Source organism: Wyeomyia smithii, chromosome 1 (assembly GCF_029784165.1).
Source record: "Wyeomyia smithii strain HCP4-BCI-WySm-NY-G18 chromosome 1, ASM2978416v1, whole genome shotgun sequence".
In the NCBI taxonomy this organism is placed as follows: domain Eukaryota; kingdom Metazoa; phylum Arthropoda; class Insecta; order Diptera; family Culicidae; genus Wyeomyia; species Wyeomyia smithii.
This window is the reverse complement of record NC_073694.1, coordinates 12,229,678-12,301,766: the sequence shown is the minus strand read 5'-3', so window position 1 is coordinate 12,301,766 and position 72,089 is coordinate 12,229,678. Positions and strand designations below refer to the sequence as shown.

Sequence of the window (72,089 nt, the reverse complement as noted above, 5' to 3'; positions counted from 1 at the left end):
CATTGGCCTCCTTAGGGACAAACGAATAAAATAAACAATAAAAAAAAACTGTTGAAAAACTTTGGACAACAAAATCACCGGCCGGCTTCCGTTTTGAGGCGACAAGGAGACAAAGTAATGCTATGCCATTAAAACGAATCCGATTTGCATAGATTCTGGCAAACTTTCGCGACCTCATGTCCATGGATACGCTAAGCTTCATTCATTCATTCGAAAGCTTGTTGCTTTGTTCTGTCGAAGTAATAAAAAAATACGAACAATTCGCAGACATTGCTTGTGTTAACATTATTTAGGTATTTATTCCTTTTTACTTGAAACTTCTCCGGTGTCGCACAGTGTAACACTCCGTAGACAAAAACCAAAAATGTCATCCCATCCATTTGGTATTTTTACGGTCTTTTTGTTGAGATTGGTCCTACTGTTCTGCGCGAGGGTGCAGCTCAGCTGCATAGAAGACTGATCAGTCGAGCGAAAATAGACGAGTGTCATTCAACTGGCTGTTGCACGAACATGTCGGAATATTATCCTATGTATTATTCCACAAACACAGTTTCAATACAAAGTTGCACTGAATAAAAAACCCGGAACGTGTTTATTGTTATTGACGTGACTCTTTCCTACGCACACAAAGTTTGCGTGGCGGCGCCTACTAAGTCACAACAGTATTTTCCGTGCTGTCAGAAACAACTGTGTTCATGGACTTCCGGTTCGAGACAATCGCGTCTTTTTTTTTTGTATTCCCTCGTACAATGACAATTTGACCCGACATCAACGGGAGCCTTTCCTTTGTGTTTGTTTTCACCTTAAGCAACTGTTTCCTGCTCCTATTCGATTGTCAGCTGGGTTGATTATGATTTACGGCAGCCCTCTTCCCCACCGCGAACGGTGTAAATCTTTTCGCGCGTTCGTTCGATATTGTCACCAGTAGGAGATAAGCGGAAGTATAAATCAAAAAGGGAGGAAAATGCTTAACCCTAGATTTCTGTTACGGGTTCACGCCCCAAGTGGGTAGAAAAAGTGGGGGAAATAAAACTGCTTACGAATATAAATTCCATACACTTCCCATTTGTATTGACTCCGATTTTAGAGAAATCATAGGAAAGGGGAAGAGGGAGGGGATTTGCAGCGTGACAGCATATTTTGACTTTTCGTAAAGATGAGTGTGTGTGTTTCTATCGGTAAATCTTGATAACCGGGTTACTTCTATCAGCTCTCAGGTCTGATTTCAAGTCTGTAATAATCTACACCTAGAAAGCTTCAGTTTCGAGCTGTCGTCAGTACATTAAATATTTGCCTCTCCGTAGTTGATCTGAACTAGTGAGATTGCTCAAAGAACTTATCGGTACAGGTTTCAATTCAACTCTATGCCTATATCTATTAGACCTAGTACGGCTCAACTTCTAATGTGTCCTATCTACTATTTAGCACACCCAAGCTCTTTCACAGAGGGATTACCCTCCTTCGAGAACTGTCAACTAATCCGACGAAATGCATCGAAAGGAAGGGAAATCAGCAAAGGCAAACATTAGTCATCTTCATCTTCACAAGTGAACTGATTGGAATTTGTCTCTCGCTTTCGGTTTTCTTTGAGCTTCCATCCGAAACCAAGACTGGTTTTATCGAAACGAAGCTTCATTTGTTGAGTCAATTAAGCCTACCAATTACCTAGATTTGCTTTGATGGTGACGAATCAAAAACACGTGAGACCCAACAGTGGTGCCAAATAACGTTGCTTAACATTATTCTTGCAACAAGTGTCAGATTTACACACTAATAAAAATGCTGTTCGATGGAATAACACTTTTCAAAATGCATGACCTACTTTGATGGCAATCGACTAACGCCAGCTGGGCTTCAAACTCGGTGTACGACACGTTATGATGGCTCTAGAAGAGCATCACAATCTATTCTGCATATTGACACAGCAGCTGAAGGAAAGGCCGGCAGCGGTAAGTCTTCGTAAGCCATGCCGTGATACTTTGTGTTGCGAAGAAGGAAGCAAACTAGCGCCCGTAAGCGGAAAATTGATTTGCCGTCGTTGCACGGTGCAACCTTAAGGATGCTTACTGTCAGGCGTTAAGTAATTTTCCGTTCCGTCGCATAACGAGTCCCAGTCGGCGGTGATACGACGAGGATGGCACAATCAATCGCATCTGTCATAATGCAAGAGTGTTGACAGATGAGACGAGCCTACTTTGCTAGTAATTTCCCCCTACGCTCGCTGTTTCCAGATGCTAGATGATACTCTAGTCGTGTTCGTTTTTACTGGGGATCGATGATCTCTCATGCAGATACCAAATTTCGAAAAGGTTTGGTTAAAAAATAAAATGAATAATTGCTAAAATAAATCACAACCAAAGTTGTACCGAATTGAATCCTAATTAGAAATCAAACGCCGAAGTAGAACGTGAAGTGAGAAACTTTCTCTCCACTGACTCTACCTAATTAAAACACTTTCGATTCCGTTTTCTTGCAACCCTCGGGAAACAGTGCGCATCGCTCGAATGTTGAAATTGAATTCAACGCCTAATTGCACATCATTTCTTACCGTGGCGTTAAAAGGCAAATAAAACAATGGAAAACAAAACTAATTGCGGTAATATTTAACACCAGTATTGGCTCCTGAATGGCTTCTGCGTCATTGAATGACTTTTTCCCCGCGCTTGCTGCGATTCCCCCTCACACCGTCACCCGAGTCGCTAATTTTGTTTATTTCCCTTTCTTTCTTTCTCTGTCATCCACTTTCTCTACCTGGCTTTCGTCGTCGAATATTGAGTGACTGAATTTTGCCCTTCGGTTCCGGAGGAAGGGCTGCACAAATCAAAAGCGAAGGGGCGGAAAATTACAGGACGGGAACATTACCTCGCTTTTTGTCGTGTTGTTTCTTGATATTTTCTTATTTTGTTTTGCTCAAACAACATCAACCGATAATATCAGTGATACGAACGCCACTCTCGACTCAGTATGCTCTTAACGAAGATTATGGTTATGAGTTGATTCCGTTAGTGTCTCTTCGATGCGAACGAAAAGTCCATCTATGTTCAAGCTCCTCGCAAATTTATAGAGCCATGAATTGCAGCACGCGCCACTGGCCACGGCAGGAGGTTGATTATTCCAGGCATGACTTGACCGAAGAGGTTAGGTCAACCTGCAGCTGAGTGAGTCGGATGCACCGAACTTTTTATCCTCAATGCAGCCGCTCACGAAGGCCAATCAAAACTTAAGTTAGTTTGAGAAGAAGCTTATAGCCGTACAGGCAGACATAACCCCACTCTTTCGGTGATCCACATTCTCGATAGCAGCAGGGATGCCGATGCAACTTGCGAACCATTAGAAAGTCTAAGTTGAAAACGCACCTCCACAATTGGCAGCACTGTTCGAATAACTTACCTGGGAAGGAAGGAGGCAAGCCAATTTTTGACTATCTCGATACGTATGATAGGATAGTATGCACAACTTCAATTGACCGCAAACTTTATCCGCTGGTCTTCTGTGCAATTGGTTCTCGGCTGTAATGACATCATATATCTGATCGATAATTGTGTCTTTATTCTGAAACCGGAAAATTTGGCAGGCCAAATCGAACAAATGGCATTAGTTTTTTTTTTCACATACGGCACAAATACAATTTAATGTTAAACGGCGCCAATTCTATCTGATGACTTAAAAACTAAAAGCAAATTTTTCATCCTCGCTGCCGACTACGAGCTGAAATTAAAACTAACATGAAACTGACATGGAATTTTCAATCAGTGTTTTGTTGTTAAATGGGCGTCTGATGGTTCGAATTTTCGAACTTCGAATGGCCATGAATAAACAGTATGTATGGTATGTTCTGCTGAGCCACGATGTTATGAGCTGGGACAGGGACTTGTATTTCTCGGGTTCTGGAGGTATTGTGCGGGGTCTAGTTGCTGGTTCTGTGCATGAGGTTCAAACGTGTTCTAGTCATTTTGTTGGGTGTAGGCGGAAAGAAACGGGACTAGACTGGGGTATGCATGGATTTTAGGAAAACGTATATAAGGGACATGTAGGGTAGGTAGGTCACGGCGCGCCAAGAGATCACGAACAGAAACAGCTAGTCGTCTACCCTCAGCCTGAAGGGAAGTTATTAATTTAGACCTGGTGTCACGGTGTACAGGGCATGACCAAACATCGTGGTCTATGTCGTGATAACCTTCACCACAGGCACCACTTTCCCCGAGCCCAACACGACGGAGATGCGTGTCAAATCTATAGTGATTGGACATAAGCCGGGACTTTACGCAAATGAAATCCCGCCCTATATCCAACCCCTTGAACCACGGGCTAGTCGATACCTTAGGGATTAAGGAATGTAACGACCACCTTCCCCTTTGGTCCATGAATTTTGCCAACTGATGATCGTATTCTGACGTACAAATGCGAAAAATTCATTAAAGGCAATAGGTCTTTCATTAATGTCACCGTTTGTTGTGCTCACCTTAGCCAAAGAGTCCGCTTTTTCATTGCCCGGTATCGATCAGCTAATGTAATCTGAAACGACTTTTCGGATAAAGCCGTATTTTCCCCAGGAAATACATCTTACATCGATCGGAAAGCCTCAATGGAACTGAGACTGTCCGTAAAGATGAAATAATGGTCCGTGAGCATTTTGTCTCGATGAAAGCGAATAATACTAAAACCATGGAAGTTAATATCAATATTCGAAGTGAGCCAAATTTCACAAAGGTAAAATGCGCATTTGTATTTATTTATCAAAACTTAAAATGAATCAATTTTTGATAAAATACTTCTACAATTCCACTGTAAGACAGAGATAGAATCCTTAATATACGCAGTTGAATTAGACATCGAAGGATACAATCGCTGCAAGGAGGGGTCATTGGGCAGTCAACTGCTTAAAAAATGATCTAACTGTTGGGAGGAATGCTGTAAGAAAAACATTGATTGGATCGGGTACATTACGTGACGCGACGCGGGACCAGACAAACAACAATTATTGTTCTTACAACATACGCATTAAAATTTACCTTTTAGTCGACCGGTTTCGGGCTGCTACCGCCCATCTTCGGGACTGTATCCAGTCCGGTCGAATCGGTCACGACACCGTCGATCTCCACGTCTCTAGCGGGTACATAGGCACGATATTCCCATGTAAATAGCTCGGAGCAAGCTATATCGTTGGCCTCTTTAGGGTCATTGGCCACGACACGAAGCTTGTTCGGCTTGATTTTTTAAATTTCAACAACAGCTTTATAGACGTCAGGTCTTTCGAAATCTGTGAAATATTCGAAGATTTCGATTTCGGTCCTGCTTTGGGCCGGAAGTATATTGCCACTGGAAGAGTCGATCCATCTGGATACAACCTGGCACGTGAGGGAGCTGAATAATCACCAGTAGGAGGGGGGGAAGAGGGACAGGGTTGAGGGGATTCGAGAATGGACCTACATCCATCGATCTAAAACTAGCGCGCCGATGGGACAGACAAGAAGCACGTACCTCCCTTTCTTTTTCTCCTTCGTGTCCACGTCTACGGGAGTGCACTGCACTTACCACTAAATCGTTCGACAGCAGGCAGCAATGAAGCGACACAGTTGCACAAAGGCGCTTGTCCTTGAATGCGGATTATTTCGACACAGCAATTTAAACACGTATTGAATTTTATCGGAGCGATTTCGAAACACAACCGCTGCTGATGCGTGTACGGTACAGAATGGATCATTTTCTTTTGTCTTCTATTTGCTTCTCAGTTCTTGTTTTCAAAATTTTCATTGTTTTTGATTCCAATTCATTTTTTCCCACTCGTTCGTATGCCTTTTTCAATTTTCATTTCTGTTATTTTCTTTTGTTTCTGTGAACTGCTGTCATATTATGATTTCGCTTTTAACTTTTTATTCTCCTCTCCTTTTCTTCATCCTCTTCTCTAAGTAATATCTCAATTTTTCTCTTCCATTATACTCGCTTCCTTCATGTTTTGTTTAGGTCTGCTTTCTTATGTTTTTTCTGCCTTCTTATGCTTCATATTTTGATGATTTTCTTGTTTTTTTTCGAGCATGTATTCCTTTTCCATTCTCCGGGTTTCCCATCTTTTTTATGTCCTATTTCTATCTATTCTTATTTTGTTAAATTTTTAAATTTTTCGTTTAGTTTTCGATTTTACATTTTTGTCCTTTTGCCTACGTATTTTTTTCGAAAGAAATTCTCCTTTTTTCGTCTTCCCCGTTTGTGTCGCTTTTTTCTCTTTTTATTTTTCCTTTCACATTGTTTCTTTCTCCTAAATCATATCTTTCATTCTTCTCTACTGTGAGCTCTTTTATTTTCTCTATCTCTCTCTGTGTGTCATTTTATTTATCTCTTGTTCTTCTTCAGTTAATGCCGCACTGCTTATTTTAAATTGTTTTTTCTATACATTTTTTCATTTTGCTCTTTGTTTTCCTATTTTATTTTCTCCCTTATTACTTATGCCTTTTATTTTATCTGTCTTTGTTTGTTTTTATTTTACCGTGTTTTCACATTCAACTCAACTTTTTCTTTTCTTGTTGTGATTTTATCTCTTATATTTTCAGTTTCTTTCATAAACTGATTCACCCGGTTTAAATCTATTTTTGATATATACTGGTCATCCCGTTGCTCTAGTTTCTTATTTTAAAGTTCCAATTTTTTAATTTTTCCCAATTATATATGTTTTCTATGATTTTTTAAATTTCGGATTACTGTGTCCCATTTTTTCTTCTAAGTTCTTTCATTCACTGCAGTTCTCCTCCTTCTAGTTTTCCTAAGTACTCTCTTTTTCATTTGCTTATTTTTCTTGTTAGTTACTTATTCATTGTTCTAGGACGTTGGTTTTACGTTCATTTCATGATTATATTTGTCTTCAGTTTGTTTTTTTTATTTTCTGTTCTCTGTCTTCGTTTTGTCTCTTACTATGACGATTTTGATTTCACTGTTTCTTCTCATTTGTAAAATTTGATTTTCTTTCATTTCGCTTGTTGTTTTTTTCCTTATATTACAATTTACTTATTTTTTAAATTCTTTTTCTATTTTAAGTTCTTCTTGGTTTTATTCTCATTTTTTTCAGTCCTATCTGATTCTCACTTTTCCTTTCGAATCTACTTTAATCTTACTCTTTCAAGAGTTTGTTCAACATTGTCTAATTTTCATTGCTTCGTCTTGGATTCTTTTTTTTTATTTTATTCACCCACCCATTCTTTGGATTTCCTATATTTCTTCTGTTTTATGTCGCAGTTTGTTTTCCGTTTTTCTCCTGTTTTTGTTTTTCTCATATACTTTGCAAAATTTCAAATTCAGAAATCCAGGCCTAAATCGGAGTTTCTTTTCTTTTTTTTTTTTGTTTTACTTTATATTTCTGTTTTGGTTTGTATTGTACGTTGGTCGCAGGATGATGCATTTTCTCCTTTTGCCACCTCACTTATCACCTTTTGCCTTTCTCCTAGAAAGGTATAGCAATCACTGGAAAAACCGAAGGTATAAAAGTGGTCCCAATGGCCGAATGTCATATACCACTCGACTTCTTTCGACGAACTGAGCATTTTCTGTATGTATGTATGTATGTGTGCATGTGTGTATGTGTGTGTATGTGCAACTTTTTTTTCTCACTCACTTTTCTCAGAGATGGCTGGACCGATTTTCATAAAATTAATTGCAAATGAAGGGTCTAGTTGCGCCATAGGTTGCTATTGAATTTCATTGTAATCGGATTTTTAGGTTAGAGGTTATGTATCAAAATGTAAAAATCACGAAACATCAATATCTCAGAAACCACACAACCGATTTCAATAAAACTAGTTTCAAATGATTGGGCTGTCCCCAGAACCCTTAACTTTCGAATTTCGTTATGATTGAACATATGGTTCAAAAGTTATGTAAAGAAAAGTTATCCTGAGGTTGTTAAAACTCACTCATTTTTCTCAGCGTTGGCTGAACCGATTTTCACAAAATTAGTGTCAAATGAAAGGCCTAGTTGCCCCATAGGTTGCTATTGAATTTCATTGCAATCGGATTGTAACTGTGTCCGTTGTTCATAAAAATGTGAAATCACATAATGAAAGTAAACTTATTGACTTCCTCCTAACGATCACTGGCTAATTAAAAGGTAGAAAAGTGATCCAAATGGCCGATTGTCATATACTACTCAACTCAGTTCGACGAATCGAGCATTTTCTGCATATATGCATGTATAGGTGTATATGTTTGTGTGTGGGTGTGCACGTGTGTATGTGCACCTTTCTTTCGCATTCACTTTTCTCAGAGATGGTCTGACCGATTCTTTCTATCTTGGTGTCGAATTAAGGGTCTATTTGCCGCTTAGGTTGCTATTAAATTTCATTGTAATCAAACTTTTAGTTTTGGCGCTGCGTCAGAATGTGAAAAACGCTCTTATATCTCAGCAGCTATGAACATAGTTGAATTCAAATAAATGGGCTTTCAAACCCCTAAACAATGAATTTCATAATGTTTAAACATGTGGTTTGAAAGTTATATAAAGAAATGAAATCCGCAGACTGTTTAAAACTATAGCTACGATCAAAATATGTGGCCTCAACATCATTTAAATTTAATATTGTACTATTTCAATGTTTGCGGCCTTACTCGGGATTGAAGTTGAAATTAAAAGTCATTTCTATCATTTCATTTTTTGCCTTTCTCCTAGAAAGGTATAGCAATCACTGCAAAAACACAGGTATAAAAGTGCTCAAAAGGGCCGAATGTCGTATACCACTCGACTCAGTTCGACGAGTTGAGCATTTTCTGCATGTGTGTGTGTGAGTGTGTAACGTCCTCCCAATCTCACTCGATTTGCTCAGAGACGGCTGAACCGATTTCCATGAAATTAATTGCAAATCAAAGGTCTAGTTGCCCTAAAAGACCATATTGAATTTTGGTGTAATCTGATTTCTAGTTTAGAGGTTATGTATGAAAATGTGAAAAATCACGGAACATCAATATCTCTGAAACTACACAACCGATTAGAACAAAATTGGTTTCAATTGAACGGGCTACCCAAAAAAACTTTTAACTTTAAATTTTATGAAGATTGAACATGTGGTTCAGAAGTTATGGAAAGAAACGTGTTCTGGAGACTGTTTAATCTCATTCATGTTTCTCAAAGACGGCTGGACCGATTTTCATAAAATCAGTGTCATATGGAAGGTCTTGTTGCCCCATATGACCCTTTTCATTTTTTTTGCAAGCGAATTATTATATTGCCTGTTATGTTTAAAAATGTGAAATCCAGCTATGAAAAGAAACATATTCCGAAGACTACATAAATTCACTAACTTTTCTCGAAGATGGTTGACCCGATTTCCACAGAATTAGTATCAAATGAAAGGTCTAGCTGCCTCATAACACCCTATTGAATTTTGCTGTAATCAGAATGTAACTTCGTCTGTAATGTATCGAAATGTGTGAAATGAAAATCACTAAACTTCGTTATCTTAGAAACTACACAACAGATTTGAGCAATATTGATATCAAATGAACGGGATAGTTAAGGGTTAACTAATGAATTATGATCATATTTTATACTTTAATCACAACATCAATATTTTAGAACCCAAAGAGTGAATATATCTTTTTGGATTTAAGCATTCATGTAAATCCATTTTTACATATAATAAGTTTGAATGAGAAAGGCTGAGTCTGACCGCTAGGTGGATTAATTTAGGTTTTTCTATTTTATATTGTCCAATTTCTTGTTTTACACTTCCCTTTTCATTTGCACTATCGTGCCTTTTTCCGTTCCTATTAGTTGGTTGTCGTTTTATTTTACTCTTAAATTTTTTTTCTTATTTTCTTTTTTTTCGCTTTTCCTTTATCTTGTTTTTCTCCTTTCCTTCTATCTGCTCGTCCTTTTTTCGATTTTCTGAATGAACGTTTTCTTGGTGTTGTTTTCTTTTTTTTTTCTTTTGAATTATGATTCACGTTTTTTCACTCCTCTCGTTTTGTGTTTTACATTTTCAGTCATTAGTTTTTATCTTCTTTTTGTCTTGTTTCCTCACTTGCTCCTCTCGTTTTTTTTAAATTTTCAGATTGTCCCACAATTTTTCTTCTTCGTTATTATATATTCTCTATCCCTTTACATTTGTTTTTTTTCATACGTCTAATTTTTGAAATATTTTTTTTATTTTCTTTCTTTCCTATCTCTCTGCTTTTCTTATTTTTTTTAGAATCGCTTCTCGATTTCAAAATCTGATTTTTCCAAATTTTGTTTACTGTGTTCTACTGTCTTTTTATCTGCTTAACTTCCATTCACTTTTTCTCTTCTCCCACGTTTCGTTTTGCTGCTCCTTTTTATTTTTTTTCTATTTTTCTCCATCTTTCTCTCGTTTGTTCGTCAGTTTTTCGTTTTTTCTTGGTTCCTCAATTTTTTAAGTTTTCCTTGAAATTAGTCTTTTTCCCTTGTTTTTATTTTTTTCTGTCAGTTACATTTTTTTGCTTTTTTTTTATTTTTGTGTTGCTTTATATATTATGTTTATAATTTTCTCTCTCTTCCATGTTTAAATTTGTTTTTTGCTTTACTTATTAAAATAAAAACGCTTGTTTGCGAGTTTCTTCAATAGTTTCAAATGAGAATTCATACAATTCCTCAAAGGTCAACTTTTCTCTATCTCATGTCATTATTTAGACGAATAGATTTGTAAAAAGGAGGTTTTAAAACTTTAGATCTTTTCAAATGCTTGTCCAGATAAGCTTCCGAAAATTAAAAAAAAAATAGCAAAATTGCTGGTGATAAGGCATATATATCCGCAAATTTTCATTGATATCTGAGAGGGTGCTGCCCTGCAAGTCCTTCAGTCGAAATGCGTCAAAAGCGTCTTAGTGTGTCCAAGATTTGATGTATCAAAATATGTCGAAAATAGTTCAAAACTGTTTAAAAAGTTTTGATCGGTGGCAAAAATGACGAAAAAGTACTGAAAATATATCGAAAAATGTAAAAAAAGTTAAAGAAACTGATGTCCTTAGACTTAGACTAATTTGATGTCTCGAAGGTAAAGGTTTTCCGAAAGGTTCGAAACAGCCCTCTTCCTTAAACAAATCATGCACCTGCTGTGAGAGCCTAATAAAAACTGATGTCTTGAAAGAAAACTTGTCAAACTAAATTGAATCTTTTTAAACCTTACCTTCGTTGTTATTGTTGCTTGCTGCGAATTTTTTGAGGGAATTCGTTGATAATTTTGTTTGACATATATTCTAATGTTTCCCTTTTAGTGAGCTTATGTAACGACCTCGAAATTATTTTCAGAGTGTCAGATTTGAGAGATTTGGTTGGAATTGGTTTTTCAGGAAACACAGCTCGGACTTGATTATCCGGAATATCCGAAAAAAAAAATCAATTCCGGATATTCGAGAAAGTTATTCAAATTTGCGAATAACGAACATAGAATATTTCCTGCTTTCGGATGATCTACCACACGAACTGACTGCTAATTTATTACCTTAATTTTCCATAACTTAATTTTACAAATTTCTTATTCACTATAAAATTGATGACTGTCGTTCTTCACTGCGATGATGCGAGCAAACACAAAGAGAGTGCGATGACGTTTCGAAGGTCCTTCTATATCTCCTATTGATCGATTCTGATTTATCGATCTCCTCGATCGATTCCAGTTCAGTGGACAGGCTGTTCGAAGATCAAGTGGTCTAATTTGGCGTATTCGAAAAACCGGTTGGAGAATACACTCTTATCGCGAGTATGCGATCAACTTGTATGAAGCAGTGGATTACCCAAAAATTATTTCTGAGGCGGAAAAGGGATAGAATCTCGAGAAGCAGAAAAAAATAAATTGGATATTGATTATTTTCACTTAATTCGAACATGTCCCACATGCCCCCATGCTGCAGGTGACATAAATGGTAGCAAATATGCCAGAAGGGAAGGTGATAATCGGCCATTTTTAGCTGTTTCCCAAAATCCAGAAGTCGCTTTCATAGAATTTTAAATGGTGTCTGTGGCCGATATTTTAATACTGTATATCATTCTGATTCTAAAAAAAATCAAATGAGGTGGAAATCGATCATTGTGGCCTGATTTTTGAAAACCGGAATTGCCGTTTTAGAATTTAAACCGATGTCTGAGGTAGATTTTTGGCTTCACTGTATTTGGCTGTTTTCCAGAACCCCAAAGTCGCCATCTTGGATTTCAAAATGGCCTGCGGAGTGCATTTCTGGCATTTGGGCATTATTTTGATTCCAAAAATACCGGTACTAGGTGATATTGGGCCATTTTCAAGTGTTTTTCAAAAACCAGAAGTTTCCATCTTGGGTTCAAAAATTGGTTGTAATATCTGCTTCATTTGCATGGAAAACATCCTCCCTCCATTCAAACTATATAGGGGTGACAACATATTTTGCCCTCAAAAACCTCCACTTGTCAAATTTGGTTTCATTTGCTTTATTAGTTCAAGATAATGCGGAAATTAGTGTTCAATTTGTATGAGAAACCTTCCTTTTCAGAAGAGGGAAGGATGTCGAACCATCATAAAAATATTGCTTGCTTTCAAAACCCAAATTTGATTTCATTTACTTAATGAAGTTATACAAAAATTTTTGTACCTTTCAGGAGAGAATGAGTGTCAGGCCTCCATGAAAATATTGTTTGCCCCTAAAATCTCAACAGACCAAGTTTAGCTCATAAGTACTTGAGTAATGCAGGAATCTGTGTCTCATTTGCATGGGCCCCTCCCTTCCAGAGGAAGGAGGGGTATCCAACTACCACAGAAATAATTATTGCTCCCAAAAACCTCCACACGCTAAATTTGGTTTCATTTGCTATATTAGTTCTTGATTTGTGCAGAAATTTGTGTTTTATTTGTTTGGGATCCCTCCCTTCCAGAGAAGGGAGTTACAATTCTTCAAAGTTAGGTTTATATGGTAAAATGAGATTTCTGATACCACCCACTCAAAAGAATAGGAACCAACCTAAAGTTTGAACAAAATCGAAGAAATGGTTAATTTGCTTTCTGTGGGTGGCCGCTTGCTTGGGCAATATTTAGCTTCATTCATTCTTTGAATCAATATTTTTGATGCAATAGGCGGAGACTGTTATGCCAAGCAGCAGATAATTCAAGAAATCACAAACAGTTTAGAAAGAACGTTCGCAAATCTTTAAATTATTAACAACTTTGGGTGCGCCTGTTCAAATTACGATTACAACTCCCATGGCCATTGTTGTCACGCATGAATTGTCCTGACACTTTCACCCGAAAAAGGCAGGTTAATGGAACACAATCAGTCGACCCATGACCCCCCCCCCCCCCCCCCCGGCAGAGAGCTGGCTGGTGATATCGGACTAGGTAGGTACACGTCCATCGATATCATGACAAACGGGAAGGTGGAAAAGGGAGCCTAATTGTCGAACCCTTATCAACTGCTACCTTTTTTTTTTCGCCGAGCGGAAGAATCGAACCGAGCCCGAGTAAAAACTTTCCAAACCGCAATCACAGAGAAGCTTCCCACGCTTTCACGTTTACACCGTCACGATTTTACAGATTGTTATTGCCAAGCTGTTCTGCGGTGAAGCACACTTGCCGATGATTGACCAACAAATGGTAATTAAGCTGTTGTTGTTGTTGATGTAAGCTGTTTTTTTTTTTTTTGGTAGAGTCTGATTTCGATAGGAGGTAGGTCATTAAACTTGACGGCTTCTATTTGTTGACCTTCCAAGTACGCTAATTTGACGAACATAATTATCGCCGTGAAACGTTAATTGGACTATTAGGCGGTACGATAACAATCTTCCGTTTTGTGTTGCTTCGGGTCAAACTTAGTCTGAATATACGAGTGTTTTTTTGACACCCGTTTGTGAATCATCATGCGTCTCCATATTTCGGTCCTCCGTTGTCGAAATCTGCGTGCGCGTGATGGTTATTCTCTAGCATTGTGTTGTTCGCTATACGACACACGCCAGTAGAGAGCTGTTTTTTGCGTTATAATTATTTTTCACGGGAACATTCGTTTCTGTCACAATGATAGCAGAAAAAATCAATCAAATTGTATCCCTCCGGGGAAATATTCGAATGTTTATTTTGTTCCCCCGTGTGCCTCAATGGTTTGCTAGCAGACTCTCCAATGAATAATTCATCCGTACCAAACGTGTCAGCTTCGATGTAAACATCAGTAGTTTTAGAAGTACGTAGGACTCACAAAACTTCTAGGCAACCGTCATCATATTCGCGAGCATAAAATGACGATCAAAATCCATATGAGCTAAGGCTAGAATTAGCAAGCAAAACAACAAGTACGATGTCCTCCTAGTTTCGATGTGAAATTATTATAGAAGAACGCCTTCGGTAACCGCGTTCAAACATCCACTGGTGGTCGTAACAATCGATTGGACATTCCAACATCGAATCATGGCAGTATATTGAACTGTTTCTAGCAATCCTAGTGTATCGAAAATAATCGGATGTGGTCTCAGGAACGTGAGAAATTTCCGCAAAACAAAATATAAATCAACAGAAGGGCGTACGTGAAGTGCTGATTCGTCTTCAACGATTCCTTGTTACGCCCTTCTGTTGATCGATGCTAGATCCAATGCAATAGGCATGAATTTACTGCCCTACGTGACCGGTGTCTGCGATGAGGTGGAAGGCGTAAAGTGCGTCGAATTGTCGCCATCATCGGTCGGATTCACCGCGAAATCATTGAGAGGAGCTTTCGTGTTCTGTTGCTGTGCCATTAAAATATCTCCAGCTGTCGGCACGTGACTGAACTACCTTAGAACAATGTTTTTGTTTTTTTTTTCATCTATGAATATGGTGTAACATAAAGTGAAAATCGTTGCCGTGACAGTTTTTTTATTACCCCAAACTTTTAACGATTTCAAAGATTTTTCGCTTCGACTACTAGATCGTAATGGCTCCCTTCTATCCCTAATGCCATTTTAATTACATTCATCTGGAACGGAAATGTGACACACCACCTGCTAGGTTGTAACTTTCTCAAACAATCCAATTAAGTACCGACAGGCGGAACTGTTGCCAGCCTGTGGAACCGTAAAAAAAGCCAGTTAGGTATTACTTATTAAGCTCCCCTCCCAACGGGACAACACGCATAATTTTACATTCCCGTTTCCGCTTGTTTCGCTGGGCCAGAACGCTGGCGATTCGTGATTTCGTGAAGCCGAAAAAAAAACAGGGACCCGGTAAACGGTGCCAATGTTTGTTTGAGGTGCTATTTATACTAAGGTGGGCAAATAAAACTTTATCGTCTTGACGTGCCGGAATTAATCAGTCGATTGGGCGTCTGCTTCGGCATCGCGGCGATGGCTAGAAACGCGGAAAAGCCCTCCTAGATTAAACAGGCGTGATTGCTGCCAGACGAGCTTTTCCCGTGATGGGGAAATTGCCGGTGTGCGTGTTTTTAAAAGTTTACTTTATGTGCGTGCGGAGATCTTTCTTCCGATTCGGAGTTCCAATTACCCCAGGACCGGTATTATCTGCCGTCCGCTAAAGTGGGCAGAGTAACCTAGAATAAAAAATCACGGAGATATTCGTTTTAAACACGGGAATGTGTTACTGTGGGTGTAGGCTGACAGGAAGCATAGAAAATTATTACAAGGTATACCCAAGAGGTTGTAAAAAATTGTGATGTGGGACTAAAAACTGTTACTAGAAGAATTTTAAGTTGCAAAGGTTACAGAGTCCGCAGACAAACTTAATTCGTTAGTTCGGTGACTTTTTAGAAATATATTTAACAACACTCGAAAGAATTTCGTTTACGTTTGGCGATGTTGTGCCTGCGGTGTATTTTGCTGAAACAACACTTATTCGACACTGCACAAGCGTATTGTTGTTGTTGAATAAGCTCCCGATGCGTCTAAATCAGAATTGATTATATTTCCTCAAAACCCAAATCCAACACTCTGGAAATATTTTCAAAGTCGTTACACAGGCTCACTAATAGGGAAACACTAGAAGATATGTCAAACAAAATTATCAACATGTTCCTTGAAAAAAAATCGCAGCAATTAACAACTACAACGTAGTTAAGGTTTAAAAAGATTAATTTTTGTTTTGACAACTTTTCTTTCAAGACATCAGTTTTTATTACGTTCTAACAGCAGATTCAGGAATTGTTCAAGAAAAAGGATTGTTTCAAACTTTTCGAAAAGCCTTTACCTTCGAGACATCAAATTAGTCTAGGTTCATGGAACGAACATTATTTTACCTGCTGGAACATCAGTTTATTGATATATATTTTACATTTTTTAGATCAATTTTCAGTACTTTTTCGTCATTTTTGCCACCGATCAAAACGATTTCAACATTTTTAAACTGTTTTCGACACACAGTCATGCCTCAATATAAGGCAACCTCGATATAACGTAACTCGATATAACGTAACTTTTACCTCGATATAACGTAACTTTTTAAAATGTATTTAAATTGAAAATAAATGATACAGCAACTGTTTTTGAGTTATAAATTGCTTCAAAAAAATGTTTGTTGTAAGTTTGAAACAAATGAAACCAATGCGAAAATTGGCCAAAATGGGCATAAGGAAGGTTTAAAAATACTAATGGGGAAATAGGTTTTCACGCATCCTTCAGTACTAATTCACAGTCTTGTATCAATTAAAATAAAATGTTTTTTTTTTGCTTGTTGAAATTTTCTCTAAATGGGCATAAGAAAGGTTTCAAAATAATGATAGGTTATGGGAAATAGGTTGTCACGCATCTTTGAGTGACCTCTAGTATCAATTGAAAAACATATTTTGTTTGCTTCTGAAAATATTTCTTAATGAGCATAAGAAAGGTTTAAAAATACTGATAGGTTATGAAAAATAGGTTTAAGCGCATCTTTGAGTAACCATTAACATTCTTGCATAAATGAAAAGATTTTTTTTTGCTTCGATATAACGTAACTCGATATAACGTAACGAAAATAAAAATAAAGTTGCCTTATATCGAGGTATAGCTGTATTATGAATTTTTTTCGACATTTGCAGACACAAACTTCTAGACACTCTTGACGCATTTCGTCCCAACTCGACTGAGGGGCTGGCAGCACCCTCTCAGAGTTCAATCTGAATTTTTTTCGACATTTGCAGACACAAACTTCTAGACACTCTTGACGCATTTCGTCCCAACTCGACTGAGGGGCTGGCAGCACCCTCTCAGAGTTCAATCTAAGCAGCTCAGATTTTTTTATTTTTGAAAGTCTATTCAGACAAGCACGTGACTAATAAAGAAAGAAAGCAAAAAAAAAACAAATGGAAGAGCGGAAGATTAGAAAAATTAAAAAAAAAACTGAGAAAAAAACACAAAAAACTCGAAATCAAGCATTTTAGTTTTAAGAAAATAGTAACTGACAAAGAAATGAAAACAAATTAAAAAGAAATAAAAATTTCATGGAAAACCCAAAGCAATGTAAGAACTTAGATCAATAAAAAAACAATGACAGAGGAGAGAAAGATGAAGAAAAATAGAAAAAAAAACAAAAACTAAAAAAAAATGCAAACGAAAAATGGGAAAAGAGAAGAATCAAGTGAATAGAAGATGAGAAGTTGAAAAGACAATAGGACACAGTAAACAGAAATTTAGAAAAATCAGATTTTGAAATCAAGAAGAAAATCTAAATAAATCAAAGAAAAACAAAGAGATAGGAAAGAAAGAAAATAAAAATTATTTCAAAATTTAGACATTTTACATAAAAAGAAAATAAAGTGATGAAGGAGAATGATAATGTAGAGAAGGTGAAGAAACAAGACAGAAAGGAAATAAAATCTAATGGTTGAAAATGCAAAACACAAAATGAGAGAAGTGAAAAAACGTGAATCACAATTTGAAAGAAAAAAACAGGACGACAAAACGTTCATTTAGAAAATCGAAAAAAAGGAATAGCAGATAGAAGAAAAAGAGAAAAACAAGATGAAGGAAAAGAAGGAAAAATATTTGAGAGTAAAATATAATAACAACCGAAAAAAGGGACTAAGGGAAAAAAATAAAAGGAATGTGATATAATTGTGTTCTACACAAGAAATTGGACATAATAGAATGGAAAAAAGGTGTTACAAAAAATGTATCACATTGCGACCAAAACTCAATTACGATACCAACGGGAATAAATATATAATGTAAAAAAAAAAGAAAAACCGGTTTGGTCTGATTTCTGAATTTGAAATTCTGAAAAGAAGAAAATGAGAAAATCAAAAAAGAAGTGAAACGGAAAAACAGAAAAAGTGAAAGAAATTTAAAGAATGGGTGAGTAAGTAAATTTAAAAAAAAAGAAACAAAGACAAAGTAATAAAAATGAAACAAAACAAAAATAAAATGAATCCGATAATAAAAAGTGAGAAACGGATAAGACAGTAAAAAAGAAGAATTAAACCAAGAGCAACGTAAAATGGAAAAGCAAACTGATAAAAAAAATTAATTGTAAGATAAGAAACAAGAAACAGTGAAAAAAAGAAATAAAATAAAGGAACAAAAAAATTAAAAAGATATAGCAGAAAAAGTGGAAGGATGAACAAAAAGTATAAAAAAATATGTGAAATGAGAAAAAATAGAGAAAAACTGAGAAAAAGAAAGGTGGGTAACGAAACATAAGAATTGAGAAAAATAAATTAAAACGGGAAACAAATTCTACAAATGAGGAGAAACAGTGAAACCAATTATGAAAAACGAAATAAAACAAAAAACATAGTACAAGACAACGAACAATGAGAACAGAATTAAAATCACTAACCAACTAATCGTAGGAAAGAAGGGATCGTAAAACAATGAATACGTAACTAATAAAGAAATAAAGAAAAAATCAAATAGAAGAGAAGAAGATGAGGAGAATTTAAAAAAATATTTAGTAAAAAAACAAAAAAAAAACTCGAAAAAAGCATTTTTGTTTTAAGAAATTGTGACTGACAAAGAAATGAAAACAAATTGAAAAGAAATAAAAATTTTATGGAAAACCCAAAGCAATGTAAGAACTTAGAACAATAAAAAAAAATACCAGAGGAGAGAAAGATGAAGAAAAATAGAAAAAAAAACAAAAACTAAAACTAAAAAAAAAATGCAAAACGAAAAATGGGAACAGAGAAGAAAAGAGTTGAAAAGACAATAGGACACAGTAAACGAAACTTTAGAAAAATCAGATTTTGAAATCGAGAAGCAAATAAATCAAAGAGATCAAACAGATATATAGGAAGGAAAGAAAATAAATATTTTTTCAAAATTTAGACATTTTATATAAAAAGAAAAATAAAGGGATGAAGAATATATAGTAACGAAGAAGAAAAATTATAAGAAAAACTGAAAATATTAAAAAACGAGAGAAGGAGGTGAAGAAACAAGACAGAAAGGAGATAAAATCTAATGGTTGAAAATGCAAAACACAAAATGAGAGAAGTGAAAATAAAGTGAATCACAATTTGAAAGAAAAAAGAAAAAAAAACAGGTCAAAAAAGCTCATTTAGAAAATCGAAAAAAGGAAAAGCAGATAGAAGAAAAAAGAGAAAAACAAGATGAAAGAAAAAAATAAGGAAATATGTTTGAGAGTAAAATATAAGAACAACCGAAAAAAGGGACTAAGGGAAGAATATAAATGGAATGTGATATAATTGTGTTCTACACAAAAAATTGGACATAATAAAATGGAAAAAGGTGTTACAAAATATGTGATACACTGCGACCAAAACTCAAGTATTATCGTCCAAGTACTATGCGACCAAAACTAAGTTCTACGTAACGGGAATAGATATATAGTTTTAAAAAAAAGTAAAACCGGTTTGGGTCTGATTTTCTAAATTTGAAATTCTGAAAAGAAGAAAATGGGAAAAACAAAAAAGAAGTGAAACGGAAAAAGGGGAAACAAACTCCGAAATTTAACAGAAAAAATGAAAGAAATTTAAAGAATGGCTGAGTAAGTAAATACAAAAAAAAGAACAAAGACAAAGTAATAAAAATGAAACAATGTTGAACAAAATCTAAGAAAAATAAAAATAAAATGAATCCGATAAGAAAAAGTGAGAAACGGATAAGACAGTAAAAAAGAAGAATTAAACCAAGAGCAACGTAAAATGGAAAAGCAAACTGATAAAAAAAAAATAATTGTAAGACAAGAAACAAAAAACAATGAAAAAAAAAAGAAAGAAAATGAAGAAACAAAAATAATAAAAAAGGTATAGCAGAAAACGTGGAAGGATGAACAAAAAGTATAAAAAATATGTGAAATGAGAAAAAATAGAGAAAAACAGAGAAAAAGAGAGAAAGAGAAAGGTGGGTAACGAAACATAAAAATTGAGACTCGATTATCCGGAATTTTATTTTTTTGGTGTCAGTTTTCAACTTTTATTCCGCAATTTTGCCTTTACCATCCCTTCTGGCATATTTATTACCATTTAAGTAAACCATTTAAGTTCAGGTATGTTTGGGACATGTTCGAATTTAGTGAAAATAATCAATGTCGAATTTATTTTTTTGCTTCTTAAGATTTTACCCCCTTTCGCCACAGAAGTAACTTCTGGTTACGCCACTGCATCATAAAAATAAAATAAAGAAAAGAGATATTTATTTTATGTTCGTTAATCGCGAAATTTCAGTATTTTTTGTGTGATTCGATTATCCGGAAAACTCGATTATCCGGAATGAAAAAAAATTTGGTGTTCCGGATAATCGAGTCGGATAACCGACCTGTAACTGGCGAAGAAAAAAAACAAGTTAAAAAGAAACAAAAATTTCAAGGAAAACCCAAAGCAATGGAAGAATTTAAGAAAATAAAAAAAAAACAAAAACGGAGGAGAGGAAGATGAGGAAAAATAGAGAAAAAAAACATGCATAAAAAATTTTAGAACGAAAAGTGGGAAAAGAGAAGAATCAAGTGAATAGAATTTGAGAAGTTAAAAAGACAATAGGACACACAGTAAACAGACATTTGGAAAAATCAGATGTTGAAATCGAGAAGCAAACTTAAATAAATAAGAAAAACAGATAGATAGGAGAAAAAATATTTCAAAATCAGACATTTTATGTATAAAAAAAAGTAAACCCCTTTATTTAACAACGAAGAAGAAAAAATATGAAAAAACTGAAAATATAAAAAAACGAGGGGAGGAGGTGAGGATACGAGACAGAAAGAAGATAAAATCTAATGGTTGGAAATGCAAAACACAAAATGAGAGAAGTGAAAAAACGTGAATTACAATTTGAAAGAAAAAAGAGAAAAACAGGACGACAAAACGATCATTTGGAAAATCGAAAAAAGGAAGAGCAGATAGAAGAAAAAGAGAAAAACAAGATGAAGGAAAACAAAGAAGGAAATATGTTCGAGAGTCAAATATAAGAACAACCGAAAAAAGGGATAAAGGGAAGAATATAAATGTAATGTGAAGTGTATAACAAGAAATTGGACATAATAAAAGAGAAGAAAAATAAGATACAAACGAGAATTGTTATATAATGTAAAAAAAAACCGGTTTGCGTCTGATTTTCTGAATCTGAAATTCTGAATAAAAGGAAAAACAAACTCTGAAATTCAACAGAACAAGTGAAAGAAATTTAATGAATCGGCGAGTAAATAGATTTGAAAAAAAGGGAAGCAATGAAAATGAAACAATGTTGAAAAAAATCTAAGAAAAATGAAAATAAAATAAATCCGATAAGAAAAATTAAGAAACGGACAAGACAGTAAAAAAGAAGAATAAAATCAAAAGTAACGTAAAATGGAAAAGTAAATTGAAAAACAAAGTTAATTGTAATATAAGGAACAAAAGAAAAAGGAAGAAAATAAGAAAAAAATTAAAAATATAGTAGAAAAAGTGGAAGGTTGAACAAAAAGTATAAAAAAAATATGTGATGTGAGAAAAAATAGACCACAAAAAGAAAAAGAAAGGTGGAAAACGAAACATAACAATTAAGATAAACAAATTAAAGCGGAAAACAAATTCTACAAATGAGGAGAAACAGTGAAACCAAAAGTATCGAAGGATCATGAAAAAAAACGAAATAAAACTAAAAACATAGTAGAAGACAACGAACAAAGAGAAAAGAATTGAAATCACTAACCAACTAATCGTGGGAAAGGAGGGATCATGAAACAATGAATACGTTACTAATAAAAAAAGAACGAAAAAACAATCAAATGGAAGAGAGGGAGATTAGAAAAATTAGACTCGATTATCCGGAAGATCAAAAAAATTTTCATTCCGGATAATCGATTTTTCCGGATAATCGAATCACAGAAATAATATTCAAATTTACGATTAACGAACATAAAATAAATATTTACATTTTTTATTTCTGAGGCGAAAAGCGGTGATTTTTTGAGAAGCATAAAAAAATAAATTGGACATTGATTATTTTCACTCATTTTGAACATGTCCCAAATACCGTGGAATGGGGTGAAATTGATCAGTGGGGTGAAATTGATCACCTGAAAATTCGTGATAAAAAATACTAATCAAAAGATATTGCTGTTACAACACTAGGCAATGTTAACGTGTCCTTAAACGCAACTTTTGCATGATTCACATAAATGTCAAAGTTAATCCTTGCATTCCCAGTTCTTTTATCTCAGTCACAACTCAATCAAATTTGAACAAACAAGTTTCCAAATAACAGAAAAAGGTATTGAATTTACTTAAAGTAATCTTAGTTGAGGGTTAATTACGTCAAATTTGGAGAGGTGAGTAAAGTTTGATAAAAGCTCAAAAAATGTAATTTTCAACAATGATCATTCCATATCATTAAAGAAATACTGATGAATTCGCAATAAACCACGAAGATTTTAATTTCAGAGCTAGAATTGAAATCGGTCTAACGACGATCAAATAAGTGCAAATTTAGTAACAAGCAGCTTGTGAACCAAAATAAATAAATTTCAACCTGAAATATCGTTATTTTCGTTTCTAAACTAGCTGTAAATGATATTTTTCAGCACAGAAATCATCATTTATTTTTAGCACATCGAAAAAAGCACATTGCCAAAAGAATTTATGGATTTCAATGGTGGTCAATTTCACCCCAATTTACCTCATATTACCTTATAGAATTATCGAATTTATTTCATGAAGAAGATGATAGAAATTTCACCAATAGCCATAGAGGTTTACTGGAGCACATACCAGTACTTGTTTTAAAATTATACTATTTCGGGAAAAATGTACATGAAGCTAGGTAATTGGAAATTGTTATAAATATTTATCAATTTCACCCCGTTCCATGGTATGCCGGAAGTGACATGAATGGTAACAGATATGCCAGAAGGGATGGTGAAGAAAAAATTTCTGAGAAAAAATTAAAAACAAATACCAAAAAAATAAAATTCCGGATAATCGAGTCTCCGGTTAATCGAATCTCCGGATAATCGAGTCCAACCTGTACTGAGAACAAAAGAATTCAAAAAAAAAAAAGAAACAGAGGAAAGAAAAATGAGGAATGTGGAAAAAAAGAAAAAAAATGGAAGAAAAATAGAATAAAAGTTGAGAAATTAAAAAGACAATAGGGCACAGAACAGAAATTTGGAAAAATCAGTTTTTGGATTCGAAAAGCAAATCTAAATAAATAAGAAAAACAGAGAGATAAGAGAAAAAGAAAATAAAAATTATTTCAAAAATTGGACATTCTATATAAAAAAATAAAAGTAAAGGGATAAAGAATATATAGTGATGAAGGAGAAAAATTATGAGAAAAAATGAAAATATAAAAGAAATGAAAGGAGGAGATGAGGAGATAAAAGCTAATGGTTGAAAATGTAAAACAAAAAAACGTGAATCATAATTTTAAAGAATAAAACAGAAAACTTGACAAAGAAAACGTCCATTGAGAAAACCGAACAAAGGAAGAGCAAATAAAACAGAAGCGTGAAAAACGAGATAAAAGAAAAAAAAGAGAAAGAAAAAAATTTGAGAGTGAAATAAAAGGACAACCAGCAAGTAGAAACGAAAAAAGGCACGACAATGAGAATGCAAATGAAATGAGAAGTGTAGAACAAGAAATTGGACATCATAGAATGGAAAAAAGGTGATACAAAAAAAAATGCATCACACTGCGACCAAAACTCAAGTACAATACAAATGAAAACAAAAACATAACGTGAAATCGAGAAAAAAACAAGAAACCGATTTAGGTTTTAATTTCTGATTTTAAATTCTGAAAAGAAGAAAAACAAGGAAAAGAACAGCGGGAAAAGAGAAAACAAACTCCGAAATGAAACAGAAAAAGTGAAGAAAACTTAAAGAATAGGTGTGTAAATAAAATTAAAAAAAGGAGAAACAAAGACAATGCAATAAAAAGGAAACAATGTTAAACAAAATCCTAAAGGAGTGAAAATAAAATAAATCCGAAAAGTAAAAATGAAAAAATTAAGAGCAATGTAAAATGGAAAAGCAAATTGAAGAATAAAACTAATTATAAGATAAGGAAAGAAAACAGGAGAAATAAAAGGAAAAGGAAGAAAATAAAAGAACAAAAAAATTAAAAATAGTAGATAGAAAGAAAGGATGAGCATAAGTTATAAAACAGGTTGTGCACGAAACATAAAAATAAAGTAAAATAACTCAAGCGAAGAACAAATTTTTAAAAACAAAATAAAATGAGCAGCATAGTAAGAGACAACGAAGAATAAGGACAGAACTAACAAAGAAAGAGAAAAAACATGAAGGGAGAGGAAAATTAGCAGAAACAGATGGAAACCTACAGAGAATGGAAGAATTTAAGAGAAAATAACAAATGAAAGAAAACGGAGGAAAACAGCACGAAAAAAGGAACAAAAATAAAAATGTAAAATCGAAAAGTAGGATAAGTCTAAAGGACTCAAAAGGGAAATAGAATTGAAAAGATCAAAAGAAACTGGTATACAATGAGTCTTAATATAAAAAAGTCAAAAATAAAAAAAAGCAAATAGAAAAATATAAGAGAAACAAAAAGATAGAAAACATATATAATTTAAAAAAAATCAAAGTTGGAAATTCTAAAAAAAAAAAACAAAGGAATAACCAGAAGAATTTGGAAAATTGATAAAAACTGGGTGAATCAAATTAAGAGAAGAACTGGAACTATAAAAATAAAATACTGCGAAAAAAGGTAAAATTACAAGAAAAAGACGAAGTTGAGTATAAGGCGAAAGAGAAAACGCAAAAATTAAAACACAGAAGAACAAATAAAGTAACAAAGGAAGAGAAATAAAATATGAAAACGAAAATAAGGCGGATTAAAAATATAGAAAAAGCAAAATTAAAAATAAACGTTGCGGTATTAGTTGAAAAACAAGGAGGAAGGAAGAAAACAGAGAATGAGAGAGAGAGAATGAGAAGAAAGAGAAAAGCTCAAAAAAAAAAAAAAATTTAAAATTAATTTAGAGGAGAACGAGAAGAGAAAAAAGCGACACTAACGAGAAAGATTTCCAAACGAAATACATAGCCAAAAGGAAAAAAATCGTAAAATAGAGTACAACACAAAAGAAATTAGAAAAAAACAATAGATTTAAATAGGACATAAATAAGATAGGAAACCTTAAAGATGGAAAAGAATTACACTGGAAAAAAAAACAAGAAAATCATCAAATTAAAGAGCAAAAGAAGGCAGAAAATTTTTTAGAAGAAAGCTAGGAGATAAAGGTAGATTACAATAAAAAACAAAGAAAGCGAATAGAACGAAATAGGAAAATAAATAAATTATTAAGAGAGAAAGATAGAAAAAAACTGAGAGGAGAAAAAAGATAAGTTAGGAGCGGAAAACATTAGGAAACAGCATTGCACAAAAAAAAACAAAAAAAAAATTAAAAGGAAAATCCAAAATTGAAAGCGCATAGTAACAAATGAAAAAAAATGAATAAGAATCGAAAACACAAACAAAAGACTAAAGAAGATGAAAAATAGAAGAAGAAAAAATATAAATAAAGAGAAGTTATCAGAAAATGAGAAAAGCCAAGTGAAGAGGTAAAAATCCAAAGAAATACTAAAAATAAAAGGAGTGCAAAAAAACGCGAATCTCAATTTAAAAGAATAAAAGAAAAAACAGCACAAAGAAAAAGTTTAAAAAAGGACAAGTAGGACAGGAAAAAAGAACAGAGAAACATAAGATGAGGAAGAATATTTTAGAGAAGAATAAAACGACAACCGTATAAAGGCACGACATAGGTAAGAATACAAAAGGAAAGGGAAGTGGGACATAATAAAATGGAAAAAAGGTGATACGAAAAAAATGCATTACCCTGCGACCAAAACCCAAGCACAATACAAACGAAAACAGAAATTTAACGTGAAATCGAAAAAAAGGAAAATTTAACTTTTTCGAAAAAATTTGAAAAAAATTAATAAATTTAGGTAAAAATGCAGAAGAAAATGAAAAGAAAAAAAAACAAATAAGAAGAAAAGGGAAAACAAACTCCGGAATGAAACAGAAAAAGTAAAGAAAATTCAAATAATGGGTGAGTAAATTAACTTGAAGAAAAAGGAAACCAACACAAAGCAGTAAAAATTAAACAATGTTGAACCAAATCTAAGAAGAGTGGGAATAAAATAGATTCGAAAGGAAAAAGTGAGAAACGAATGGGACAGAAAAAAACTCGAAGAAAAAAGGAAATTATAAGATAAGGAAAAATCATGCATTCCGAAAGCTCAAACCGGACCAAACAAAGCTCAAAAAAATGAAAGATTATATCTACTTAAACATTCCTGTGAGTTTTGGTGTTCCTAGTCACTAACCTTATTTCAAAGACTTAATTGAGTTTCCTCGTAAACATAACATTGAAGCGAAGAACCCGGCGAGCAATTACTTTGCGAACTCCCAAGTAAGTTGACGCGTTTTGATAATGGCTAGGGGCTCTTGGAGTGCACTTTTTTTGCATTTTGTTGACCAATGCAATTAAAGCGGAAAACAATTTTTCCAAATGAGGAGAAACGGTGAAACCAAAAGCGTCAAAAGATAATGAAAAAAAAAATAAATAAAATCAAAAGCAAAGTAAGAGACAACGAAGATAGGGACTAAAATGACGAACTAACTAATCATGGGAAAGCGGGGATCGTAAAATAACGAATAAGTATCTAACAAAAAAAGAAAAAAAAATCAAATGACAAAGAGGAAGATTATAAAAATTAGAAGGAAAACTACAGAAAACGGAAGAACTCAAAATAAAGAAACAGAGAAATTAAAATTGAGACAAGGAGCAAAAAAAAGTAAATGCAAAACTAAACAGTAGGAGAAGAAAGGCAAAATGTGAAATAGAATTGGAAAGATCAAAAGTGAATGAGACACAGCATTTGAAAAAGTCAAAGAAAAAAAGAAAAGCAAATAGAAAAATATAAAAGAAACAGAAGAATAGAAAACAAATATAGTTTCATTCAGGATAATTGAGTCATCTGGATAATCGAATGATATAAAAATATTCAAATTTGCGAACAACGAACATAAAATATATATCTTTTAATTTTTCTTGTACTTGTGGCATAACCAGGAATTATTTCTAAGGTGAAAAGAGGAGAATCTTGAGAAGCAGAAAAAATTGAATACTGATTACTTTCACTTAATTCTAACATGTCCCAAACATGCCGGAAGTGACATAAATGGTAACAAATATGCCAGAAAGAATGGTAAAGGTAAAATTTCGGAATAAAAGTAAAAAATGAACACCAAAATAATAAAATTGCGAATAATCTAGTCTAAGATTACGGATAATCGGATCCGACCTGTAATATAAACAAATCGAAAACTGAAAATTTAAAATAGAAAAAGAGCAAGGGGATAAACAAAAAATATTAAATAGAAAAACGGATCAAAAAAGAAAAAAATGTAAAAACTGAAAGTATAGAAGGAAAATAACGCGAAATGGAATAAACAGTCAAATTTAGGTAAAATTATATAAGAAATAATAGGAAAATAAAAATGGAAAAAGGAAAACACAGCAGGAGGAATAAAGTAAAAGACATGAGTAATAAAGGAAGAGAAAGAAAATGGGAGAAAGAAAACAAAAAGTATGGAAAATATATAGACAGCACAATTTAAAATCAACAGTGCGGTATTAGCTGAAGAAGATCAAGACAAAAAGAAAAAATAGAGGGAGAGAAAGAAAGAAAAAAGACATAGAAGGAAGAAAAGAATCACACAAAACAGAAGAATAAACATATTAAATTAGGAGAAGAAACATTGTGAAATAAAAAAGTAGAAGCGAAAAAAGTAACACTAACGAGGTAGTAAAAAAGGGGAATTTCTCCCGAAAGAAGTACACAGACAAAAGAAAAGAAAAAACGAAAAATAGAAAAGAAAACAGAGAGAAATTAGATGAAAATTCAGGGCTACCAATCATTTGAAAACAAGCAAGTAGAAAGAGAATAGCTACTTAAATTTACTGCTTCAGATCATCAAATTGATTAGCAAGTTCACCTCGATATAAGGCAACTTTTTTTTTCGTTACGTTATATTGAAGCACAAAAAAAAATATTTTTATTGATGCAAAATTATTGATGGTTACTCAAGGGTGCACAAAAACTTATTTTCTATTACCTAGTAGTAGGTATATAAACCTTATAAACCATGCCTCTTCGAGGCAATTTTCGTTGACTTGTTTAAAACATTTATTCGGAACATTGAACCAAAAACAAATGTTTTACTTTTATTTTAGAATATCTAAAAAAAATTACGTTATATCGAGGTATGACCGTACGTTGACACAAGTTACGTTGTCGTAATTTTACGTTATCCTTGCGGTCGCATCTCATACATAACCTCCTAATGTTTTTTAATACTTTTTCATACTTTTTCAACAACATTTTAACACAATTTAAAAACTTTTTTACATGTTATTTACAACATTGTTAAAACTCATTGTATATTTTTCGGATATTTGTTGTCATCTTTGATATAGTTTTCAACCTTTCTAATATATGACATTTTTGATACTTCAAAATCAGGCGCCACATTTTAGGTGTGAAATTTTTGTCATTTTGTCAATTTTTGATATTATTTCAACAATTTTGCCATTTCAATCTATGACATTTTTGACACTTCAAAATCAAAAGGCCACTTTTTAGGCGTGAAGTTTTCGTGATTTTGTTTTACATATTGTTTTACGTTATTTGACAGGTTTCAACACTGTTTTAGCGTGTTTTCATGCATCTGACAATAGCTCTTTTAAGACAACGTTCAATAGAATTAAGTGAATAAACAACGACAAGCGTTACCATGGCAGGTACGGAATATAAACATGGCTAACACGATAACTAGACACGACATTAAGCGTAAACCTAAATCGAACCACGAAAACTACCAAAACTGTTCCACGTTCCGAGAAAAAACTCTGCGATCAATTCGTCTCAATCGGTTGTGGGCGGGTGGCCGAAAATCGGCTTCTATTTTTACATTATTTTACCGCCTTTTCCCTCATTCGCTTTCACGAAAAAGCAAGAAAAAAAAACGCACACCGAAAGAAATCAACCGAACCGAACGCCGTCGATCGTTCGTTATCTGATCGTTCTTCTTTTCTCCGTGTCACGATGCTCACTGCTGAGTGCGAGAGTAACGCTCGGAACGAAGCACGTGTTCATCCTCTTAAATAGAACTTCAGCTTATCTCTCCGGCTTCTAGCAATAATCAACCCGCGGCTGTGCGTGACTCTGAGTGTAGTGTGATAGTGCGATAGAAACTAGTGCAAACAAATGCCATCCCGAACGAAACGTTGGAAGTGGATTTCGCTCGTTCTGTGCATTTTCGGCTTCCTGAAGGAGTTTCGTCCGAGTGAGCCGTTCGTGTTTCAGTTTCTTACCGGCCCGTGGCACAATGTTACCGTCGAACAAGTCGTCCAGGATGTGTTTCCCATCGGCACGTACTCGTACGTGGCGCAGTTGGTTGTGGTGTTTCTGATAACGGATTACTTTCGCTACAAGCCGTTGATTATCGTTGGTGGATTGGCCGGGACGGTCGTATGGTCGCTGTTCGTATGGACCAGTTCGCTGAGGGCCCTGCAAGTGCTAGAGGTGTTCTACGGGACGTACATGGCGGCCGACATTGCCTATTGGACGTACATTTATGCCAAGGTGGATCGGAAGTACTACCAGAAGGTCACCTCGCACATTCGATCGGCAACGCAGGCCGGACGGTTTCTGGCGGCGACAACATCCCAGACTGTTATTTACTATGGTTTGATGGATTATCTAGGGTTGCATTATCTCTCGCTGGCAGGTAAGTTGAATTTGACAATTAGATGTACCATCGATGGTTGCTTTGATGGAAGTGTCGTTTCAGCCCAAATCGCTACTACCGTATGGGCCTTTTTGTTACCTGCGGTGCCAAAAAGTATGTACTTCCACCGGGAAGAGTTGCCCCCCGATGAGGAGTTTGGAGCGTTGCAGAATGGCGGGAAGACAACCATCAGTTCTACATGCAACCGGGCGAGGACTCTGCTGTGGTCCCACTCTAAATCGGCATACACTAGCTTCACTGTTCTTCGATACAGTCTGTGGTATTCTTTAGCGGTTTGTTTTTACTATCAAATCACCGCTTACGTGCAGGCCTTGTGGACCACCATCGGTGGTCCGGACACGGTCCTGTGGAACGGCGCAGTGGAAGCGATTCTTACCCTGGCGGGATCTTTAGTAGCGCTGCTCGCGGGATTTGTTCCACCGACTTGGCTGACGGTGAAACCAACTTTGTTCGGGCTAGCGGTGATTGCCGCGCTGGAAGGTGCCGGTCTGCTAGTGGCAACTGTAACCTCCAGTCTGCTGGTGTCCTACATCGGCTACACCATATTCGGGATTCTGCATTCTTTCGCGATCACGTTGGTGAGTTCGGAGATTGCGAAGCACATCTGTGACGACAGTTTTGCGTTGATTTTCGGCATCAACACGCTGGTTGGACTGGTCTCGCAAACTCTGGTGACAATCGCTGTGGTGGACAGCGATGGCTGGCTCGCGCTAGACGTCCGCGGTCAGTTCACGGTGTACGGATTTGCATTCGTGGCGATCGGGTTGCTGTACGTGGGATTCTTGCTTGTGGAGCTTTTCGGCAGCAGACGACGCGAACTGCCGAGTTAAGGATTGAGTCTAGAAATAAAATCTTTAAATTTTGAAAGATGTTTGGAAAATCCGCACTAAAAGTCCAACGATTTTCTGGATAAACTCTCTAATACGTCTTATATGACCAGTGGTTTGAGTCGTCGTTAGACGACATTAAAGCAGTAAAAATATGTCTCTAGGAACACTCCTGATGAAAAATCCTGAAGGTAGAGGTGTCGGATGGTATATTTTATTCAAAAATGCAAATGTGCCGCACGGTGAGGCAAATTGGTCCGTTGGTGCGACAAAACCTCATAACTCTATAATGGTTGTTTCCACAGTGTTCATGTCTTTAGCTTAGCTGCTAGCTACCGAGCGGGTCGAAGGTTGCGGATCACGGCACGGCCATTAGATATAATGGTTAGTTGCGAATACTTGAATAAGCAACCCCGGACAAGCAGCGGGGATGGTCTATGGATGTGGCGTGGCCTAACAGTGGGCCCTGTTGAGTTTCCTAGAAATACCACAATACCCGAATACCAGTCCTGACAAGCGAAGTGCTACCGCCATAAGTACCTTAGTCCAAGTCCTCACCAACCGGTTAGGCTTCCGATCAAAAAGTTCACCCACAATCTGCCGTGGGCTGGGATTTTGACTTAAGCGCCAAATTTTCAATTTTCGTTTTTTACGTATTACTATAGTATGGGTTGCCTACTTTAAGATGCTTGTTGCCGTTTTAAAAAATATTGAAAAATAGCTGGGAAATATCAAAAATAAGAAGTGACGTTAGCGCCATTTTGCATAGCAGTGACGTTGAGGTATGGATAAGAAACCGTACCATGCTTGTGGAGTGCTGCGATGCATTTTTTGCGCCACCTTCTTGCCCGCATTTTGTATAGCATTGCGCAGCAGTCGTGAGGTCGATTCACATGTTTTGATTATGCATTTTACTGCTGACTATCGACCAGTACGCATGGCAAACTTGACTATTCAGACACACCTACGTCACTTTTCGTGCAAAACGTTGAAATGGTTTTGTTATTTTGCAGGAAAAGTGACGTTGATGTTGAAACTCAATGCATTTATGAAAATAAACGTGTAAGCACAAGGGGATACATTTTTTAACATATTTACTCCAATTTTATCAGATTAGAATGCTAATAAAAGCGCTTCTGTCAATTTGCGAATGATTTGGAAGAAATTCCTCCTCGAGCGATTTTTTGCTTCTGGCGCTTACGTCAAAACGCTAGCCTACGGCAGCAATGGAGACACGGTTTACTAGAAGAAGACCCATGCGATCGCCCGTATTCTGTAGCTGTAGCCGTCGTGAGAACGCTAGGATCGCGCACCCATCAAGGTAACGACGAAAGTCGCACTCGACCCAACAAACAAAAGCCTGCATGGATGCGACGATTGAAATCCCGAGTTGCATTACTACGGGCAAAAATTGGTCGGTTAACGCAATACACCAAGGAAAACCGATCAGGAAGGCTCTGAAATTGTTAAACCCGCAGAGCTTTGTGATATCAGTAAACCCAACCTCACAGATATCCTCGACACCCACGTACAGCGGTTAAGTGCTCTTGCCAAGCGGATGCGTCGTTAAAGTGAATTTTCGAAGCGGAAAGAACAAAATCGGATGTTCAGGACTAACGAACGAGAGTTTTACAACCACATTCAGAACAGAAATCCGGACTACAGCGAAGGACTCCCTGAGATTGGCGAAGTAACACAGTTTTGGGCCAATTTATGGGAGAACCCCGCTCAACACAATAACGACGGGATGTGGTTGGTATAAGAAGAGGAGTAAAGTGGTGGATTTGAACGCATGCCCGCTGTGGCAGTTTCCGCCCAGGATATTCGCGAGGCTACATGGTATACCAGAAATTGGGCAGCACCTGGACCTGATTTTGTGCACAATTTCTAGTATAAAAAGTTCTCCACAGTCCATGGGCGATTGCTTAGCATAGCGGATTGCTTCAACAGGGTGCTGAGAGATCCCCAGGAGCTCCCAGAATTAATCACTAAAGGGGTAACTTATCTTCTACCCAAGGACCGTAATACAGCTGACCCAGCCAAGTACAAGCCAATTACCTGTTTGTCAAGCTTGTACAAAGTGCTCTCGTCGGTAATTACAAGAAAAATACAGGACCTTTGCGACGCCAACCAGGTGATAACCGAAGAACAGAAAGGCTGCCGGAAAAGCACGCAAGGCTGCAGAGACCAAGTCATCATGCAATTATTGTTGGTCAGGCAAACCGGAAACAGAGATACCTTGGCATAGCATACATCTGTTGGGCAAATCGGACATTGTACAACAAATAAAAAACGCGGTTTTAGTGAGCAACGTGTTAGTTCGATGTAGTTTAATTGCACATGTAATGAAGAATGACAAAATGTGTTAAAGGATTGCATCAGCCAATTTTTGAAACAAACAGTGTTGGTTTTTTGTAGAGGTAGACCGGAGTGAGCCACGCAATACGAAGGGCGCATAAATGATGACGGCATATGGAGTATTTTCTAACACTCCTCCTCGTCGTTACCCTTCGTTGATAACAGTCCTAGGAGTTCAGACAGCTTTTTAAGTTTCGTGGTTCCAAGCGGCTTGGTTAGAAGGTCAGCCGCCATCTGATCGGTGGGACAATACTCAAGCCGCATTACTCCCTTGTCGACCAGCTCTCGAACATACCTTTCTTTCGTCTCTATGTGCTTAGAGCACCAACACCAGGGGTGAGTACCTACTTGAATACCTTACTTCTAACGATGTCAATGTATGTAATGTAGGGAATAACCCCACTTTTATCAACGCTATCAGGCAGGAGGTCCTTGATCTCACTCTGTGTAGCGCCTCTATTTCTGAAAGGATTAAAAATTGGCATGTCTCCGATGTTAATATAGAGGCTAACCCTCTGAAAAGAGAGCTGTTCAGAAATCCTAGGAATACAGATTGGGAATCCTTTAAGGAACACCTGATCGATTCACGAACTTTCAGTTACAGCAACATTCGAAATTCAGTTGACCTGAATTCGGCAGCAAATGATCTACAAAACAGAATCATGGATGCTTTCGACGCTAACTGTCCACTAACACAGCGCTCAGTATGCCGTGACGTACCCTGGTAGAATGATCAACTTAGTGACCTTCGTCGGGAAACTAGGCGGTTGTTCAACAGGGCGAAAGTCACGTCTAACTGGGACGACTACAGGGCGTCCCTCACTAAGTACAACGCCGAGCTACGCAAGGCTAAACAGAAATCCAGAGTTAGTTTCTGTGAAAGAATCCAAACTCTGCCGGAAGCTACGCGGCTCCAAAAGGCGATGTCCAAAGACCATACTAACGGTTTAGGACAAGTGAGGAAAGAGGATGGATGCCTCACTGTCACTACCAAGGAAACGCTGGAGGTTCTTATGAACACCCACTTTCCTGGATCGACAGAGACCTGAAGAACTGAATAGTGATGGGTCGCGACAGGACAATTCGAGACATATGGCGTCTCGGGAGTCCATCCTGCTGGCCCGTCGACTGTTCACGGAAGCTTCAATAGGCTGGGCTCTAAGCTCATTCGACCCTATGAAGTCTCCAGGTCGAGACGGCATACTACCCATCTTTCTACAAAAATCGGCCGCAGTTATCATGTACGAACTCATCAACCTCTTCAAAACCAGCTTTGTCCTGGGCCATATTCCGGATAACTGGCTGAAGGTGAAGGTAGTGTTTATCCCCAAAGATGGAAGAAAGGACAAAACCCTACCTAAAACTTTCAGGCCCATAAGTCTGACTTCATCACTTCTCAAGCTGATGGAGAAAATAATGGATAAATATATCCGTGATGAGTTTCTTAAAGACTCCCCGCTGAACAGGAACCAACATGCCTATCAATGCGGCAAGTCAACAGAAACTGCTCTTCACAGCTTAATGACGTTGATTGAAAAGTCCCTGAGTTATCAGGAGACGGCGCTATGTGCCTTTCTTGATATTGAAGGGGCCTTCGATAACACCACACTTCAAGGAGCTGGATACACGCAATGCTCTCTAGCAGAGTGATCACAGCAACCTTGGGAGATTCGTCTGTAACAATGTCAGTGATCAAGGGATGCCCGCAAGGAGGAGTTCTCTCGCCCTTGTTATGGTCACTAGTTGTCGACGCACTTCTCAACAAGCTTTCACAGCTTGGTTACGAGGTCATTGGATACGCCGATGACATCGTCCTCATCGTCAGAGGTAAAGATGACGCAACTCTGTCGAGCCGAATGCAAACGGCTCTGAATACCACCATGTCATGGTGTTTACAGGAGGGTCTAAACATAAACCCCTTAAAAACAGTCCTAATTCCATTCGGCAGACGAAGGACGATCTCCATCACTCCTCCAATACTGAATGGAGTTAGACTGGGCTTCAGCAATGAAGTCAAATACCTCGGAATTATTCTGGACAAGAAACTGAACTGGTCTGCACAACTGGATCATGCCGCTAAGAAAGCGATCTCAGCGATCTGGGCCTGCAGAACTCTGTTCGGTAAGACCTGGGTACTGAAACCAGACTTGGCACTCTGGTCTTACAAGACCATTGCCCGACCAAGAATCACCTATGCTGCCCTAGTGGGGTGGCCTAAGGTGAACGAAGTGACTGCGCAAGCCAAACTCAAAAAAGTTCAAAGACTTGCATGTCTTTCGGTTATGCGAACAACTGCAGCCATGGAAGCTATGCTTTGCCTACTACCTCTACATCTTCATGTGAAAAAGGAAGCAGAGCTTGGCGCTCTAAGGTTGCAAAGGAGGAAAACTATACTTGAAGGGGACCAAATCGGCCACCTTCGCATACATAGGGAGTTCAAACTAACTCCGCTATTAACCACAGTCTCCGACTGGATGGACGTTAGGACCAACATGGATATTCCATATAGAGTGATTGAAACAAACCGCTCTATGTGGAACAATGGAGGGCCTAATCTTCCACCTGGCATCGTCAGTTTTTATACGGACGGCTCGAAAATGGGATCCCTTACGGGATCTGGTATATACGGACCCGGTATCAGGGAAACGTTTTCCCTGGGAAAATGGCCCACCGTTCTTCAAGCAGAGGTATATGCCATATATATCTGCGCAAAAATATGTTTGCAACGCAACTACAGACATGCGAAAATCGGTATATTCTCGGACAGTCAAGCAGCACTACTAGCACTTAAGTCCGTCAAATGCGCTTCCAAACTTGTTTGGGAATGCATTGAAACTCTACGGGAACTTTCCCGACAAAATAGTTCTACTCCATCAATGAGTACGAGCAATCCGTAACCTGTGCACAGCAATCGGGGCCCGCCACAAAAGACAATCAGCAAGAATGTCGCAGTGGCATTTCAGTACCCAGTGCCCTTCAGGCATACAGAGTAAAAAAAAAATGTGCTTAGAGCGACGACTAATTCGATCCGATAGTACAAACTAAATGCATCCTTGATTGTCCTCCAAGATGCATGTCGGACCGTCAAATGTTTCGCCCATGTCACAGAACAATCTTCTTAACCATACCGCCTCTTGGCTGGCCTCTCCGAGCGCGACGTATGTTGGCCATTCCCTGGCCAATGCAGAGAAATATAATCGCAGGGAATTGTAATCCGCGTTAGAAAAGGTGAAAAATATACTTTGCTGTGAAAACGTGTTTGATTCGTATTGTTGTACAAAAAAAAGAGAAAAAATATGACAGGTCGACACGGGACCTTCTTTGTTCGCTAGTAAAGAGTATGTGGTTATAGATGGGCGAAAAGTTCATCAGCGCACCGATACTGGAAATTTACCAACACTCCTCCTCGCTGATTACTTTTCTTCTCTCTTCTGACGTAGCCCAAGCATTTGCCTGAAATGCTGCATCTTCACTGATCCTAGTGGCTTGGTAAAAAAATCAGCCACCATATTTTCCGTCGAGCAATAGCACAGTTGAATCGTCTTACTAGAAACTAGGCTCTTGGCATGATGGTATTTCGTATCGATATGCTTACTTCTTTTATTCTGCCTCTCAAGCGACACAAAATCGATACAGCTAAGATTGTCTTCATTGACCACTGTAGGAGATTGTTGTTTGTGTCCCAACTCCAATAATAGTCTTCGCATCCAAGCCGCTTCCTGTGCAGCTTCCGAGAGAGCTACATACTCAGCTTCCATGGTAGATGTTGTTACACATCCCTGTTTGCGGCTTGCCCAACTTACGCTTGCTTTACCAATCTGATACACAAAGCCGCTGGTGGACTTCCTATCGGTTGTGTCCCCAGCCCAGTCCGCATCACTGTACCCGATCAGTTCCAAGTTCTTCGTTGCATCACTGCTAAATTTCAGCTGGCAATCCTGCGTAGCCATTAAATAACGTACTACTCGCTTTAGTTCCACCCAGTCTCGCTGCATTGGTTGTTTAGTTTTTCTGCTGAGGATTGACACGGATGCTGCTATGTCTGGTCTTGAGTTAGTCGCTACGTACAACAGCGCACCAACCAGACTATGATACTGAACGTTATCTGCCAGTGCTTCTCCTTCTTGCTGTCTGAAATATCCGGGGTCTAGCGGATATCTAGATGTTTTCGCACCGATAAGCCCAAACCGATCCGCAATCTCTCGTATAAAACACTGTTGATTGATTGCGTAGAACCCATCCGAATCTTTTGTCACTTCGATGCCAAGAAAATGGCTCACCTCACCGAGAGATGAAATGTCAAAACTCTGTTGTAGTTGCCTCTCTAGTCGCTTAATTTGGTCTTCATCCTTACAAACAACAATCATGTCGTCCACGTAAATTAATAGATAGATCCACACGCCATCAGCTAGTTGCTTGGTAAACAAACAAGCATCTGACTCCGATTGACGAAAACCGAGGCCGACCAACACTTCCTTAACGGTTGAGTTCCAGACTCTTGCGGCTTGCTTGAGTCCGTAGAGGCTTCTGTTCAATTTGCACACTAGTTCTTCTTTGCCCGTTACCGAATAACCCGGAGGTTGACGCATGAAAATTTTTCTTGCAACACTCCGTTTAAGTACGCGTTTTTAACGTCAACATGCCGCACTTTAAGGCCTTGGTGTCCTGCAACAGTTAACAATACCCTGAATGTCTGTTGCAGTGCTACCGGTGCATGCACTTCACTGAAGTCTTCACCAAATCGTTGCGCATAACCTTGAGCAACCATGCGTGCCTTAAAACGAATTGTTTGCCCCGTTGGATCCTTCTTTTCTTTATATACCCACTTCGATCCAATCGCGTGACGACCGGGTGGTAATGGAACGAGAGTCCACGTGCCATTCGATATTAACGACTGGTATTCTTCGTTCATTGCCTTTACCCACTCATCTTTATTCACGCTTTTCATTGCATCCTTAAAATTCTTTGGTTCACACTACTGAATCTTCGCAACACCTACCACGTAATCATCAAACCGTTTCGGTATAGCTCCGGCATTCGCCCGTTGTGATCTTCTCCCTTGCAATTCATCACTAGCACTACCAGCCTCGTTATATGTGTCATCAATATCATGGTATTTTTCATCTGACGAATTCATGTCCGAGGAAGAGTCACTCACTAAATCATGATTATCGCCATTTTCTCCACATTGCACATCACCAATTTCCCGATTCTTCATTGAATCTCCATCACTCACTTCAGCTTTCTGCCTTGAGCTATTGCTTGGCTCCTCCTGCACCTTCACGCCGAGCTCGAGAAACCTCGCATCACGACTTATGGTAATTTTTCCCGTACGCTTGTTGAGAAATCTGTACGCTTTCGATCCACAAGCATACCCTACGAAGGTCAACTTTTCGGCTCTGCTCTGCAACTTGCTACGTTTATCATCAGGCACATAAACGTACGCCTCACACCCGAAAACCTTTAGCTCACTCAAGTTAGGCTTCTCTCCACACCATAACTCCATTGGCGTTTTCTGTACAACCCGCGAAGGCAAGCGATTTTGAATGTAAGCTGCCGCCGCAATTGCTTCACCCCAGTACTGCTTTCCCAGTCCTGCATCCAGCAGCATACATACTGCCATTTCCTGCAAGTATCTATTCCGACGTTCAGCGACGCCATTCTGCTGCGGGGAATAGCCAGCAGTCAGCTGCATTTGAATACCCTCTTCGCGATAAAATTGTTGTAGCTCCTTGTTAACAAATTCTGCACCACGATCAGAACGAATTATTCGTGGTTTCTGCTGGAATTTATTTTCAACAAACCTGACAAAGCTTTTAATACATTCCTTTGCTTCCGCCTTATCTTTCAACAAATACAAAACAAGATAGCGACTGAAATCATCTATGAGCACCATAAAATACTTGTTTCCCCCAGGTGTAACGTTACTCATTGGCCCGCAGAGGTCTGTATGAATGAGCTCTAGTGGTTGACTCGCTCTATGTTCTGCTTGCTGTGGGAACAGCAAGCGCGCCATCTTCCCTTCCAAGCAATGTTCACACACGACTTTCATATCGCAGTTCACTAATTTCATACCTGTAGCTGAGTTTTCCTTCTGTATTCGGTCTATAATCGTTGGATCCCGATGACCGAATCGTCTATGCCACGTATGCTGGCAATGCATAGTGTGACTACCACCTGCAGCTACTGCAACATGCTCCGAATTTTTCAACACATATAATCCACCATTACGTTCACCCACAGCGACAATCTTGTCGGACTCATCATGGATCTCAACGCAATTTTGCTTAAATATAACATTAAAGCCTTTATCGGCAATTTTACTCACCGACAGGAGTCCACTATCGAGTTCCGGTACGTACAGGACATTATCGAGACGGATATTCACCTGCTTTCCCGAACTATTGAAACCTGACACAGTACCAGCGCCATGCCCACCGGATTTAGTACACTTCCCGTTCGCTAACATAACCTGCACACTCGACGAATCGTCCAGGGTTTCGAAAAAACTGTCGCAGCTAGTCATGTGGCACGAAGCACTACTATCCACCGTCCAGAAATGATTTTGCTTCACTGCCGAACGAATAACATGAGTCTCCTCCTGCGCGAAAAAACTCACGGCTTCCGTGTTCGAGTTAGCCTGTTTCGCTTTCACTGGCTGATTATTGCTCCGACCCGAGCTGCCTGCGTTGTTTCCAGAAGACCCTGGTACCGGTTGCTTATCTTTTGCCGCTTGCCACTTCCGACAATTCTTCTTGAAATGACCGGGCTTTTTGCAAAAGAAGCAAACAATGTCTCTGTTTACCTTTTGCGTTTTCAGTACCTGTTCACCAACAACTTGTTTCCCTTCTCTTTGCAATCGCTTCTGATACTGATCCACCAGCTTTGACCGGACAAATTCCAACTTTATTTCTTCATCGGGTCGTGCCTCTAACGCCGATGAAAAACTATGGTACGAATCGGGCATACTGCGCAACATCATTGCAATTTCTAATTTTTCATCCAGATTCAGTCCGCAATTCTGAAGCCGCTCAAACACTGAGTCCATCTCAAGCAAGTGTTTTTCGACGTCACCGCCCTCCGGAAGCTTGGTGTCACACAGCCGGTTCAATAGTGACAACTGTGAAGTTGTCGACGACTTCTCATGGTATGCTTTCAAAGCATTCCATACCGCAACAGCACTAGCACAATCTTTTATTATGGTGTACTGAGTCTGCTCAAGACACAAGCCGATCGTAGCGCGAGCTTTTCTATCAGCTTTTTGCCATACCGATGTCTCCGGTTCCGGTTTTGGTTGTGCAACGACATGCCAAAGGTCCTCTCGCACAAGAAACATTTCCATTTGAAATTTCCATGTAGCGTAGTTCGTGTTGTTAAGTTTAACTAACGAAAACTTTCCTAGGTCCGCCATTTTGCCACCACACAACACGCACGAACCGAACAAAACACCTAACGCCGTCGACCGAAAAAACTTTTCCGAATTTCGCGACAAAAACGCTACAATTCTCACGGTCTGATACTGGGACCAAAACCTGTCGGCCAATCCCTGGCCAATGCAGTGAAATATAATCGCAGGGAATTGTAATCCGCGTTAGAAAACGTGAAAAATATACTTTGCTGTGAAAACGTGTTTTATTCGTATTGTTGTACAAAAGAAAGAGAAAAAATATGACAGGTCGACACGGGACCTTCTTTGTTCACTAGTAAAGAGTATTTGGTTATAGATGGGCGAAAAGTTCATCAGCGCACCGATACTGGAAATTTACCAACAACGTACTCGGACTCCATAGAGCTAAGCGTGACATTGTGCTGGATCCTGCTGCCCCAGGAGATTGCTCCCCCTGAATAGAGGAAAGCGTAGCCTGTTGTGGACCGACGAGTGCTACTATCGCCAGCCCAATCAGCATCTGAAAATCCGTAAAGTCCCTGGTTGTTCGTGTATTGCAGCTTAGCCCCTTTTGTTGATTTTAGATAACGAAGCACTCTCTTCGCAGCAACCCAATCGTTTTCGGTTGGAGCGCACACCTTCCGACCAAGGATGGATGCACTCACGGCGATATCGGGACGAGCGCTAACACTGACGTAAAGCAGGGCACCAACTAGACTACGGTAAGCCGTGTTATCCGGGAACGGTGAGCTGGTATCAATCGATGAAGTGTACCCAGTATCCATCGGACAGTTGGTAGTCTTGGCGTTCTGTTGTCCGAATCTTGCAGTGATTTTGTCGATGTAGCTCTCCAGACATATGCTGTATTTCCCGTTCTGTCGCTGAATTTCCAAACCTAAAAAGAAGCTTGGCTCTCCTAAATCGGTAATGTCGAACTTTGCACTCAATGCTTTGGTCACTCGGTCGATCTCCGAAGATTCTTGGCAGGCGACCAATATGTCGTCGACATTGACGAGCAGATAGACTCTAAGTCCACTAACGATCTTGGTGTACAAACACTGATCCGCTTTACTCTGCGTATATTGGCATCACTGCATCGTTGTGTTTACGTGATTTTATTGCTCATTTTCGATTAAGTATTTTTACCGTTCTACCTTGCTGAAATATTAATTTGAACTTTCGTGCGTTTAATTGATCAACCTGTGATCGTCAGTAGAGTGAAGTACAGTGTCATAGTGCGAGATTTTAGGATTTTCGATCTCCAGTGAATAGTGCTTCTTGCTGGCATTGCTATTGTTTGGCTAGAGTAGCAGCACAGCATCATCCGTTTTTGTTCGTTCTGCCTGCTTGAAGGCGACCTGATCCCCGCTAGTCATGGCAAAAATATGTAAAAAATGCAATGATGCAATTAATGGCATCGACTTTGTCACCTGCCGTGGATATTGTGGAGCAATGTTTCATATGAACAATTCGTGCTCAGGTGTCTCTCGTGCTCTGTCGAATTATTTTGCATCAAACAAGAAAAATCTGTATTGGATGTGTGATGAATGCGCAGATCTCTTTGGAAATTCACACTTTCGCATGATGTCTCGTCGAGCCGATGAAACTTCACCGCTCTCGTCGCTTACAAGCGCAATAGATGAACTGCGACAAGAAATTAAACAGCTTGCCCCCAAAACAACAACCGCATTAACACCAAACTGGCCTTTGCCAGGGATACGCCGAGCAAATAAGCGTCTGCGCGGACTTGATGGATCAGCCCGGGCCGTCAGTGACTCTCAGGTAGGATCTAAACCTTTAGGGGAGAGCATCGTGTCTGTCTCTACTAGTAGTTACGCTGATGAGAAGCAAAAATTTTGGCTGTACCTATCTCGAATTCGCCCGGATGTCTCTATCGATGCTGTTACATCTATGGTTAAGGCCAATCTGGAAATCACAACCGAACCTACAGTTGTTAAGCTGGTCCCCAGGGGAATGGACACAAGTACTATGAATTTTGTCTCCTTCAAAATTGGTATCGATCCCGCAGTGAAATCGAAAGCACTTGAATCGTCAACATGGCCAGAAGGATTATTGTTTCGTGAATTTGAAGACTACGGTTCAATAAAATTTCGCAATCGTTCGGATTCGGAACATGGCACACCACGTCAACAGCTCCCTGTGAGGACATAATCCACGCCCGACCGCCACCGAGACGCAATGTTTTGAGCCTTGAGGAAGCCCCTTACCCCCCGATGCAGTCGCGTCTTTCGCAGCCAGCCCTCATCTTAGTCGTCTCGGTCCTGTTATCGGTTGGAGGAACGGGGTTTTCCGACCCGCCTCACCAGGCAAGTATTGTAATTCGTGTGAACAGATTTCGTTTCCTGATTTGACGATGAATTTTAGCAACCATGAACGAGTCAGCAGCGATCTTACTACCACCTTTAACGTGATGTCACCTACAACATCGGGACGCAATGTGCAAAGCTTTACGGAAGTCCCCCATTCGTCTAACCCAGTCGAGCCTCTTGCAGCCAGCGATCAACATAGCCGTCCCGATCCTGCGGTCGGAATGAGTGGTGGGATCTTCCAGGATGCCAGCTCCGGCAAGTATTCTACCGTTGACATTGATTTACTCTCTGAGGAGGCTTCATCTTCCAGTTGCGTTACTCTTCCACCATCTGCGCCATCTGCACGTGGTACGATGAAGGATGGTATATCGATTTATTACCAAAACGTTCGTGGATTACGCACTAAAATCGACGAAGTGTTCATCGGTGTGGCTGAATCCGAATTCGACATCATCGTACTGACTGAAACATGGCTAGATGAGAAAATCTACTCAGCGCAATTGTTTGGCGGGAATTTTTCAGTATTTCGTTGTGACCGGAGTTCACAAAACAGCAACAAATCACGTGGCGGCGGCGTACTTATTGCTGTGTCAGCAAGATTGAGTGCATATATCGACCCTATTCCTATCTGTAACACGCTCGAGCAGATTTGGATCAGAGTGAAGCTACCGCATCAATCACTGAGTGTTGGCGTCATTTATCTGCCTCCCAACCGCAGAGGTGACCAAATTTGCATCAGGGACCACATACGTTCAGTAGAAGCAATTACCTCCAACCTTAGTCTATGTGATCTGGTATTGTTATTTGGTGATTATAATCAATCAGGTTTAGTTTGGAGCTTCCCGATGAATGCGCCACCAACAGTTTACAGCTTGAAGTCTCGTATATCTGTTGCTTGTGCACCTCTCCGGGATGGTTTTAGTGAGCAGGGTTTCGTGCAGATCAATCATGTTACAAACAGAAATTCTCGCCTACTTGACTTAGTTTTGGTCAATGAATGTACGTTCCCGGTTTGCTGCGTTCGGGAAGCTGCTGAGCCTTTGACTTCACTTGACGCTGACCACCCCGAAATTGAAATTACTGTTCAGCCCTCCGCACCCATTGAATTCGTTGAAACTCTGGACGAAAATAACCTGGATTTTGGTAGAGCTAATTTCGCGTCCCTCAGCGCGGCACTTATGCGTGTCGATTGGCGTCGCTTAGAGTTGTTCGAAAATGTTGACGATGCGGTCAATCACTTCACACATATTTTGAAACAACTGATATCAGACTCGGTACCTGTCCGCCAACCTCATCGAAAGCCACCTTGGGGCAATGCACATTTGCGACGTCTGAAACATCTGAGATCTTCTGCTTTACGCGCTTACAGTAGACTACGCTGCCCACTCTCTAAATAGCAGTTCAGCTTGGCTAGTAATAATTACCGCTCCTACAATCGTTTCTTGTACCGACGATATACCTTGCACAAGCAAGCAAGCCTTCGTTAAAACCCGAAACTGTTCTGGTCATTTGTGACTTCTAAGAAAAAAGAGGAAGGTTTACCAGTATGCATGTTCTTAAAAGACGAAGAGGCCAGCACATCGCGCGAAAAATGCGTACTTTTTGCTGCGCATTTCAAGGATGCGTTTAATTCGGTCATTGCTTCAGACGCACAGATAAACGCTGCTATCGAAAACACTCCACGTGATCTCCTTCAGTTGAATATCTTCCACGTGACCGATCATCTAGTTGAAAAAGCTATAAAAAAACTGAAATATTCGTGTTCTGCTGGACCTGACGGGATTCCCTCTTGCGTTCTCAAAAAATGCATGGCAGCGCTTATTCGACCTCTAGTTATTATACTGAATCTTTCCCTTAACAGAAAACATTTCCAACGATGTGGAAGAAATCGATAATGTTTCCAGTACACAAAAAAGGAGACAAACGAAATATCGAAAACTATCGCGGAATCACGTCACTTTGTGCTTGTTCGAAGGTGTTTGAAATCATCGTCCATGAAGCGTTGTTTGTTTGTAGCTCTCAATACATTTTCGTGGATCAGCACGGCTTCTTTCCCAAAAGATCTGTAGCAACGAATTTGACTCAATTTGTCTCTTTTTGTTTGAGCCGTCTGGGTGACGGGGAACAAGTAGACGCTGTTTACACAGACCTGAAAGCTGCTTTCGATCGAGTCGACCACAGAATTCTACTGAGTAGGATAGAGAAACTTGGGGTTTCTGGTGATCTCGTAAAATGGATTAAATCATACCTGACGGACCGAGATCTCTGCGTGAAAATTGGTTCCGAAGAGTCAGAATATTTCACGAATCTTTCTGGCGTCCCACAAGGAAGCAATTTAGGTCCCCTGCTTTTCACTCTGTTCATTAACGAAGTTTCCTCTTTACTGCCACCTGGGTGTCGCCTATTTTACGCAGATGATGTTAAAATATTCGCGGTAATCAAAGCCTTATCCGACTGTCTGGAACTACAACGTTTGATCAACGAATTTGAGGCAGGGTGCACGAAGAATCTGTTGACACTAAGTGTTCAGAAGTGCAACGTAATAACATTTCACCGCAAGCTGAATCCAGTCTTATTCGATTACACCATACTTAATCATACATTGCAACGGGTAGCTCACATTCGTGATCTTGGTGTAAAACTTGATTGTGCGCTAACATTTCGTCTACACTTTGATGAAATGATCTCAAAGGCTAATCGTCAGCTGGGATTTATTTTCAAGATAGCTAATGAGTTTCTGGATCTTTACTGCCTTCGATCGCTCTACTGTTCGCTAGTGCGCTCTATCCTCGAGTCTTGCTCGGTAGTCTGGTGCCCATCACAAGCAAACTGGATCGCTAGAATCGAGTCTGTCCAGAAAAAAATTCTTCGATACGCACTTCGCATGCTACCCTGGAACAACCCGTTAGACTTACCCTCGTATGAAGCTCGATGTAAGCTCCTAGGACTTGAAACACTCGAGCATAGCAGAGTGAACTATGGGCTGTTTAATCCAATTCGATTTATGGCCGCACAATTCAATGCTGTCTACGAACTTTTCGACTTTGGGATTTCGATTGATGCCTTTAAACGACGACTCTCTTGTAGACGACAACTATTTTAAGATGTTTAGTGTAATTATGTTTGTAACTTAGATTTATTTTATCATTAAGACCATACATGTGTCAGATGACTTTACAAATAAATAATAATAATAATAATAATAAATCCTAAGCTCAGCAAAACGCTATGTAGATGCTGGTTCCAGCACCTGGCTGATTGTTTGAGCCCATAGATGCTGCGGCGAAGCCTACACACTAGCCGTTCTTTACCCTTCTCGATGAAACCAGGCGGTTGTTTCATGTACAGTTCTTCTGCCAAATTTCCGTAAAGATATGCTGTCTTGACGTCCAGCTGTCGAAGCACTAAACTACGTTGGGATGCTACTGCTAGCAAAGCTCGTAGGGTGGTTTGCTGGATTACAGGTGCGAATGTTACTCAAAATCCTGCCCATACTTCTGTGTGTAGCCCTGGGACTAGACGATATTTAACGATCTCATTGGCCGCACTCCTTTTGATTTTATAGATCCACCTACAGCCGACTGCCTTGCGACCGAGTGGAAGTTCGGTGAGCTCCCACGTGCCATTCCGATCGTGGGAATCCAACTCCTCCTTCATCGCAGCTCTCCATTGCTCTTTGTCCGGGCCAGATAATGCCGCTTCCAAGCTTTGCGGCTCATCGTCTGCAGCCTGAACATAGAATGTCTTATCAATAAGACGACGAGGGGCAATCCCCTTGTTGATGCGAGATGATCGACGAAAAATTTCATCCGGTTTGAATCCTTCGAAACCGGACTCGGTCTTTGCAGAACTGTGGAACTTATTGCTATCATCGGAGTCATCTTCTGGATCCCCAGCTTCTTCCGGTTCGTTCCCGTCATTCTCGTCGAAAGCAGGCAGCTTCAAAATAGCGTTACTTTTTGCAGGAGGAATAAAGCTTGTACCAGATTGAAGTTCCTCGTGAGTGCCACTAGCCAGCTCAAGGAACTTGGCGTCCCTGCTAAAGGTGACACGGTTCTTCGTGGGGTCTAAAAAACGATAGGCCTTTCTTCCGTCGGTATACCCGACGAACACCATCTTTTTCGCTTTTTTTATCGTCCGGTACGTGAACATACGCTTCGGTGCCGAACACACGCAGGAAAGAAAAATTGGGTTTCTTCCTCCACCAACGTTTGTACGGCGTAGCTTCTATCGCAGCAGTCGGCAGCAAGTTTTGCAGGAAATTGGCAGTTGACACTGCCTCACCCCAGTATTGTTTGCCCAGACCAGCTTCCGTCAGGAGACATCGCATCATCTCTTGCAAACTGCGATTCTTCCGCTCAGCTGTCCCGTTTTGTTGCGGACTATACAGGGCTGTCTGTTCCAGTCGAATTCCATTCGTCGTCAGAAATCTTTTCAAGTCATTGCCGGAATACTCTCCGCCTCCATCTGAGCGGATCACTTTTGGCAATTTTCCAAACTGGTTCTGCATCATCTTCGAATACTCGACGATTTTGTCGGCAGCCTCAGACTTGTTATTTGGCAGATATAAAACGCAATACCGGCTGTAATCGTCAACCATCGTCATCAAATAACGATTTCCGCTGGGAGTTGCTACCTCCAAAGGCCCACATGAATCGGTATGAACGAGATCTCCAATGGCGCCGGATGTGGACACAGATTTGTTTGGAAACGGTGCGCGACTCATTTTGCCTTCATAGCACACTCTACAATCGGATTTTACATCACATTCCTGCAAGTTCAGACCGGTTCCCAAATTCTCTCGGACGATTTTCTCCACAGCTTGCTTATCACGATGGCCAAGACGACGATGCCACACATGAATGCAATTCGGATTGTGGCCTGAAGTCGCCGTGAATGCCTTCTGCACAAAAAGTTTCAGCCGGTACAACTTTCCGCTTCTTTCAGCCTGGAGCAAAACCTTTCCATTTTTCTGGACTTCGCAGTTAGTTCTATTGAACAAGACAGAACATCCCTCGTCGGTTAGTTGGCTTACCGACAGAAGATTTCCGGCCAACGCTGGAACATGATACACCTGCTTGACGGTCACAGGCACCTCCTTACCATTTCCATTCAGCGAACGAAATCTGCTCGAGCCAACACCTACCGCCGCGATATGTTTGCCATCAGCAAGGCCAATCGTCGAATCTATTTCCGTCACATTTTCAAGAAGCGATGCGTCACTGGTCATATGCGATGTGGCTCCCGAGTCTAGACACCACACAACGTCGCCGGAACGACCAGCTAGCAGACCAGCAGCCAGACACACCTCGTCAGATTCTTTTTCTCTAACCACTCTAACCGCTTTGTGATGTTTATCACGCTCCTTCTTCTTGTCGTATTCCAGCTTTCGACAGTCCCGGCGGAAATGTCCTTCTTTACCACAATAGTGGCACACTTTTTCCTTCTTCTTTTGCTTCTTTTGACTCACTTCCGTTTTCAGTACTTTTTCTTCACTTCCTCTAACGCTGCCACCGGACTACTCGCACCGCTTTCGCCATTCGTCAAGCAACTTGCCCTTCACAAATTCCAGTGTTAACTCAACCTCGGGGCGGCTTTCCAACGCCGTGATCAACCCGTCGTAGGAATCGTTAAGGCTCGACAAAATAATGGCAACCAGCCAGTAGTCCTTCAGCGCATCACCCATATTCGACAGCCGATTAGACAGTTGCGTGATATTTGCCAAATGATCGGCCATATTCCCATTCTCCGGCAAGTGCATCCGGAAAAGCTTCCGCAAAACTTGAATTTTAGTGGCAAGCGATGACCGTGCGTGATAGTTTTTCAGTGAAGTCCACATCTGGCGAGCCGTGGTGCAGTGTAGTACTTGGCACGTCTGGCCATCTTCGATTGAGAGGCCGATCAGAGCCCGAGCTTTTCCGTCTTTGTAGGTCCAGGACGAATTCGGCGCTTCCGGCTTCTCTTCATCGGCGACATTTTTGACTCCTTCTCCAAACAGCACTAGCTCCATACGAAACTTCCAGAGCTCGTAGTTAAAATCATTTAATTTTTCTACGCTCAAGCTCGCGTTCGATGCCATGGTGCTAGGATTAGTTTTGGCAAAGCAAAAAAAAAATGTCCACTTCACAGTTCGAAATGCTTTTGTCCAAAAAATATCACTCAATCCGATTGTGAGCTGATTGTGAGTGAGCCACGCAATACGAGGGGCGCATGAATGATGTCGGCATATGGTGTATTTCCTAACAACATCGACTATGAGAAGGCATATGACTCGGTACCCCATCCGTACCTCAAGGCGATACCACAGACTAACAGACATAACACGTCGAACAAATTTTCAATAAAATCATCGTTCGGATGATTTCAGTACTTTACGTTGGTAACACTAGCACCATCTGCTGTTCTGTTCGCGCTGCGTCATGTGTTTCGACATCAGCGCCAGCGTTACTGCATGTGTCAAATGGGGAACTACAAAATATGTATGAGATTGCATGACAGCGCCCCAGACGACGTTTTCGCGTTATTCGATTGAAAATTTTAAATGCACGTTTTTTGTGGCGATGGAGCTAGGTTACAGTGTTACGTCTGTTAGTTTGTGGTGTCGTGTTAAGCATAGTTACAGCATAGTTTACCAAGCGAAGTGAAAAATTTGACAAGTGAAAAAGCGTAAATTTTCGCTTGCGAAATCTGTCGTGAAAACCCGTTTGTGGAACACGCAGGTTTTTCACCAGCCTGCAGTTTACAGTTCAGGTGAAGCGAAATTTATGAGTTTACACTCCGAGCGAAGTGAAAATAGGCTGTAACCGACAAAATAAAAACGCACGCAAGTTTTCGCTTGCTACTGCCTTTTCACTAGCGTTTGCATGCGTGAAAAAAATAAACCCAAGTGAAAAAGATGAGATTTACAACCTTCGATTTCGCTGCATCAAATTTGTTTACAGTTCCAAGCGAAGTGAAATTTTTGCAGGTTGCATTTTCCACGAGCGTGAAAAAATTACCATTTTGTATGAGATTTTCACTTCGCTTGGAACTCTAAATAGGGCTTTACTCTGGAATGTGTCATTAACATTCTGCTCCCGCTATCTCCTCACCTTTATTTGCCTTATTTAATGAAATCCACTGTCAATTTCGAAATGGTGAAGGGCTAAAAAGAAAAAGGGTAGAACGCAAAAAAGGGTGTTCGGCAGGATGGGGTAAAATATGCATTTTTCGCTTTTTTTTCAGTAGTTGCAAGCCCCAAAGAAAAAAAAATTAAATGATCGGTGTTAAAAATTAAGACATTATTTGGGTAATTGACAACTTTTGACGGGAAACGTCTATTCCCAGTAGGTTGAGCTCATCAGCTGCTGCATAATGGTAATTATGTGCGGTGATGCTCGGAGTACCTGTCGATCTGGCGACTGTAATCGAGTATCTTGTTGCAGAAGTGTTGAAGTCGGCGGGGAACGCTGCTAGAGATCATAACGAAACGTGAATCATCCCGCTTCAACTGCAGTCGATAATTCGTAATGACGAGGAGTTGAACAAGCTTTTGTCTGGCGTCACTATTGCCCAGGGAGATGAACGACGATGAAAGAGGAAAGCTCTATCGAAATGACTCATGTGATGGTCAATAAACATGCTTTGTCCTATCGTACTACTTGAATCAATAAAAATTGTCGACAGAGATTATATGAAATATCAAACATGTGAAAATTTTATTGATATTGAGATTTAATATAGTTGAGCAGCTATATTGGCGATTTTCATCAAACCGTGACGTGAACATTTGTACCATAGCCTTGAGCGTATAACTTTTCATTGTGAACTGGGCAGATCGGACATCATGATAGACAATCAAAATTCAATCAAATGAAAAATGAAACTCAATATCCCTTGATTTTTAATTTGACCTGGCTGAAAAAGGTATCAAATATTGGAAAAAGGTGCGCGTATCTGATCATGGCAACATGGTTTCGGAATTATACTTAAAATTGAAAAGAAAAAAACATGTAAGGATGCTCAGAACCTAGCTTTTATCTTAAACCAAACGACTCCAACTGACTTCTGATTAACCTCACTCTCGTTTCTTACTCAAAATAATTGCTTGACCTGGTTTACCTTTACGTCTCTATTTCACATTCTGCTTGCTTGAAAGCGTAATAACAAAGACATTAGAAAATTATGCTACGAACCTGTCTGGGACACGGAATTTCCCTTGGTTCGACCACGGGAAGACTGAGGCTGTGAAAAACACAAACACTGGAAATGTGACTGTCATTCGAGGCAAATATAGTATGCCAAAGGTAACTACGATCGGAACGCTTCAGTTCGCATTTCCAATCCCGACAAAATCATAAACGTCTCAAGTGAACGATTGTTACTGTTGTTGTTGTTACGTTTGCGTATTCGATTTAGACTGTAATCAGTATGAAAATCTAACCTGCAACCAATTACTTCTACACGGAGTGTTGTTTTTGTCGCTGTTGTATGCTTTTAATGCTTTCCGGTGACGTCAACAGGTGCCTTGGAGAATTGGTTTCAGCAGCATGTCTTATGGCGGCTGCTATAACAGCGGAAAAGGTCCTTTTCTTGTTTCCGGTACACACACGCACACATTATTTTTTATTATTACTCCGTTTTATGTTATTGTTGGGAATTATGATGGGGGTGCGTTATTGCTGGAAACGTCCCGCAATAGCGAGCGTCTCCATTTGATTGGTAATTCGGATACCGATTTTTCCGGATCGGAAACTACTTTCGGAGGCTATATTTAGATAAAAAGCAGCCAAAGCGATTTAGCAAATCTTAATGGGGCTAACCTCGATACCAAAGTGCCAGTTTGTTAGATAGTTCGATACTGGAAAACGAGCAAAGTTAGACAGCAACATTTCCAGTACATGAAATACAATCAGCCTGTTTTCTCTGGACTAGCTTTAGTCCAAACGAAACTATAAGGAAACAGAAGCGCCCATTTATCGGTGGAAGATGGTCGTAAATAAATTAGTACCCACGCAATGCAACGCCTGCTTTGCTGTCTGCCAAACGTAATACCCTCGCGGTTTCGGACTGTAAATGTTCCGCATCGGAATGGGCAAAAAAACACCAAAACAAAATAAAACCAAAGAAAATGAACGGTTATGGACTCTCTTTCTCACTCTCTCACTTTCGTTGGGAAAACCAACACCCAATTGTGCCAGCCCGTTTGTGGTATTAGTTTTCCTTAGAAAGGATAATCAATGGATTATTCAATGGCCTTCCAGATGGCTTTGGGTGGATTACTTCTGGAATTGATTATTGCCTTTTTAAAGCGCGAGCTGTCTCTGTTGTGATCCCTCTAGCACTTCTGGTGAAATTAAGGAACTTTAACCGTTTTCTGGCTTTTGGCTTAGGTCAAAGCCTGTTATAATTTTACATCATTTGCAACTGAATTAAGAGTTCTAAATATGAAAATAAAACATCAGAGTGCTCAAAATGATTTTTTTAAGTAATAGAAAAAACACTGTGATATCAAAAATTACACTGCAACTTTTTAGCTAAGCGCAACTTATTTATTACCACCCAACGAACGGTTGCCTATCTACAAACTGGCACACAACTGCATCAGCTTGAACGGGTTCCGTCCGCTGAGAAACTCCAGCTCTTTATCGAACCCTGGCTTAGTGATTTGCACCCACTTCCGGTTCAGATAGTACTGCACACAACTGTGAAACTCCTCCTCGCTATAGTTATCCACCCGAACAGGAACGAACGGATCCAGATGTTCGAAACCCTCGCGTCGTAGCAAATACATCGGCAATTCCGACTCCATCCGATCCTCCGTTAGTGCCATTCGATCCACGGCCAAGATGCACACCCCATTGGACCAGCTGGGCGCAGTGATATCCAAAAAAGGTTTCGTCAGCGTCAACTTGTCCGGTGTCACGCGAACCTTATTTTCCGCCAGAATTCGCGTATGCGGATGAAAGAAAGCATTAAATCCATCGATAACAACCATCGTTTTCAGCTTTCCCTCGGTTGATTGCTGCCGCAATTCACCCAGAAGAGCGGCTATAGCATTACAAGAAAATTTCACCCGATTGATGCCATGTTCAACAAGCTCCAGCAACGACGCGCCTGCCGGAGTCGTCTCGCGTTTACTCCAAACATATTCCCGGCTTACCTTCAAGTCGAGCTTCGTTAGCAGTTTAGCATTCTGGTGTTTAAAATGACTCAACCAAGCCGCCCCGTCCAGGGGCAAATCCAGCTGACCCTCATGACTGCTAGAGTTAGCCGTCTCTTTCGGTCGCTTCATCCAGTTCGGTACCCACGGGACATGAACCAACACAAATTCCTGTTTGAAGCCGTAATGTAGCAGGTGTGCCAACACCAATGACTTTCCGGTACCATCTTTACCGTACAGCACGAACCGATTGGCAGGTCGCTGAAAATCGGTCCGACGCAGATAGTCGATAATTTCCACCGCTGGCTGCCGCACCATCAGACAGCTTTCGGTGAAAGTTTTAATCTGTCGCTCGAAGGTCTTCGGGTAGCCTCCGTGTAGGTAGATCTGTTTTTGAACGTCAGCCGGCACGGTATAGAAGCGAGCGAGATGCGACTGGTCGTGGTTGGCCGGATCACTTTCGCCGGTACGAAACTCTTCCCGCCCTTTGTGAGTGGTTTCTGATGCGGCGGTAGCTGTTGAGAACGGGGAAATCGCGAACGTCGTCGGTCGCAGTACTAGCGAGAGACTACCGGAGCGGCGGAGAAACATGGTGGGTCTCGCGTGTTGCGTAAACTGTACTGAAAACATAACAGCTACAGCTTGAATTGATAAAACTACAAACGGGATTAAAGCTTACCTTAAAGAAATTGGGTTTTTTTTTCCAATATTAGTCTAAATATTGAAACATTTATTAGTTGAATTTCTTATTTGATCTTATGTATGTTTACGAGTGGCGACCGGACCACAAGTTTATCCGTTTATCGCCTTTCAGTTTTGTCAGTTTTGTTGACTTTCGTCAGCTCAGTCACTAAATTTCTGCCACCTTTCGAACAAGTAACTCCTCTGTGTGTGAAAAGGTGAACTACACTACTGATATTACCGCGACGCACCGTGCGTTGAAGGTACGGAAAAGCAAGACAAAAATACAAATCAAATCAGAAGGTGATGATTTTCGCATTTAAAGCATTGTGGTCATGTAGTCATGAGTCAATCAGTGTTTTAGAGCTTTTCATTAAAAAAATCGTTCTGTTTTTAGAAATGTGCAATTTGCTTCTAGAATAGTCGGTGTTAAGTCAGACCGAACCAAGTCGCAAAATTGGAAAAAAAAAAAACGAGTTAATGATAGCATTGAATCAAGATTTACTTAAGCTACATCACACAACAACCAGAGTTGATGTATCTCTCAAATAGCAAAACTTATGGCATATTTTTTACTGAATGATCAAAGAAAAGCAATCATAGTGTTCAGTCAGAACGAAATAAGTGTTAGGTTATTGGCCACTACAACCCAGTCACATGTTGGTAAAAATCAGCAAATAGACGAATATTTGAGCGATTTTTTGGATTTCTCTTTATTAGAGGATACTTTCTTTCATCATTCATCGGAATAATGTATGTTTTACACACAGAAATGTACTTGATTTGAATGTATTTTTTGACAAGTTTTGCTATCGCTGACGCTGACGCTGACCATATATCACGCTTTATAGTATTCAGACAGTGTGGACCATTGTGCCAAACAGAAAAAAGTTGTAATTACCGAAACTATTTGTATTGGTTTGAAGTCAGCATAAGTTGATTTCAAAGCTGCCAGGCACCTTATAAAAAAGTTCCAGAACCCGTTAGCCAAATGAGTATACTTTACCAGTAAAAGAAAAAGGTGTAAATGGTTATGATTGAACAAATAACTAGAAAATGTTAGTCTTTAATGTGAGTAACACAAAAATTTGCATTTATTAAAACAAGTTCCGATTATAATAGTGATTCTTACCTCAAGAATAACGATTCTACCTAAAAATCATATCCTGAAAAGGTTGATAAAAATGATAGTAAAGTGAGAGAGGATGGTTGCGAAAACATTCATTGAGTTTGTTCAATTACATTTTATATAACCTGTATTGTATGCTGAAGAAGCAAAACATAAAATTTTAAAACTTTTCAACTGTTTGATTGATTGGCTATGAATATTTGATCAGTCACAATGAACCAACTCATTAAATATCATTCTTTTGTTCAGTCACAGTGGACCAACTTCACCTAGTCAGTTATGTTACCGGTCATTGTCAGATTCATAACGCTGTTTTTCTTAATTGTCACTTTACATGATACCACAGATGACTAGAACAAGATACCTGACTCTTGCAGAATTCATCGGACATGATTGTCGTTGCTGTCGTGTGAGCAAAAGTCGAACTAATTTATACACTGTTGATATGATGTATACTTAACGTCAAAATCAACTGACGACAAGGCCAAGACATGACTGCTGAAAGGTGAAACAATTTTTTCAGTATCCATGTGGACGACTGTACGGTGCTGCCATCCGAAAAATGATAATAATGTGTACGAATGTTTAGTTCTCGAACATGAAACTGTCCGGAAGAATCAAGAATAATCGGCGCATCATCTTAAATTGAGCGTACCACCAGAAATTCTTGATAACCGCTATGAGCACGCTCCACAGCCAAGTTTTCCACTCTTTCCGAGGTTAATAAAGCAAAAATCGGGTGCCCCGATGAACCTGACCATATGCACAATGGTGCTGAAACCTGGCTTGCGACATATCAAATTTCAAGTGTTGGTAGAATGGGACCTGAAAATAAATATAACCCCTCAATATAAACTCCCACTCTGACAGTGAATGTCACACTTTTATTTTGTACTTTGAAGTGCAAAAAATATGGCAATAGCATTAAGTGCAAAAATGACAATATCATTAATCTGCATGTTATCTTAAGCGTCGAGCTGACCAAACTGCTACACCTTTTTCATATACAATCTTGAGCAGCTCAACGATCGATGACGGTCGTATTCAAAATGTATGAAAAATATGGAAGTTAGGTATCTTGTTCTAGTTATCTTTGATGATACAGTCAAAGAGTAACTCCAGCTCATAATACCAAAATTACGCGGAAATATGGAAATTATCAAAATTCACAGAGTAGTAAACTTCAAACTCGTTTTTCTCGAAATAACCAAAATGCTACTTGGTCCGGTCTGACTTAACACCGACCAAATGTGCATTCAAAAATATATTTTTCAGAATTTCTTCTTTCAACGAATCAATCCGCAAAAACGGTTACTTACGATTATCTACGTTTTTTTAATCGATAAAATGAACGATGACGAAAAATATTTAATAAAAAATGAAGCTGGAAATTTTTGACATTCTCGCTGGCATAATACAGCATAACGTTAAATGTCAGGGTGCTTATGTCAGAATGCGATGATGCTAAATGAAGTTTTATAAGATTCGTTCTTGCAATTGTACTGAACTAGGATAGGGAACATATTCTAAGCAGCTTTAGGAACCACGTGTGTATTGAAACGAAATACGCGAAATGTGTTGGGTGAATTCAAACAGAAAGTATATCAATCTGTTTTCTATCTTTTTCTCTGTCAGAACTTGTTTTCATATTGTAAAACTATGTTAGCAAACTTTAACAAAGTTACCAATCAAGGGACGCTATTCCAATCACCCCGAACCTATTTTAAGCAGTTTCCATCTGTTTTGCAGGCGTTTTTTTTTTTTGCAGCACCCGAAGTGGCTCCTGAATGGCTGCAATATAGGTCGATTCGTTTAGAATGATGCCGACGATGAAAACATAATTTCTGATTCATTAAATTTTGTTTGAGCTTTTTATAGAATCACCACAAAGTTGTAAAGTACTATTTTTTCAAAAAAAAAATGTATTATTCGTTTTTTTTGACGATTCGGACAGGAGTTCGGGCCCTCATGCAATTCCTGCAATCTAAATCAGCCACGTCAGAACGAAACCCGATTTCACGAGTGTGGTTTGGCGACCAAAGTATGGCGTACAGAAGCCTAGAATCAGCACAGCGTTTGAAAGTTCTAGTTCTGACTGATCGCTTGCTTGCTTCCCCTAACACGGTCGACTGAATGTTAAAATGTTATAGACGGATTTCGCGCCAAATGAACCCGCGGTTGGCAGCACCCTCTCCGAATTGGTTGAAACTTTTCGGGTGTGAAGACATCACCTAATTAAGCATCTCTGCATACTTACTTTTTCCAAAATTAGTCTAGACTGTCTTCTGAAAAGGGCGAAACTTTTTTTGCCGATTTTTTGTAAATCAATATAATTCAAAAACGGTAAATTCTACAAGAAAGTGTTCTATAAGTAACATTTAGGAAATTGTCTGAATTTTCATAAAAAAAATTATATATCAAGTACTACACCGAAAAAAATGCAATTTAAACACAAAACATCGATTTAAAAAAAATGGTCATCTCCGAATTGGCTAAAAAAAATTTTGGTGAAAGACAACATTGTTGGCTATATTTTGTCATACATCGCAACTAGAGCATATTTAAGGAAAAAAAGTTATTCTCAAAAATAAAAAATTAAAACGCAAACTAAAACTAAGGTATATTATTTTTTCAGTGTAAAACAACCTGATAGAATGAAATACTTGTTATGTTTTGATTATTTTAGTTTTAAACAATTTAAAACAAGTTAAACTCAATGCCTAATTTAAATATGTTATGTGTATGCATGTACCTAAAATTCATTGTATTACAGATGTGAATGCTTCTCACATCTTATGAACCTGCCTGATAAATTAACCTATGAAAGTGGTGTTAATATGGAAGAAAAAATCGATTTTTTTACTTCATGATTCAAATGTTTTATTTTCAAACATAATCACTTAGCATCTATTTGTTACCACTACTAAATACAGTAAATATTTTTGGATCATCTTCTGAACTAGAATATCTTTTAACTGCTATTTGATTATTACTTAAAAGTACAAAATTATGAAATTTCTGTGTTCCAGGTATAGGTTTTACTTGACTGAATAGTTCTTCTAGTTCCTCTGACATTTTTGTTGACAATTTAGTTTGTTGTTTGACAATTTAGTTATATTTAGTTATCTGTTTATTGAACTACCCAGTCGTAAAGTTCTCTTGGAGTTTTAAGAGTATTTCCGTAATCTCAGGCAAAACTTGCTTTCTTTGCCATTCGTTTGAGAGTACCACCGATTGCGTCACAGGGACCTTTCCCATGTGATGTTGCGAAAAAGCGCCACTCTACTTCTAATTTATGCCTTAATTCGAAATCACACAGGCTCGTATTTTTTTTTTATAATGAGCAGCTGCTCCATCTGACATAAAAATAATTTTTGAGAAATTTTTGTAGCAGTCAAAATACCAGCAGCAGCACTCCTCTCGGGAGAAAATTACCTACCGCGTTTGGGTTACCTATGTTCTACAGCAGGATTTTGCTTCCAGAGTCAAAAACAACACTCAAACACTGATTCTACAATTACCTAATTCATTGACATTACACATTTACACAACATAACAAGTATTTCATTCTATCAAGGTGTTTTACACTAGAAAAATAATATATCTTGGTTTTAGTTTGCATTTTCATTTTTTATTTTAGAGAATAACTTTTTTCCTTAAATATGCTCAAGTTGCAATGTATGAACGAAATGTAGCCAACAATGCTGTCTTTCACCAAAAATTTTTTTAGTCAATTCGGAGATGACCATTTTTTTTAAATCGATGTTTTGTGTTTAAATTGCATTTTTTTTCAGTGTACGACTTGATATATAATTTTTTTCATATTTTTTTTTATGAAAATTCGAACAATTTCCTAAATGTTTCCTATAGAACACTTTCTTGTAGAATTTACCGTTTTTGAATTATATTGATTTACAAAAAATCGGCAAAAAAAGTTTCGCCCTTTTCAGAAGACAGTCTAAACTAATTTTGGAAAAAGTAAGTATGCAGAGATGCTCAATTATGTGGTGTCTTCACACCCGAAATATTTCAACCAATTCGGAGAGTGTGCTGCCAACCGCGGGTTCATTTGGCGCGAAATTCGTCCTATATAAGAGCTTCATCAGATGATAAACACACATTTCATCGGATATTAAATTGAACAACAGAAATTTGAAGAACAAAAATGAATATTTGAAGAGTTAATATTTTCTCGTTTTGCGCTATAATCCAAAGTTAATTATCTTCATTTACATGCATACTCTGACTATTATTACGTGTTACGTGCGTCGCTTAGTGTTTGGCTACGGTTATGCAGAACGCAAATAACGGCACGATGCGATTCGGCAAGACGAAATGTGTTGAAATGTATAGCTCTACTTCGCCTTAAAAAGAGCTGTACATTTCACCACGGTTAGGCGAATCGCATCGCGCCGTCATTCGCGTTCTGCATAACCGTAGCCTTTGTTCCGTTCTCGTTTAATGATGTCGTATTAAATGTGCATATCACAATTCGGCAGCACTTCAACTTCTCATTTGCACAAAATTTAAAAATATTCAATGAACTTCATTCAAAATATCAAACAAAAAGAAATTACAATACTGCCAATGAACGGTCAACGCTTTACTAGAAAAAATGACTGACACGCAAGCAGCCGAGTTATCTTTTTTGTAAAAGTATTCTACTTCAACCTTGCGGTCGTGGCTTTGCATATAACCTTCCTGTGATTTTTTCCAATGAAGCATAGAGATGCGATGAGTATCATACCGAATTTTTAATTGAACAACAAATGATCCTTTTTTGGACAAAAAAAAATGATTAAATATTTATTATTTTTTCAAAAGTTTTTACATTAGAATTAAAAGTGAAATATTATTTTGACCTGCTTGCACTCTGAGTATAAAAAACAGGTATCCATTCAACTCCACTTTTGCGTAAAGAATTTCAAAACATTATTAACACTTTTTTTCAGAACGATGTATCGCCTTAATATGTATCTGTCAGTACGAACAGAGTTTTGTTGTCCTTCAGTCGCATAGCTGCAATTGGCTACGCGCAAGATCGTAGCAAACTATTGCGTAATTTAAAGTGCGCTGCATCTTCTGTAATGTGGTTCCATCCGACGAACAAAAAAAAAACCGATTGTCGTTTCATATCGCAGCACAATACGGGTTATATTGTTGCGTTTGTGTGAGCTCAATCAATCATTTTCCGCTGGATGCCAACTAGAATGAGTGTGCGCTTACATCTATCGAAAGTATCGGAGGAGACGAAGCTTAAGAAAAAGGAAGAGCCAGTTACAAAACGGGCGTAGTTATATTAGAGCCGCATGGTGGTATAGAAGAAATTTCGCTTCATTCCGTGGGATCTCCACCAAAAAAATATCAGCGAATGTTTTGTGTAGTTTAAGCGCTTGACCGTACATCAAATGTTCAGACAAACACTTCAGATCATAACGATAAGCGGCTCGGAGACCGACCAGACCCATTGAGAGCCGACTATGACTATGGTGATTGATTCCAAGAATGGTGGCTTTTAATGTGCGATTCACTATTCAAATCGCTTGCGGGTGGTTAGCTGTCGTATGAATGGGAATGTTGCTAATACTTTGAATAGCTCGGATTTGAACTGTCGTCCTTGATCGGGTACCGAACCACAAAATCTAGCTAGCATAAAGCGGAATATCAATAGTTGGTGCAGTCAATCCACTCGCAGGGATTGCGGGAAAATCGATCAACTATCGTTAGCAAGTTTCGATAATTCTGAAAAGGTGGTAAAGTCTATGTAAATGTGACGGACAATAGTTCTAGTGCTCAAGGAAAAGTGTAATTACTGTCGTCCTGTTTTTTGGAACCGGTCAAGCATTAGCAGTTGTTTTTCTTCTGTATCCCTTTTGTGTGAGGAATAATTATCCGTGTTTTTTATTTCAGTGTATAACTAAGATTTGAAAGATGTAGAAATGAGCTAACCTATGCAATTTTTAAACTTGGCTTCATCACCGGATTACCCGTGATTCTAGAAGGTCAATTCGAAAAATTGCTAAATCATTAAAAATTTAGCCTAGATCTGTACGAACTGTTTTTTTTTTTTTTTTATTCTCACTTATTTTCCGTCGGTCTAGTTCCGCCACTGTTGTGGCCAATCACCGACACCCAGGGAGGCGACTCCACTCCCAGGACCCTAACTCACGACCCGTTTATTAACGGACCGGCGCCAACGGCTTTACTTCCTCATGCGATGGAAGGCGTGATCCCAGAGATTTTTCGCCTCAAAAAATCTCCCGGTGTCGGCTAGGATTGAATCTAGACCAGTTGGGTTGGTTGTGAGTGGATCACGCCACCTCACAACCATCGACACCTATGTCGGCGGTGGGATACGAACCCAGGCGTCGAGCGTGCTTGGCGGAGACGTTACCAACCACACTAGGCCCCCGCTTGTGTACGAACTGTTCTTCACAAGGATTTAGGTTTACGTTGTTACAAATTTTCAAAAAATCATTACCTAAATGACAGGATGAAAGAAAATCGGTACCGAAAATCGAAGATTCTGTTGGAAGAATTTTGCGATGGGCGCCATCGCACAATTTTATTCACCGATGAGAAAATTTTCACTGTGGAGCATTTTTATAACCACCAAAATGACCGCCAGCTATTGCCCAAAGGCTCTTCTAAGCGTATGAGCGTAAAGCCAAGGGTGGACATTTCAAGTCTGTGATGTAAATATTACAAACCATGCTACTGTATATACATTCTGTATAAATATGTTGTGTTTAATATTGAAAGAATAAAGTTGTTACTAAAACCTTGAACACGAATATGGTTTTACTATTTTTTTTTTTGTTTTTTGTAAAATTTTTTTTTCAGATAAGGAGGCCTGGGCTTTAACCAGATTGGTTTTGATCAATCGGTAGTGATTCGTTGGCATAGCCTGTTTGTTACTTCGAGTTGTTTCTGGTGTGTTTTAGCTATTCTTCCGTGTACCGATGAGCCATAAAATATGAAATTTCCATATAATGCTTTATGGAACAGTACCATAACTTTTGGTGTTGCGCCTTGTTTTATGTTATCTATTATTTTGGCGCTTTACAATTTTTTTGATTTATTGATCTTTCTTGTGATCCAAAACTCAATGCCTAATCTATAAAAAGCCCGAGGTGTTTGTGGTTCCTTGCCGCCTCGATATCGTATTGTTACATTTTCAGATTTATATCTTCATCGACATTGTTGAATATGATCGACTTTGTCTCAGTTTAGTTCAACTTAAGTTGCAGTTGTGCTGATATCCGCCCAAATCGTTCAATTTCCAGTTGCGCTTTCTCTATAGCTACCTTCTTTGTTTTTCCACTAACAATTTTAAAAAATTCATCCACGACTTTAAGGTAACTGTATCAGTTTCATTGTAAGATTCACTATGTTTTATTTCTAATAGGTGATCTATGTTTGAGCACCGATTAGTTCCAATTTTCAGTAAAATTTGGGAGTGAAATCGTTTTTCACTTGGTCATTATTTATTGTTCCTCGTATTATCTTTCCAAGATTCTCTAATTAATCGTATATAGTGTTTATCTCTTCATGGTTTTTCTGTGATTAAATTTACTTTTTTCTGATTTTTGTGGCAAGGTGTAATGTTAGGCAAATATCACAAGAAAAACAGTCTCCTGTCGTCTGAAAAAAATATCAAGCTTGGCTAAAAATTGAATCTATACTGTATGGATAAGGAATCCAAAAGCAAAAGATAAGGAATCCAAAAGCAAAAAATAGTAGCACCAATATGACTGCAAGCTTCCGTTATCCAATTGCGCAATCACAGTGAGCTGCCATTGTGTTGCCATTCTCATGTGTAAGATGTTCGAGCAAAAACAACATTGATCGAATATTCAGGGTAAATTTCCTAACAGAAATACGTTATAAATTATTTGTACACTAGCAATATTTGTTTTTCACAAGTGTACGAAGTTGACTTCGCTGGTAGCGTTATTTAATTACTCATTGTTAGTACTGTTAAACTTTTCAAATGTTCAAAATTCAGCCTTAACGTCTATCTGCGGTAAAACTAAATGGTTGCATATGAACTTTCCACCGGATAGGAAATTAATTTAGTAGATCGTTTCCCGTCACAACAAGGTCAACAAACGTGATCAACGCAAACGGGCATGATTTTCAGAACAACAAATACCTCTAAGCTTATAGCGAATTTCTTTATTCCACTGCGTCAGGGCAAATCTGCCGAGGAATAAAGAAGCGACATCGCGATTTGGGACACAAATGATGAAATGATGCCAGAAAATTGTTAAAGCGGTGCGCTTGAAGCAGCATGTCAGGTACTGGGTCAAAATCCAGCGAATAAAGAAGGATTTTAACATCAGTTAGGATGGCTCCAGGTCAAAACAATATGAGCTGGTGGAATAAAGAAATTTGCCATTAGTAAAAATGGTAGTAGAAGAAACTTTTCATTCATTTCCACGTACAGCCATGCTTAGAGTTCCAAACGAAGTGAAAATTTCATACAAAATGTTCATTTTTTCACGTGCGTGAAAAATGCAACCTGCAAAGTTTTCACTTCGCTTGGAACTGTAAACAGGTTTGATCCACCGAAATCGAATATTGTGGATCGCATCTTTTTCACTTGAACTTACTTTTTTCACCCATGTACGCGCTCGTGAAAGAAGAAGTCTCTAGCGAAAACTTAACATTTCAGTACGTTTATATTCTGTCAGTTCCTGCCAATTTTCACTTCGCTCGAAGTCTAAACTCGGGAATTTCGCTTCGCATGAACTGTAAACTGCAGGTTTGTAAAACATCTGTGTGTTTCACAACCGGATTTTCACAACAGATTTCGCTAGCGATGCTTATTATTTAACAAGCGGCTTCCGAAAACCTTAATTCTTATAGTAGACACTTGAACAACCAGAGGATCCAATCCCTGCAACGCGCAAGGGAAAGTGCCGACAAATTTTATAGACCGATTTTTCGGAAATAATGACTCCTTTCGATGAGAAAGAGAGTAATTCAAGACGTGGCTCTGAAGAGTTTGTAATTTATTGCCAGAATTTTAACAGAATGAGTAGTTAAAAAAAAATTGATATCCTTAGTAAAAAAAATTGGTGGTTGTATGTATTCAATCATTATAGGAACGGAAACAAGTTGGTCTGAAAGTATAAAGAGTGAGGAGGTTTTTGGAAACAGTTATCAAGTATTCAGAAGCGATCGTGATCTTTTGTTAACTGATAAAAAATCTGGTGGCGGTGTACTAGTAGCCGTCAAGACAAAGTTCGATGCAGAGTTGGTCCCAACGATGAAGTATAAAGAATTTGACGATGTTTGGGTCAAAACTGTATTAAACGGTCAATGCCACATTTTTGCATCAGTATACTTCCCTCCACAATTTGCAAAAAAACAATATTAAGAATTATTTTTAGAAACCGCCAAATCAGTAATTTGTAACTCTGACCCGGAAATTAAAATTCATATATACGGCGATTTCAATCAAAAAGATGCAGACTTCATCAAGGACTGCGATAACGAATCACTGTTGCTTCCTATAGTAGGAGATAACGAGGCACTACAGCAAATTTTCGACACGACCAGTCAGTTAGGATTATATCAAGTAAACGCAATACGAAATGAACTAAACTGTTTTTTAGATCTCTTGTTCACAAACTGCACTGAAGATTTTAGCGTAGATAAAGCCGTTGATCCTCTATGGAAAAATGAGAAATTTCATACAGCCATTGAGTATTCATTGAACATAGATAGCACTAGATCACGTCCCAATGATAGTGAATTTGAGTATGTGTATGACTTTAAAAAAGCTAATATAACAGAAATCGACCGTAAACTCAGTGTAGTCGACTGGCAATCACCTTTGCGAGGCAAACAGGATATTGAAAAAGCCGCGAATACGTTTCTCTCTCTATTATACGAAATTATAAATGATACAGTTCCTAGGACGAAAAAACGCACTAACCATAAAATGTACAAACACCATAAATGTGAGACCAATCTGGAACGATACAAGAACATCTGCAGCGAACTAGATGCAGATATCTCATTAGCTTATGAGAATTATAACTCTAGGGTAGAAAGTAATATCAAATCTGATCCAAAGCAGTTTTACCGTTTTGCAAAGGAAAAAATGAAAACTAATAAATTTCCATCACGCATGCATTTTGAAGGTAACGAAAGTACCGAGTCTCAGCTTATTTGCAACCAATTTGCGAAATTTTTCCAGACCGTTTACAAAAACCCGGATGAAAATAGAGATTTTAACTACTTCACGCATTTACCTGAATGTACCAATAGTGTATCAGTTCAAAATATAACTGTTCAAGAAATATTAACATCATTAGAATCCCTAGATGCAACTAAGGGTGCTGGGCCAGATGGAATTCCACCATCTATGCTTAAAACATTTGCTTCTTCTTTTGTAAAACCACTGTTTTGGCTTTTCAATCTTTCAATCAAAACAGGTGTGGAAAAAATCATTTCTCATCCCTATCTTTAAGTCAGGTAAACGCTCTGATATAAAAAATTATCGCGGCATAGCAATCTTCTCTTGTATTCCGAAACTATTTGAATCAATCGTTAATAAACGAATTTTCGAACAGGTGAAAAATAGTATTACAATCAACCAACATGGTTTTTTCAAAGGAAGGTCCACAGCTACTAATCTATTAGAATTCGTTAATTTCACACTCGCTGCAATGGATAGAGGTAACTACGTTGAAACATTATATACCGATTATAGTAAAGCTTTCGATAGAGTCGATATAACATTACTGATTTTCAAACTAAAACGCATTGGACTAGATAACCAACTCGTGAAATGGACTGAATCTTATTTGACGAACAGAACACAATTTGTCCGTTTCAAAGGCCATCTCTCTGATCCAGTGAAGGTAACATCTGGAGTTCCACAAGGATCAGATTTAGGACCCTTACTATTCATTTTGTTCGTTAATGATGTAACCCTTTTACTTAACCAGATCAAAATTTTAATCTATGCCGACGATATGAAATTGTATATGGAGATTAAAAACCAGTCTGACCTCGAATTGTTTCAGTTGCAGATCAATACCTTCTATACTTGGTGTCTGAAAAGCTTACTTGATATAAATATTAAGAAATGTAATGTCATATCATATACAAGAAAACTTTCAATGCAAACTATGAACTATTACATAGGCCAACAACTTGTAGAGAGATGTACCAAAATGAGAGACTTAGGAAACTCACTTTCGTGAATCATTATAACACAATAATCAACAAAGCCAACAGTATGCTTGGTTTTATTAAACGTTTCAGTTATCATTTCAAGGACCCATACACAATAAAAACTCTTTTTGTGAGCTATGTTCGATCAATATTAGAGCAGTATAGTTTGGTCCCCATATGAAGAAGTTCATATCAATCGTATTGAATCAGTTCAAAAACAATTTCTGGTTTTTGCATTAAGGAAACTCAATTGGGCATCATATCCTCTCCCTTCTTACGAACCCCGCTGCATGCTTATTAATATCGAAACTCTGAAGAAACGACGAGAAACAACCATGATTACCTTTGTAAACGATATGATCTCACAACGTGTTAATTCACCAAATCTGCTGGAAACTCTTAACTTTTATGTTCTTCTCGTCCTTTAAGAACGCGCAATATTTTTACTAACAATAATTACCGGTCACTGTACGCCAAACATGGACCAATTAACAGCATCATAAACGCATACAACAAACACTGCGAGATTATAGACGTTACCATGTCCCGGAACGCATTAAAAAGCGCATTACGTGCTAGAACTCGATAGCTTAAGATTAACGTATACATTAGAATTGTAGTCTACATTGATTGACGAAATAAAATTTATTGTTTGAAATACGAGCTAATATCTGTTTGATTTCATTTTACTTTTACAGAATCGTTCCCAGTATTTATGTATAACAAAGTCGTCTTCCCCTCAAAATCAATATTTTGAAATCAGCGCCAACTATGTGTCAAATGAAGGTGGTTTTTCTTCTTTCGACACCGGTATGCAGCTTAGACCTTTCGCTGATTGGAGCCTCGAATTATTGTTGATTTTCACTCGCTGTCAACTCGTTCTGCCCTCGGACTCGAATCACGTCATCGATTTTTCTCCATGGTCCGACGAAGTCAGGACAACTGAAAAGCGGAAATAGGCATTTTCCTTTCGGTCAGGATTGCTGCTTTTACTCGGTCGAAAGCTAAGCTACCAAAAGAGAGCAACGATGGCTGCCTGGGAGATTCACGACGATATGAACCTGTAAGTGTGTTTAGCTTTCACAAGACGGTGAAATCTGTGATGGAATTCAAGAGAAGTAACTGCAACGTTTTCCTTTCTCAGCTATATCACGGCTGACAAGTTCTATATCGAACCAAACGGAAAGAGTGAGGTACTGATCATAGACCGAATCAGCCGGGAAACGTCTCTACAAGGTAGGTTCGTGAAACATGATGAAAACATTTCTCACAGTTTTGTCTCTTCCAGTCAAGACAAACCAGCTTCCCCATGGCATTCAAATTCGAAAAATATGCGGCATCCTGGGGGTGATCAAACTGATCAGCGGATTCCACCTGATCGTGATGACCCACCGGATATTCGTTGGCATCGTGAACGCACAGGTCATCTGGCGACTGGCTGGATTCGACATCATTCCATTTGTTCCCTCGTTGACACATTTGAGCGATACTCAGGTTTGGTTTCCGGTTTAGATAAATCGGTGAAAATTGAACGTTCTTTTTTTAGAAAGTTCAAAACAGCGTCTATGTGGCGATGCTGCGGCAGGTACTGGACACTCCGTACTACTATTTCTCCTATACGTACGACATCACACACACGCTGCAGCGTTTGCACTCGATGCCTCCGGATTTCCTGCATACCGGACTGTACGAGCGAGCGGATTTGCGCTTCGTTTGGAATGGATATCTGCTGAAGCATTTCCACCGGCCCGAACTCAGGCAGTACTGTTTGCCCATCATTCTTGGCTGTGAGTAGCTGACAAAATGAAACAATGAATCTGTTATCTTATTGTTATTTTTCTAGTCATCTCGATCAACGACGTAATGGTGAACGGTCACACCTTCCAGTGGATTTTGGTATCGCGCCGGTCGGTGCACCGTGCCGGGACCCGCCTGTTCTGCCGAGGTATCGACCAGACGGGAAACGTTGCCAATTACGTCGAAACCGAGCAGATCATTGATGTCCGCGGAGATAAAGTTTCCTTCGTGCAGACACGGGGCAGCATTCCGCTCTTCTGGCGCCAGACACCGAATTTAAAGTACAAACCACCGCCGGAGTTGGTACCGGGTCGGGATCACCTGATTGCCTGCTCGAAACATTTTGACGTACAGCTGATTCATTATGGCCGGCAGGTGCTTGTCAACCTGATTGATCATCGTGGTGCGGAGGACGTCCTCGAGAAAGCATTTGCGACAACGATTTCGACCCTAGGTAACCAAAATGTTCGCTACGAGTCGTACGACTTTCATGCCGAGTGTCGCAAGATGCGCTACGACCGGTTGAATATTTTGATCGCCCGCCTGGCTCACGAGCAGGACGAATTTAGTGTGTTCCACCTGCGGAGGGATGGAACGCTGCTATCCTCACAGGATGGCGTCTTCCGCACGAACTGCATCGACTGTCTCGACAGGACGAACGTCGTTCAGAGTATGCTGGCCAAGCGTAGCTTGGAGCAGAGCCTGATGAGGCTCGGCGTTTTGACCAGCGGTCAACGCATCGATCCCAACTCAGCTTTTGAGTGGCTTTTCAAAGGGGTAAGTTGTATGCGATTTTTCCAATCAAACTTGTCACTAATTTGAATGGGAAACAAAAACAGGTTTGGGCGGACAACGCCGATTTGGTGTCGACCCAGTACAGTGGCACGGGTGCACTGAAGACGGACTTTACCCGCACCGGGAAGCGAACCAAAATGGGCCTGATTCGGGATGGTATAAATTCGTTAACGCGATATTATAAGAACAATTTTAATGACGGCGTCCGGCAGGACGCAATCGATTTGTTCCTTGGAAACTACATTGTACAGGACGGTGAAGGATTAACCGTTCCGTGTCCGTTGGTCATTCAGAAGGGCTGGAAGTACGGAACAGTAAGTTACGATAATGTACTGCTTATAACTATTGGTATAATAATCAATATTTGTTTTTTAGTTCCCGGTGGTGCTACTGTTCGCGTTCGCCATGTTCTTCGCGTCCGCCGTTTATCCCCAAGAATACAACACAGAAAACTTGCTGTTCATTCTGTTCTGGGGCTCGATGGTCGGTGTCACCGGGGCCGGTATACTGAAGTACGGTGTTGAATTCGTGGATTGGCCCAAACTGCTACCGGCAACGCGCTCCAAGATGGATGCCTGACGGCGATAGATTGGCGCTGTACGCGCTTTTGTAAATAAGTAGGAGAAGGTTCATGGTTTGTAGTTCTGGAGGTGACAGCACCGGTTAGAATTTTCCATTCCCAAGCAAAATACCAACAAAGATAGTAGTAACCCCAGCACCAGCATTCTTTTGCACATACGTGATTCCGCCCTGTGAAGTTTGCTGTTAGATGTTTTAGCAGCGGTAGGTCAAGGTTTTTTTTTCGGTAGGCAACTATTTAAATTTCTGCTCGAATCGAATAAATAATCGGTTAGTTGAAGTTTCGCTAGTTACATTATTTGATTTCGCATCTGATTCTCATTCGAATCGAATTTTTCATACCGAATACGCTCGTAAACAAAATCCTTCTTTCAGATATTTGTTTCTACATTTCTACATCATTGTGCAAGCTGTTCTAATGTGTGGAAGAATATGATTTCTACGTCTAGTTGGAGACTTTCAACCTTTATCTTCAATGCATCACAGGATTTTCTTCATACTTTTGAGTGTCGTTTTTGTCCAAAAAGTTCCGGACGCTCCAGATGTCCATACATATAGGTACTGGTGTATTTTCTTGAAAACTCCAGTCTTTTTTTTCCTAATTCTAGAGAAACATTTCAAAAGGTCCTATCTGACATTGATGCTAATCAGAGAAAAATGATCTTGATGTTTTGTAAATCTTTTTTAATTACCAATTCTAACAGAAACAAAATTTAATTACGTATATGATCTTTATTGTAGTGAAAGACCGTCGTCTTCACCTCCAGTGCCTTTTTTAACGTTTTTAACCTTTTTTTCAGGTTTTATTGATGTTTTTGTTACATAGGACCTATGTTGTTTTCATTATCACATAGGACCTATCTAATAGGTCTTGTAGTTAAAATTGGTAACATATTAAACCTTTGATTCAATGACTACAAAGGCTCGACAAGAACCATTTTATTATTATGATCAACAATAATACGAAATGATTGTCATAGGATATTCGAATTCTAGATACATTTCCATAAAATATTATCAATATTTTTTCATGGAGGTTTCATTTTTTAACGAGCATTATTCTTACATCAAATTCTTTTGTGTATCAAAATTGGAATCCATTAGCCACATGATGGCAGGTGATGTGAGTTTAGTCGTCGCTGAAAAGACCGTAGAAGATGAAGTAGGGGTCAAGAAGGAAAATGATAAATGGAAGCTCATACAAGAGGATTAGAGATGTATAAATATTTGAAATAGTTAAATGATTAAAAGAAAAACAAAGAAACGGTAACAAAACAGTGAATTAATATGACAGTGAATTATATTAATATGAAATATCGTGAGAGAAAAAACAACGATGACGGCGAGATGTTCGAGATCAGTGCGTAGTTTCCAATGCCAAATTTCCGTCTAAAATCATATTAAAAATAATAATGTACTATCTAGTAGACGCCTGGGTTCGAATCCCACCGCCGACATAGGTGTCGATGATTGTGAGGTGGCGTGATCCACTCACAACCAACTCAGCTGGTCTAGATTCAATCCTAGCCGACACCGGGAGATTTTCTGAGGCGAAAAATCTCTGGGATCACGCCTTCCATCGCATGAGGAAGTAAAGCCGTTGGCGCCGGTCCGTTAATCAACGGGTCGTGAGTTAGGGTCCTGGGTGGAGTCGCCTCTCCGGGCGTCGGTGATTGGCACAACAACAGTGGCGGAAATAGACCGACGGGAAATAAGCGAGAATAAAAAAAAATCTAGTATATAACAATAAACAAGAATAAACTAGATTTACCAAATTCGTCTAGGTGTTGCGTAATTTACTATACTCGTGACTATATGAACAATCACAAGAACCAATCTTATGGAGGCAAGAAGGTGAACAGTTATATGTCCCTATACCGTCGTGCGGACAACCTCCATTAGTAGGACGGTAGTGACATGGCCGAGGTTGATACTGAGCCTCGAATGACGATTCACAATCTGAAATCGTATAGTTAGTTTCATATTATAACTTTACATAAATTATGATATGTATTAAACTTTACCTTCCAAATCAGTTGATTGCATGGAGAGCTCACATACTCTCATACTAAAACCGCGATAAAAAATTTTCATGCGATTTCTGGTCTTTGGACTTCGAAGACGCAAATCAATTCTCTCGGCGACATCTAGCAAAACAAAGTATCACAAATAACTTAAGTAATTCCGAAATAATTCTCCAACTTACCGAGCAACGACTGAAGCTTAGACGAAGATAACTTCATTTTTTCTCTTTTGCACTTCATTTCACTGATAAAGAATTTTAACAAGTTTTTCAACAGTCTAAAATGCGAGGTCCAATCTGTATCTGTCAAAGTTTTTGTTCGAATAACAGATTGGCCTACTAGTAGGTAAAAAGGTCCAAACAGAAAGCTGTGCGATATTGTGTTGCTTTTCAAATTGGACTTTTTTTCGGATACTATAATTTTTTTTTATAAAAATCAAAAACAATTTTTTTTTCACTAAGCTTAAAGACAAGAAGCTCTTCTAAATAAATACGCATAAATTGGGTTTTGTTTACAAATGTCAGATAGGACCTTTTGAAATGTTCCTCGAGAATTCGGTTGTGGATCTAGTAATCAGAAATCCCCTCACGACAACCACAGTTGATGAAGCACCACATTTTTTTTATCATTGTTAGATATGAGATTTTTCTCAGTGTAAAAACTACCGCGTACACGACGAGCATCGTTGACCTGCATTCGAGTACGAACGACG

General features: G+C 38.8%; 4 protein-coding genes across 5 annotated transcripts; 2 read left to right on the top strand and 2 right to left on the bottom strand.

Moving 5' to 3' along the window:
• The first annotated feature begins 28,070 nt into the window (after positions 1 to 28,070).
• LOC129717484 (thiamine transporter 1-like) lies at positions 28,071 to 31,003 on the top strand. Its single transcript, XM_055667401.1, has 2 exons — positions 28,071 to 30,115; positions 30,179 to 31,003. The coding sequence occupies exons 1-2, from the start codon at positions 29,593 to 29,595 to the stop codon at positions 30,964 to 30,966; spliced, it is 1,311 nt and encodes a 436-aa protein (XP_055523376.1). The 5' UTR covers positions 28,071 to 29,592; the 3' UTR covers positions 30,967 to 31,003.
• A 10,058-nt stretch (positions 31,004 to 41,061) lies between these two features.
• On the bottom strand, positions 41,062 to 42,084 carry LOC129716575 (uncharacterized). Its single transcript, XM_055666410.1, has 2 exons — positions 42,025 to 42,084; positions 41,062 to 41,781 (listed from the first exon to the last, which is right to left on the bottom strand). Exons 1-2 carry the CDS (start codon positions 42,082 to 42,084, stop codon positions 41,062 to 41,064), a joined length of 780 nt encoding a protein of 259 aa, XP_055522385.1.
• Positions 42,085 to 52,546: 10,462 nt separating this feature from the next.
• LOC129717482 (28S ribosomal protein S29, mitochondrial) lies at positions 52,547 to 54,017 on the bottom strand. Of its 2 annotated transcripts, none has more exons than XM_055667398.1 (2): positions 53,859 to 54,017; positions 52,547 to 53,799 (listed from the first exon to the last, which is right to left on the bottom strand). In XM_055667398.1, exon 2 carries the CDS (start codon positions 53,768 to 53,770, stop codon positions 52,598 to 52,600), a length of 1,173 nt encoding a protein of 390 aa, XP_055523373.1. In that variant the 5' UTR covers positions 53,771 to 53,799; positions 53,859 to 54,017; the 3' UTR covers positions 52,547 to 52,597. The 2 variants fall into 2 exon arrangements, with proteins under 2 accessions (XP_055523373.1, XP_055523372.1); XM_055667397.1 differs by having other exon boundaries at positions 52,547 to 53,794.
• Positions 54,018 to 67,031: 13,014 nt separating this feature from the next.
• Positions 67,032 to 69,642, top strand: LOC129717481 (phosphatidylinositol-3-phosphatase SAC1). The gene is made up of 7 exons (XM_055667396.1): positions 67,032 to 67,245; positions 67,327 to 67,418; positions 67,471 to 67,676; positions 67,729 to 67,969; positions 68,026 to 68,756; positions 68,819 to 69,088; positions 69,150 to 69,642. The coding sequence occupies exons 1-7, from the start codon at positions 67,211 to 67,213 to the stop codon at positions 69,351 to 69,353; spliced, it is 1,779 nt and encodes a 592-aa protein (XP_055523371.1). The 5' UTR covers positions 67,032 to 67,210; the 3' UTR covers positions 69,354 to 69,642.
• Positions 69,643 to 72,089: the final 2,447 nt, after the last annotated feature.

Bases quoted from the DNA above. Each gene is read 5' to 3' on its own strand.
- LOC129717484 (XM_055667401.1), top strand. From the start codon at position 29,593: ATGCCATCCCGAACGAAACGTTGGAAGTGGATTTCGCTCGTTCTGTGC. The intron at 30,116-30,178 runs GTAAGTTGAATT...GTGTCGTTTCAG, and splicing joins GCATTATCTCTCGCTGGCAG to CCCAAATCGCTACTACCGTA.
- LOC129716575 (XM_055666410.1), bottom strand. From the start codon at position 42,084: ATGACTAGCGGGGATCAGGTCGCCTTCAAGCAGGCAGAACGAACAAAA. The intron at 41,782-42,024 runs GTGCTGCTACTC...CAATATACGCAG, and splicing joins GAACAAAAACGGATGATGCT to AGTAAAGCGGATCAGTGTTT.
- LOC129717482 (XM_055667398.1), bottom strand. From the start codon at position 53,770: ATGTTTCTCCGCCGCTCCGGTAGTCTCTCGCTAGTACTGCGACCGACG.
- LOC129717481 (XM_055667396.1), top strand. From the start codon at position 67,211: ATGGCTGCCTGGGAGATTCACGACGATATGAACCT. The intron at 67,419-67,470 runs GTAGGTTCGTGA...TGTCTCTTCCAG, and splicing joins CCGGGAAACGTCTCTACAAG to TCAAGACAAACCAGCTTCCC. The intron at 67,970-68,025 runs GTGAGTAGCTGA...TTATTTTTCTAG, and splicing joins TTTGCCCATCATTCTTGGCT to TCATCTCGATCAACGACGTA.